This window comes from Dermacentor silvarum, unplaced genomic scaffold, assembly GCF_013339745.2.
Source record: "Dermacentor silvarum isolate Dsil-2018 unplaced genomic scaffold, BIME_Dsil_1.4 Seq868, whole genome shotgun sequence".
In the NCBI taxonomy this organism is placed as follows: domain Eukaryota; kingdom Metazoa; phylum Arthropoda; class Arachnida; order Ixodida; family Ixodidae; genus Dermacentor; species Dermacentor silvarum.
The window spans coordinates 1-60,001 of record NW_023606900.1 but is presented as its reverse complement, the minus strand read 5'-3'; the positions used below and the strand labels follow the sequence as shown (position 1 = coordinate 60,001).

The 60,001-nt window shown below is 45.9% G+C and overlaps 1 protein-coding gene and 1 long non-coding RNA gene across 2 annotated transcripts; both read right to left on the bottom strand.

Annotated features, from left to right (window-relative positions):
* Nucleotides 1-884: 884 nt before the first annotated feature.
* On the bottom strand, nt 885-42,765 carry LOC119435731 (AP-5 complex subunit zeta-1). Its single transcript, XM_037702456.2, has 15 exons — nt 42,576-42,765; nt 38,523-38,712; nt 35,322-35,368; nt 34,827-34,924; nt 31,958-32,173; nt 27,628-27,783; nt 24,953-24,990; nt 23,497-23,653; nt 21,626-21,801; nt 19,589-19,672; nt 12,482-12,669; nt 10,912-10,998; nt 7,552-7,674; nt 4,208-4,340; nt 885-1,166 (listed from the first exon to the last, which is right to left on the bottom strand). Exons 1-15 carry the CDS (start codon nt 42,722-42,724, stop codon nt 900-902), a joined length of 2,109 nt encoding a protein of 702 aa, XP_037558384.1. The 5' UTR covers nt 42,725-42,765; the 3' UTR covers nt 885-899.
* A 4,802-nt stretch (nt 42,766-47,567) lies between these two features.
* LOC125942004 (uncharacterized) lies at nt 47,568-53,297 on the bottom strand. Its single transcript, XR_007464730.1, has 2 exons — nt 49,275-53,297; nt 47,568-48,518 (listed from the first exon to the last, which is right to left on the bottom strand). It is a non-coding gene; the product is annotated as an uncharacterized LOC125942004 (long non-coding RNA).
* Nucleotides 53,298-60,001: the final 6,704 nt, after the last annotated feature.

Below are 60,001 nucleotides of genomic sequence, written 5' to 3'. Positions count from 1 at the left end.
GGCGGCTTGTATACTCTGATAGCAACTGCGTAGTTTGCGCAGCGGCGCACACCGTATCTTGACAGCGATCTGCAGATGCGATGATTTCGGCGTCGGTCGACTCGCGGTCGGCCTGCCGCCGCCGCTTGCGTTGCTGCTCCGTCCTCACACAGCACTCAGGTACTCGATCACGAGAAGAACGCGGCACCTCGATAGCGCGCACAGAACACGCGCAGCAATTAAGTCAACCAGCGCGCCTCGTGTACGTGGCCATAAAATTGAATCCGATTTTGATGGCAGTTTTTCCGGGGAAAAAAAAAACTTACGTAAGTCTATGTTCTATAATATGCACCAACCAAAAATTCAGAAAAAAAACACGACTTATATGCCGGAAAATACAGTACTTCAATGTGATCAGCAAAAGTCGACTTATTGGCAATCCCCTACGCAGTGCTTCCACTCCTTCTTCAATGACTTAAACTCTGAAGGCTACAGCGGAGGGGGGTGTGCTCACAACGCTCCGCCTACTTTTTGGATGTTCATGTAGACGGCACTACTTCCGATTTCGGCGCCTACGACTTGCCAAATACAGTTGTCCTCAGCGGGCCGCAGTGCTCTCAGCCAACGGACTTGTCACAGTGCCCCGCAGTGGCCGCGGTATCTACGCTACGTAGCAGATCGCAGCTACATGCATCTGTAGTGCATATGCGTAGCAATTGCTTGGTGCATGACAGGGCTTGAGTGCCCACTCGCTTTCATATGCTTCCTGTCTGGCTGTGCTACTTGGTGCGGGCCGGCTTCTTCCTGCCCCAGATTGACCGACGGATATCATGCGCTCCATGAAAGTTAAGGGCTTTTCAAGGCCTTAACGGCAGTTTCACATTCAATGGTTTCAAGAATCACTATGAACCCCGATTTCACTACTGTTCCAAGCAAATAGCCGAAAGAAGTTCTACTGTCGTTTGATGTCTGCCACCATCACAATCCTGGAGAGGGGCAGCGAGTGTCACCTTAGAGAGGCTGGTGATCACGATGCACAGGAGCCTGGTGCGACGCTCGCTCAACAAGCCCTGCGTACTGAGCAGTTCAAAGGCCAACAACTCGAGCACCTCGAAGAAGTCGCACACCGCCTTGGGCGAGCAGAGAGAGCTCTCGTTGGGCGAGGCAAACTCTCCAATGGCCCACACCTGCGTCAGAGGGGACACAAGGAGAATGCTTGCCTTTTTTTTTTTTTCATCACTTTTGCTTTTGCAATGAGGAGGGGGGGGGGGGGGGAATAATAGTGAGGGGTTGAATTTACTGTTAGTCACAACCATACTAAATGTCCTTGGTTGCAAAGCACTGACTACTTAAGGTGTCACTAAAATGGCATGGAGGATCCATCAAGACATCACAACCATAATGGTGAACAGAGCAGCCCATAATTAAAAGTAAAATGCAGCTACATTGTTACAATGCAGGCAATGCAATAAGATGCATTGTCTATTTTTCATCTATTCTGTAGAAAAGCACTGCAGCTAACCCTAGCACAGCTTTCACTATGATGTAGTCTATAGTTCCATAAAGCACCGTATAGTAAAGGTTAGGAATTGTTGTTAAAACAGGCCCCTTAAGTGATAAGCCTCAAATTGGCGTATGTTTTAGGATCTATAAAGACCTATGAATCACAATGACCATTTTCAATCATAGATTTATGCAAAAAATATTGTCCTTTGGAAGATCTCTTCAGACCACAAAACTTTAATGTATTTGTTTCTGACATTAGTCAACGACCGACTGTTAGTAAGATTTCGTTTTAATTATATAAAATTCAATTCTGGAGTTCTGTGTGCCAAAACCACGATCTGATTATGAGGCACGCTGTAGTGGGTGGGAATGGGGGGGGGACTCCAATTTAATTTTAAGCATCTGGAGTTATTTAACGTGCACACAAATTTAAGTACACACATGAACGATTTTGGGTTTCTTCACCGTTGCAATGCAGCCACCGTGGCTGTTATCAAACCTGCAACCTTGAGCTCAGCAGCGCAACACGATAGCCACTCGGCTACTGTGGCGAGAAGATTTCGTTTTGAGTGGCCTGTGAGACCCTCATTAGTACGCAAAAGAACGGTCAAGTCACTATCAACCTAACTTACAACATGTTGTCACATTCACCGACAGATGATTTGAGAGATTTCTAATGTCCAGCAAGTACTCAGTCGTACCTCATAAACAAGCTCGAGTCAGTCCGAAACAAAGCAGCCCATTTCATTACGAAAAATTACTCACGAATGTCCAGCATCACCAACATTAAAAATTCACTAAATCTTCCCTCTCTAGAAAATCGTAGACACATAGCACTTCTTTCGCATTTTCACGAGCTTTATCACTGCAGGTCGTCTTTCAGCGCATGCCACATCAGGCCCCGCCTATCGCATCTTCCCGCGCCTTGATCCTCCGTTTAAAGTGCAGCCCATTCTGGCGTGCACTAACTTCTTGAGCCATTCGCCTCTCTTTCTCGCAATATATTACTGGAATAAGTTACTACATGAAATCATATCCGCTCTAAGTCATGATGATTTCCTAGAAAAACTAAAACACTATTTTAAAGTACACGCATCGAATTTTCTTGCTCAATCGTTCAAGACATCATTGTGGTCTAGTGCTCTTTTTTTCATGTCAAATTTTTTTTTTTCAACAACATATTTTGATGTTCCTTGTGAAATTGGCTTTGTTTTAGATGAGCACCTTGTACTGGTTATTTTCTTATTTAATGTTTTTATATGTTGTATCTGCTGTTATGTATACCTATTGTAACAAGCATTTTTTTAAATTACTCATTCTAAGTAACCTTTATCTTGTGTAACACCCCTCTTAATGGCTATAGGTGTCTTCAAGGTTTAGGATGTGTCGTTTTAACTGTGTTTATGGTCTGTCTTTTTTTGTGTTGTTTTTATTTTAACATGCATTACCTGTTTTAATGCGTCTACTGTCACTATTATTGATTTATTGTAACACCCCTATGTAATGCCCTATGGGCCTTTAGGGTACTTGAATTTAAAAAAAAGTAAAAAAGTACTCCTGACCGCTGATAAAACCCGCACGCCCTACTGAACCACAAAATCAAGCTTCTGAAAATTCTGTCAGACAAGGCAAGCTGCATCAGCAAGGATTCTACTACAGTGTAGACCGCTTATAACGTAAGTCGCCGGAGTTGCGAATATCTGCACTATAAGCGGTACCACACTATAACCAAAAGAACGATTTTCAAGCACTGCACGTATGCAAAACATGTAGACCAAGCATGTAGACGCGCTTTGTACTATCGCGATGTAGCCGGTGCTGTTCAAGCTCGACAGCTTTGCACCAAGTCAAAACGAAACAACTGTTGGCCGCAACCGCTGCGAAGAAAACCGTGACCGCTATCGGCACGATTACGAACGGCGACTTTGCGTTGCTGAAGGCACGCGCCCGACGCACGCACCGAATCTGGACAAATTAACTACCATTCGCGGCAACAACTACAGTTGAAACCGCGGTCGCTATCTATGCGACTATCGATGGTGACTACGCAGTTTTCTAGGCACGCGGCCGACACGCGTACCGAGTAAAAACGAAACTACTGTTCGCCACAACCGCTGCGGAGAAAACCGCGGCCGCTATCGACGCGATCGTGGATGACGACTATGCAGTTACGAAAGCCCACGGCCAACGCGGTGTTATACACGGTGGTAAACGCAAGAATTCAGGCTCTAAAGACACAAATAGGCTCGAAGCGTTCCGGTGTTGCTGTCATTCACGTACGATTTCAACTGATGGCTGTGGCGATGCGGACTCCGCCACTTCGTTTCGGTTGGACGCTAGCGCCGTTCTTGCTCTTTTGCGTCGCACATTTGCGGCGCTCCTCACTCACCGAGCTCCGAAAGTAGTCCGGATTAACCGATGTGTGGCCAAATAAGTCCGAATTAACGAGAGTTTGATTGCATTGAATAATGCATACGCCGGCCAGCAGCGCGCATCTTGTTGAGAAGCGTGCTCGCTGCCGCCCTTGTCGGCGAGATTTTCTCGCGGAAGCCGCATTATAACCGGTATTTCGTCTCACGCAGCTGCACTGTAAGCGGTATGCGTATACATGGAGTGCTATGAGAAAATTAACAGGAGTCTGAAAAGACCGTACTATATCCAGTCCTGCACTATAATCGGTTACGTTATAAGTGCTCTATACTGTATAAGGAGAGCCTCTTACCAGGTTCGCAAAGAAGTCGGGTCCTGCATCATACGAGCTGGTGTGGCTGAGGAACTCCACAAACTCAGAAGTTAGCAGAAAGGTCACATCGGGGAACTTGCGGAACAGCTTGGGAAGCACGTCGGCCAGCAGCCTGGAAAATTTTGTTAATCAGCGCTATGAGCTGCTCTGAAATTTCATTAAATAGGAGGTGTTATCAAGACAGAAAAAAGACCAAACTGTTGCAATAAGAACTTTACTTCAGCAGATGCAACATACTCGATAAATATTTGCACTTAGGTAAGTTGATTCTTGATCACCAATGCAAAGTTGCACTGCATAACTCTAAAAAGACACACACGAAGAGAATACAATCACACACACAGGATGCTGCACAAATCAACAATGGCACAAACCAACAACAGCACAAACAACCACCACTGAGGCAACAAGAACAGTTGTTGACTGTGGCAATCATTTTTGTGCGTCTGCTCATGTTTTAGTTAGGTCTTTTTACATAGCTCTCACTGCATAGCTCTAACAAGAGTTAAGTAGCACAACTATACATTCACAATCAACTTACTCAAGTTTTGGAATTCAGTAGCAGTGTGCATAAGATGGATGAAGAACAGTAAAAAATACAACATAGCACCGACTAAAACAGTACTCTCTAATAAAATTTCAAAGCAGCCTACTGGAACTCCTGTCAGAAATGCTGGCTTGTGCCAGCAAGGGTTCTTCTGCAAGGAGAACCTCTTACCAGGTTCAGAGAAATTGTTTTCCACTGTCCTTCATTCTTTCTGCCACTGGGTTCCCAAATACCAAATCGCCCAGCTCTGACCCAGCTTCTCCAGTTTACTCAAAATGTTTGCCTTAAGAGTAGTTCCCTTTGCCAGCAACACACCGCTCCCAACATTTCTTCAACTTGGTAAAACCTTCTGGAATGCTTCATTATGAATAGCGAATGAATACTTCTAAAATTTTTTCTTGATCTCATCAAATGTGTTGAAATGGCCTCCTTTTAAGGTAGACTTTACCTTGGAAAATTTGGAGAAGTCTACCGGAGCCATACCTGGAGAGTAGGCTGGCTGGGGTGCAACAGTCGACCTATTTTTCATCCGAAAATCACGCACAAGAAGTGATGAGTGAGCTGGTGTGTTATCATGGTACAACACCCAACTCTGGTTTTCCAATAGCTAAGACTTCATCCAGCACAAGGCTTCTATCAGATGCTCCAGAACTGCTGCGTAAAAGTTCTTGTTTACTGTCTGTCCACGTGAAAAGTATTTGTGGTCATTAGTGATTACACCCTTGCCTCTCAAAAAAAAAACCATGAGCATCCCCTTCATGCTGGGTCAACGCGCCTGAGCTTTCTTCATTCAGGGCGATTCTAGCCCCACCCACTGTGACGCCTGAACCTTGGTTTCAATGTCATGACTGCACACCTAGGTTCTGACTTCTGTTACAATGGTCTTCGAAATGTTCTCATTATCACTGGCACAATCAAGCAGTTCTTGACTGATGTTAACATCGGTTCGGTTTCTGGGCGTCTGTCAATACATGGGGCTGCAAATTTCGTAGTGGTGCAATGCAAGTTGAACGTTTCTACCAGAACTGCTTGGCATGATCCAAAGCTGATGCCTACATGTTCAGCAATCTCTCCGACAGTCTAACGGCGATTTTGGAAAATTAAATCATAAACTGCATTGACGTGAACATCATCTGCTGACGTGGAAGATCATCCACTTCAGGCATCTTCATCAGTTCACGCTCTGGCAAATCTGAAACGATTGTACAACTCAAAAATGAACACAGCAATCAGCTCATAAATTCGTCCCCAAAGGCTCATTGCAGCTTTTTCCATGTTTCGCATGGTTCTCCGAAGCTTGAGGCAAAACTTTTCCATAGACACATAATTCCAAGCCCTTCACTTTCACTGCATCAAAAGATTGCGAACCTGTCACTGCACTTCATTGCTTCAGTTGCTGCAGCTTGCTGACAATGATGGGGCGATGTGGCAAGAGGCATTGCATTACCAAAGACTGGCACTGGCCAGCACCACTAGCCGCCGTGTGTTTCATTTACTGGTGGGGCGCTGTGCGATCACTCCGGTCATTTAACGCGACAGCGTTAAGGGCCCCGTGTCGCAGAAAATCTGGCATTCGGCATCGGTGTCGGCGTAAGCGCTGGCGTCGTTGGCGGAAATAATCATGCCAAACCACATCATCCCGAACCACCCAGACCGGGCAGGCCCTTCACGTGGTGCAAGGCGTTCGTGAACAAAAATTGAATTTATCAAAGCAAAATCCGTCATAAAAATCGCAAAAGTACGACTTAACCACAACATACAGACGTAATAGCGTCGGATTGCAATTTGAATATACGAGGAAAAAGCGTGATAAGTGCGCAGAGATCTTTCAATGCTATCGCGTTCGACTCTTAAAGGCGAAGCTTAGGCGTCCTCCAAAATTTTTTTTTTATCGCATTTCGTATAACTGAAACACAACATGGTAACACAGGGCACTTGGCGGGAAACTTGCAAAACAGTCTGCGACAAAAAATATCACCAACAATTCTTTGTGCATTTATGCTCAAGCAAAGTGGAACACTCTGCACAACAATGTGCGGAGTTAAACACTGCCGAATATCTTCATAGTTCTTACTCTTCCTGTGATTGTAAATCTCCCAGCACATTACAAAGATACCACATTGCAAACACCTTACGAACACAATTTTGAAAAATTTATTTTCAACAAGTACAGTACAGCCCATTCAAATGCTGAAACTTGACATATGCATGCCTGCACATGTAAGAGGCAGCTGAGCTGAGAATGGAATGGTGGCAATTGTCATATCAATGCATAAGTGCATCAAATTACAGATTATGCTAAAAACAACAATGCACATTCATGACCAAATGATTCGCGACAACTTTTTGTTTCATTGATTGCTTGCTTGCTTGATTGATTGATTGATTGATCATTCATTCATTCATTCATTCATTGATCAACCTTCACATCCCGGGCAACATTGTGGCAATGAGACATAGCAGTCAGGAATACTGAATAAATTATGAACTGATTGATCGACCTCGATGTACCAGAGCAACACTAAGGCTATGAGAGACATTGTACTAATGGGGAATGATTAATTTTGCTCCAGGATTCCTTTCTTTGCAGTCACAAGCGAGTCACATCATAAATAAATGCTCTTCTTATCTGTAGTCCTGAAGACTGTGCTAAAAATTAATTCAGGCTACTATACATCAGTTCACACAGGAACGCCAACTTTCCTTGCAACAGTGTTTTTTCGACACCTACATCTCAACGAGTGGTACAAAGCATCTGCAAGGAAGCTATACTCACTTGCGCAGCCGTTCGCAGTAGCCCCGCGACCCAAAGCATACGGACAGTCGCTCCATGAAGGCTGGCAGCAGTCGTGAAGCCAGCTCCGAGTCACCGTACTGCACAAAGGTCTTCAGGTAGCACCTGCATGACAAAGGCAACAGCAGCCGTTTCATGCACTCAAGTGACTCGCCAGACAACACAACAGAGCGCCACTCTGAAATAATTCTTGCACCTCCGGAACTCACTTAAACTTGAAAGAAAGTCCGAGCAGTCATTTCAACAATGTCTCTTCTTGACAGTAATGCATGTGCCTAATAAGTCTGACAATGAACCTAAACAACTGAAACATTCTGGCTACTGCAGCAATAACATATTGAAATTTTTTTTACGTAGTTTGATTGCACCAAGAGCGAGGGGGATGGGTGGGGAGGGGGGGGGGGGGGGGGGCAGTAGATGTCAATACAGAAACTACGTACAGATCACGCAATAGTGATTAAATCAAGAATAAGCAAAAAAAGATGACAGAACAATTGTGTACACCCAGCAGCAAATGTTCATCAAGAACTAAGGGTGTGCAAATACTGAATAGTAGATTTTGAATCAAATATTGAATCCAATAACGAAAAGAAAGCTGAATATCGAATCAAATATTGTATATCAGCTAATTTTTCACAAAATTTAATGCTTAAAAATTTCTTGCTAGTAAACCCGATGCTGCACATGCTCGAGAGTCTCCTAGCATTGTCTCCTAGTGGAATCTAGCAGCCGGAAAACGTATCACACAATCGCGGTTTGCCGATGTACTGAACGTCGGTGCAGAAATATTGCGTTTTCCAGGAATGTAGGTACCGGTAAAAATAAGCATAATTCTATTGGGTCAATTTTTGTGTTCTCGATTGTGAATGTTGGTGCCAGGAAATCGTACGTAACGGGATCGTATCAACGAGGTTCTATTGTATTCGAATGTTCATTATTCTACTCGATTCGGTGATATCTAAGTATTCGCATACATCTATCAAGAACATGTCAAGAACAAGAAGGTTACAAGAAATTTCTGGAAATCTGTGCACATTTCACTAGCTAGACATCAAACAGCCAGTAACAGTGAAACCCTCTGGCATTGTTTCTGGTTTATGACTGCCTCGTGCACCATGGTGCAGTGTTAAGGGACAAGAGTTGCCTACACGTTTTCTCTGCATCCAGTAAAAAAGTGCTCAAGGAGTTCCAAGGCATGGACAGAAAGCAAATAGGACCAAAACCCAGCGTAAGAAAAACAGGTATTCTTTTAGTGAAAATACTATAAACATACCTAACAGATTCCCCAAAGCATACCTTAATACCTTGCTCCAGCTAACAAATAAAAGAATGTAGCAAGGTGCCAGAAAAAGCTCCGTCGCATGCCCCCGCGCGAGGGACACGTGTAAATGCAGAGCATAGTGGGGTTCCGTGGTGTTGGTGTTGTTGGTGTGGTGGTGGTGGTGATGATGTGGTGGTGGTGGTCTGGGTTGAGAGAGAAGAGAGAATCGTAAGTAGGTAACGTAAAGCTGTTATCGGCAAGTTGTTCAAGACGTCATACCATCGTCTTCGTCGACGGCGACAGAGGACAAGGCGGCGAGGCGGCACGCTGCCTCGCCGCCTAGTCTTCTGCCGCCGTCGACGAAGACGATGGTACGATGTCTTGAAGTGGTGCTTCGGCGCTGATGTTGGATTGCGTCGAGTTACTAGTTGAAGGTCTTGCTTCCATCGCTTATCAACTGCGACCGCTGACTAACGCAAGAGAAGAGAGCGCAGGAGTTGACGAGTGGAGCCCGCACCAACCCGCTTTATATTCCTAGCGCGCGCGTTAGAGGGAGAGGGGGTGGAGAGAGGGCGCGCTATCACGCCAGCACCTGCTGTTACTACGGTGCTTGCAGCGCCGGAGCGCAACTCGACTACGACGCTTCGCGCGCTGCACATGTGCTGCAAGCGTGATGCGGGAGAGGAGGAGTGGGGGAGAGGGCGCACCTGTGCTCGAGCTGTTGCGGACGGACGGCGCACGCTACATGTGAGTTAAAGAAATGCTCTGCATTTAAAAAGCAAAAAAAAAAAGGAAAGGCATAGCTAGAAAGCGCAGCGGTAAATTCAGGCATACGTTGACAGCAAGCAGTCAATCAATACGATTACAGTTAAACCTCGATATTACAAAGTCGGTAAAATCAGCACTTCACTTCGTTATATTGAATTTTCCTTATATTGAAATTCGACCTTTTATGCAATTAAGTGCAGTCACCAATGGACTTTACTTATTTGGAAGGGCCTGTAAAATTTTCCTAATTACCGGGCGATCGGAAAAAAAACTATTTTCAATTAGAAAAAAATTGATTTCATTGAATTTGAGAGTCCACGACCAAAGATACGTTTACATGCCGTGTCGATGGCAAATTCACATGTGAGATATAAAGTGAAGCCTGCGAAGATTTCGCGTCCACTCTGCCGCTGATAGGTGTAGCTCGCAGTGGAATGACGCTATCATGAAGAACACAGGCAGAGGAGAGCGAACGCCTCATCTACCTCTCGCTTCAACACGTCTTCGAAACTCAAGGTTGTGCAACGTCCAGCACTACACACGCAAGTCAGCCTAAAGGAAGCCACAGCCATCTCGGCTGGCCCAATCTTTGCACCCACCACAGATTATCTCCCAAGATAAGGCGTGCTGGCCATGTATGTCCTCAGCCCCTCCCTTGCTCGAGCGGGAAGACGGCGCCCATCAAGTCTTTCACATCCACAGCATACAGCACGGCCAGGCCCTGACAAGATCTTATCACACTTGGACTTTATACGAAACATGACAGCAGGAGGACCTTGCTGCTATGCTGCTCTGCTTCAGCGGCCGCTCTCTGCCGCACGGCGCACAATTTGAGAGGTGCGTTTGCAAGCAGCCATATGTAATTGAACCATTTGACCATCTCTGTCTGCGGAAGTTTCCATTTATTGCCTCAGTATTGCTTCACGTTGGCAGGGATACATCATTATATTGAAATTGTGTATAAACACACTTTGTTTTATTGAAGTTCCATATAGATGGTGTTCTAAGGTGAGAAGTTATAAAAACGTGAATACTTAGTTATATCAAGAATTTCATTATATTGAAGTTTGTTATATTGAGGTTTAACAGTTCAAAATAAAATGTGATGTACTATGCAGCAACTAATGTAGTGCGAAGAGAGCAAAGTGTACTTATTAAATGGATATAAATAAGCTTATTGTGACAGTCTTCTCAAATAAAGCATTCTGGTGTTTCCCTAATAATGGTGGATGTGAATTCTGCTGAGCAACGTCTATAACAAGACAGCAGCATTTAACCGCAGAAATCTTCCAAGCTGGTGGCGGGCGACTTACCCAAGAAGGTCTGGGGCATGCTCCGAGCAGCGGATCACTTTCGGGTGATTGGCCTGGTCAGCGATCAGGGAGTGGAACTTGGCGACACTGAAAGGCAGGATAACACTATGTGTACATGACTCATCAACACAGCTACGTGACATATTGTGCACTTACAGCACATGCATTTGTGACAAGCAGCGGATGAGAATGGCCTCCATAAACAAGCAGTAAATAGCTGATCAAAAAAAAGTTCAAGGATACTTTGACTTGAAAGTGCTTAGTATTTATAGAAGGCTTAACGCAGAAGGGATGCCTTATTATTTCATTGGGCAACACAGTATAGAATGAGGATAAATTTATCAGGAAAATGAAGATGGCGACATGCCTTCACAGGCTGTCTATCAGCGGTCTTGCCTATTCACTTTCAATCTATTGTAAATAGCCTGTAAATAGTAAATATATTTACCTTTCATCTTCCTCACAATTTTGATTCCACCCATGTGGGCACTGAGAACTTTAGTAAGCTTAATGGTAAAAGCGCCATCCTTGCCAAGTATCTGTTCTACCATCTTTCAGACTGAAGATATGCGAGTATCTGTGAATGAGCTACAAAAATAAATTTTTTTCCTTTCTTTTCCTGCAAGAACAAAGAAATCAATTACAAATTCTACCCGTGTTACGGCAGCGCAGGGGTGGCACTGCCCAAAATGGGTACTGCACAACATTATGGCGCTGAACGCCCCCGGGACACGTAACACTTATGCAGCCAGCTGGGGAAGCTGGTTCCAGTCGCTGTGTTTAAGAGGAACAAAGAATAGACAAGCAATTACAGAAAAGTAAGAGAGTGCCTTAAATACAGCATCAACATCAACACTATTAAGTGACATGACGAAAAGCAAGGTCAAAGCAAATGCAAAGCTTAGCAATAGAGCAAGCCCCCATTCACCACACTATTTAGACGATATGCAAAACCTGCAATTGCACTTCACCACACACCTCCTTTGACAGTAACCAAGATGGCGGACGTCGGGCTAGAATCGTAATTGAAGTGTCAACATGCAGGATGGTGACATCATTCCTGCCACCGTCCATTTACCGCGCCGTCCAAGCTTTCAAAACGTGTGTTTCAGTTTTAACAGCGCTACTAGCGAGAAAACAGCCACATTGGTTCGGGCAGGGTAGGTGTGTGAGAAAGCCTGCTTACGGGCTTTCACGTATCATCTACTGGTGTGATCAGCCCAATAAGGTCAGTACAAATGAATATTTATGGCAATTCATGCCAACGGCATTGCATGTGGTTTCTTTCTCAACGCATAGGTCAGATAAAATAGTACGAGCCAGACGATACACTGCACATATTTCCAATTCTTAACAGCAAGACCTGTAAGGCTTAAAATTCAGAAAACAAGCAGCGTGTTAGCATGTCTCCCTATGTTTCAGGCAGACACACACATGAAATAACATTTTCGGCTGGCATTCAGGAGCACTGCGACATCTTTTCTGACAAGCGTCAGATCTTTCAGGACATGCGTATTCACCCGTAAAAAAAGATCTTTCGGTCATTTTCGCACGCGTTGCAGCAGCTCACCCGTCGAACGTGTCCCCGATGCCGCTGACGTCGCGGAGCACGAACTTGAGCATGGACTTGTGCACCTCCGTACCAAGATGGAGCGAGGACTGGCGTTTCGTGCGAGCACTTTCCGACACACCCATCATCTCCCGCTCGAGCACCAGGGCTGCCGTCAGAGCGGGGAGGTCCACGAGGCTGTGGAACACCTGCAGGCGTGAGAGCACGGGCCAGCTGTACATTTGCATGCAAAGCGTGCAGTTACTGCAACAGCAATGAGTACTTACAATAAACTAGCAGTAGTAGTAATTCAATGCACTCCCAATAAATCATTATCTACCATTGAAGTCTACCGCTGAATGTGGTGCCGGCCTATTCAAGCTCTTGTATGCAGCTGCATTATGGGCAGGGAGAACAGAAAAAAGCAATGATGTATGCATGGTACTTTCTGTTGTTCCTGCCGGTAATCTCTACTAATGACAAACCAGTAGACCTAAATAGCAACCCTTGTACGCTTTTGTCTGCATCCTTACATCACTTTTGTAAAGAAAAATGCAATAAAATTACTGTGTTAAAGGAACACTCTTAATGTGATATAAACGATTGATTGATTTATTTATTGATTGACTGGTGTTTACTTGAGAAAAAGGGAAGAACAAGGGAAAGGCTGCAGGTATCGTAACTCTCCCACTTTTGAGTAGACATCTGAACTGAACCTGGAGCCATGGAAAAGAAATTGTATATGAAATAGAGAAAAGTATGAGGAAAGTTAGAAGTATAGTGGTTGTAAAGAAAAGAAAACAGGAGGACGTAAGTAGAAAAACCAAGGGACATAGCTACCTATATGGAAAATGAAAAAGTACAACAAATAAGAAGAATAAGTAAATAAGGAATGAAGTGGACAACCCTCTCCCGCCATGAAGTACAGCTGCATAACACAGGAAGAGAGAGAAGCCCGTAACTTGAAAGCAGAGATTTTTGCCAACGTGTGAAATTTTTTTTTTTTTTTTTACTGGGGGTTGGGGGAAAGGGAATCAAAAGGTTCTAGAAGATGATGAGAAAACCACGTTAAAAAGCATACGAGTAAAGCTGATATAATCATATATATTCAATGATAAGGAAATAGTGAGAACTTCAGGCATTTATATATTTGTTATAGATGTTTGAGCAAGCTGACGTTTGAGCGGGAACGAGAAATCCACAACAGAAGAGCAGGATGTGGGATGTGAAACAATACACAGCAACTAGATCCAGTCGACTTCCAGTAATTTGGTTTTTCGGTTAATTCGATCCTGACCGAAGGTCCTGGCCTATCTATGCCCATGCATTTCTATGGGACCAAAACTTTTGTTATTTCGATCCTAAAATTGGCCTACACCAGATCATTCAAACTTTAATAGTCGGCACACACATATCTGACCCCAATAGCGACCCCTTTGGAGGCAGCGTTTGTCGTGGCAGAGCTTACAGGACAGTGAATGTGTTGAAAAAATGTCATCTCCTGATGAAAACGCCTATTTACGGCTCGCCATAGGAATATTTTCAGCAATAACAGTAGCTCAGAATGTCTGATTATGGCATTTACCCGATTCTGACACGTGCCTTTTTTTTTTTCAAGAAAACTAAAACAAAACAAAAACCGCCTTTGCGACATTCATATGCTTTACTGCACGAGACTTACATATAAGGGCAAAGCAGACTTTAGAAAATCGGGTGCCATTGCGCAACACATACCGTATTTTCGCGCGTATAACGCACAACAAAAATTAAAAAACGTTAACAGTAAAGTTGGGGTGTGAATTATACGCGAATTTTACTTGGCGGTGTGGCTTCACGGGAGCGCGGCACGTGCTGCCATGTAGCCACACCTCAAGGCAAAGTTCTCCGCCATTTAGTTTGCGAATAGTTGAGAATAGTTGCGAATAGTGCATGCAGCGCCGGCGAACTCGTACGTCACCCGTTCCCGTGGCGCTCCCTCAGTCCACACAATGCGCTTCGCGATACATCGGAGAGAGAAATTGCTGTTGCCCATGCAAGGGCTGCTCCGGCTGCACTGTCATCCTCTGTCACGTGAACGCTAGCTGCACCTGCTAAGCGATTCGATTCTCGTCACATGTCACGCGACCGATTCGTCCGTGATCATGTCCGTCGTATGTGAATGCAGCTTTATCAGCATCACCAAAGAGGGTGGAACAGAGCCGCTGGCCGAAGATACTACATGGACGAGTTGTGCATCCCTGGATAGACCGTTTTTTGCAAATATTTGAGTGTTGTTGCATGCAGTTATAACCTACGGATATTTTTCTTTCTTTCCCGGCTGTTGTAATTGGGGGTGCGGGTTATACGCGGTGGCGGGTTATACGCGGAAAAATACCGTATTAGACCTTAAAAGGGAGTATCGTCATCCACCCAAACATAGCACAAAGCTACAAAGGAAATCCATACAGGTTTCTCAGAAATGAAGCTTCGTAGTCGAGTAAAAATTCGTCCTCGTCCAGACAACGTTCCCTTTCATGAACTTTTCTCCACCTTGCGGGATTCCACAAAACTGATTTGCCACATATGAAACGCTTGCCCGTTTTTTACTTGTTTTTTCAGTAAAAATCAGGTGCGCGTTAGATTTCTCCTTTGTTTAGTAGCTTTAGTGTCATTTATATGTTAGTTTTCTACTTTGGACCCATAGAAAGTGGCAGTGCGTTTTATTCGAGGACATGTTAGAATCAGGCAAACACTGCAAAATTAATTTTCTGCATCTTGTTCATTTGCCATCAATTTTGTCAGTCCCGTCAGGGTCTATAGTTAACGAAACTCGACTGTATTTCATCCCGATACCCAGGCCATTCAAGTAACCCAGGTGAAAATATTGCTACTGGTTTTCAAGTGGGATGAACTGGTCTGATGTGATACCATAGAATAATTCAGAAGAGTGGCTGTCCCATTGGCGTTTTTGCAACAACCCAGCAAACATGCGTGTAATTTCATAAGCCAATTTAGTCACACATGAGCACTCGCCCAATACAAGGTCTGTTCCTCTGTTGATAGCATTCTTGCCGCGTTCAACGAGTATTTTAGGCCACTCACGTTCACCACTGAATTTCCTGCGCAGGGCAATATCAGGTTTCTAGATTTGCGTTTGCATTTTAAAGCTGCACACGTGTGTTGGGTGTATGAGCCCAGAGCAAACAAGCCGCCCTTAAGGTACGGTTCTGCTCACTCAAAACTCATAAAAAGAAGTATTGTACGTTCTCTCTTGTCATGCACTCTTTTTAAGTCTTGTACCCACATGTTGGATGAAGGACTTAGTAAGCAGGTGGCTCGTTTGGAAGCAGCAAACTATCCGAGACACATCATTATCTCGGTTGCTGAAAGCCTGCATCGTCGAAAGAAGGCAACTTCACACTTGAGTGAAGAGCAGAGAGCGGATGATGAAAGAAGGAAGAAAGAACTAAGGGACAAACAAAAGGTGGCTGTAATTCCATATTTTCATAGGGTTTCCCACAACCTAAAAAAAGTAGGGCAACGGTTGGGTGTAAACGTTGTCTTTACAGCACCTAATAAACTTTTGAGTTTGAGTGGGCTGAGCTGTCCTACGAGGAAGCGGAAGCCAGTTTGCGCTACTACACACAAGGAACCTTTTGTCACGTGCACTCAGAACGTAGTGTATAAGATTCCACTTTCGTGTGGGAAGTACTACGTGGGCCAGACGGGCAGATGTTTAAACGTGCGGCTGGCGGAGCATAATAATAAAGTAGAGAGCACCGCAATAGATGGGCACCTGGCTGCCCACTGTAGAAAATGTGACGCGAAGGAACCATGCTACCCTCTCTTTAAACAAACTGTTGTTGTGTATCGCCACAGGAATAAGATAACGAGGGAAATTGTCGAAGCAGCAGAGATAGCTAGAGGATGTGATGATTGTGTTAGCACGCCGTCTATTCTTTTATCCAAGAAATAGCTTGCACTTTTGGCATAGTAGCTACATGACTGTTTTTTCCTTTTCTTTTTTCCTTCAGTGCGTCTTTTGCAGTGCCTTTCCCAGTGAGTATATATATATATACAGGGTGTTTCAGCGAACACTTTCAAAAAATCCTAAAGCTAGGTTTTTTGAGAAAATAGGAAATACTTTAAGGAGCAAGATTTCAGGTTCGGCGGACGTCAGAAATTATGAGAAACATGCGAATTACATAGTAATTAAATAAAATTGCCTAACGAACTTTTTAATTAGCGACGTTTGGTGTTTATTGCCAATGGCGAGTTTGTAGCTACGGAGACGACGATGCCGTACAAGTTTTTAAAGCAAAGAAAAAGTCACTCTGTAAAGCCCTACAGTCCGCGAAAATCAAGTATTTTTTCCCTCGTGAAACCGAAACGCGGCGAACATGTGCGCCGGAAATCTAGTGCAAACGCAACGTCCGCTGATGACGTGTTGCGGTGACTGCGGCGCCCAATTCAAAATGTCTGTGATGATTCCCCAGGCTAGGGAGCCTCAACGCTCAGCTTAGACCACGGCTGGCGTTATCTTTTCTTTCGTTTTCTTGCGCCTACCAACGAAAGAAAAGATAACGCCAGCCGTGGTCTAAGCTGAGCGTTGAGGCTCCCTAGCCTGGGGAATCATCACAGACATTTTGAATTGGGCGCCGCAGTCACCGCAACACGTCATCAGCGGACGTTGCGTTTGCACTAGATTTCCGGCGCACATGTTCGCCGCGTTTCGGTTTCACGAGGGAAAAAATACTTGATTTTCGCGGACTGTAGGGCTTTACAGAGTGACTTTTTCTTTGCTTTAAAAACTTGTACGGCATCGTCGTCTCCGTAGCTACAAACTCGCCATTGGCAATAAACACCAAACGTCGCTAATTAAAAAGTTCGTTAGGCAATTTTATTTAATTACTATGTAATTCGCATGTTTCTCATAATTTCTGACGTCCGCCGAACCTGAAATCTTGCTCCTTAAAGTATTTCCTATTTTCTCAAAAAACTTAGCTTTAGGATTTTTTGAAAGTGTTCGCTGAAACACCCTGTATATATATATGCTTACCAACTGCAATAAAGCAATTGTTGAAAGTTAGCGCTCGTCCCGTGTTCTTCCTCGTCCTTGTGTCGTTTTAGCGCTATGAATCCCCAGTTAAAATTACAATGACCTACCAACACGCCCAAACTTCTTCCCTGCTGTTTCCTCTCACCCGTGCTTCACTGTGCAGGTGCAGGAAGCACTTGGGCAGCTCCTGTGCAGTGCATGTGCTGCATCTAGTATCCCAGTGCAGCACACTGTTCTTGAAGTTTTAAACTGAGCACCGTGATGTAGGCCATGTCGATTGCTTGGTCTCACTTCACAAAAACCTGGCACGTGTGTCTGGGTCTTTTGTTTGTTTTTACTCTTTGTGCGTTTGTTCTTTATGCAGCACAAGCTTCTAGTCTGCGTTCTTTGTGTACTTCCTTTTAAAATTTCTACTGCGCTGCATCACAAATGGTATTTTGCTCAGACTAAACGTTCTGATAATGAAAAAAAGAAAAGTGCCGCTGAACACATATCAGTATGTAGTGGCTGTAATTAAATTTTAAAGTGCCCGGAGCATATTCCAGCTGTGCAGAAATACAGTCGAAGACCTCGGAAACCTTTCACATGTGATCTGAAAACACCCACTGTGTTGGGAAAAAGAACCTCAGCAACCGCCGTCAACAAGACATCGTCACACGACGTCATCACAAGACATTGTCACAAAACGGCGTCACAAGACGTCGTCATAAGAGATTGTCACAAGAGATCGTCACAAGAGATCGTCACAAGAGATCGTCACAGGATGCTGTGGTAAGATGTCACAAGATGTGCATGCCTGCACCACAACACATTCAAGAACCACAGTGCAGGGTTGCACTTTCGCAATGACTAGGGAATCAAGCGCTGCAGCAGAGCACACCACGAACTGGTGCAGGAGGGGCACTGAACTATACATGAACTGAACAGACCCATAATGCAGATGATTCAACCCCTGCATACTTCAACCAGGTTACTCTACAACGCTTTCCGTAACAAGACCTCTGCTGTCGTCGTTGGTGGTGCAGAATGGGATAAGCACTGCATCTGCTTTGTTTCTGCCATTTCTACTTTCTAAGAAAAAATATTCAAAAGACTTGGCATCAGAATTTGAGCAACTGCAAACATGTTGTGCAATATGATCTATTTTCTCACTGTAAAGGTGGGAAGACAGCATAACATCGCTTTATGCGAAAGAGCGCCTGCCTCTACTTAGTGTCACGAGGAACGAAAGACAGCGTAATAGTTTCTACTCAACAATTATTAAGCTAGCCCTACTCAGTAGGAATGGTAAAGCAGCGCAAAAGACATGGACAAAAGGAAGACGTAAAACACACACACAAGTGCCGACTCACAACTCTTTCCTAGTTGGCTCGACATTCCTAACGTCAAGCACGCTAGCCTAATCTTCCATTCTAGTTCTAGTCAACAAGCTTCTGTACATAAATAAGCCAAATAGTCTTTTTCTCTTTCGACAGTGCATGTTTAAAATTGTTTTCCTACACACACTGTAAATGCAAGAACTTGTGAGCCGTTTTTCACCCTTGTTTTGGATATTTGCAACAGTCGGGAATTTGTGGCACATCAGTTCTGCAGAAACCCACAAGGTGGAGGTAGGTTCACGAAAGAAAAAAATTGCCATCCACCCTGAATGTAGCATAAAGATACAAAGGAAGCCCATACAAGTTTCCTGCTAGCCTACTGCTTAGCGTACACCCCGGACAGGTGTTCAACCCGGTTTTGATCCCTGGACCTGAACAAATTTTTTTAAAGATTTATTTTAGAAACCCGTACGAGATTTCTTTATATAGTCATTTTACAATAGTGTGGATAACAATTCTTTTTCCCGTTCAGTAGAGCATTTTGTTGTATTGTTGCATTCGTGATATTTTTTTCGACTGTGTAGTACTGCATGAATGATCATTGCTTTCCTCCTCCTGTTTTAGTCCCAGATTCGAACTGACAGCATCTGCAAATTAAAATAATGACTATAATATGTCAAATGCACAACCTCTCAGAAAGTGTACATGTACAGAAACTGAAACGCTCCCAGAAACTGTACAAACTATAAAAGAAATATGTGAGGCAGCTACCTCAACCACACTCTTGGCTGACATGAATGCTGGAACAATGCTCAGGAACTGGCTCTTGAACTGCTGCGGATTCCAGGCAAAGATCTGGGGGGGCAACAAAAAAGAAATGCTGCTGTTTTACACTTGGCCAGTTAAAGATAAAATAAAGCCATAGATGTAAGTCTAGCTACCAGTGATCAACTACACCATTAGAAGTGCTCGGCATTTGATTTGTGCCAAGAGACTGAAGTTTGTCACCCACAAAATCACAAGCAAACACAGCATGTCTACCAATGAAAACAGGTACGCCCAAGAAGACATGGCATAATACGTCATCCCCATGCAACTGCACAGTGCAGCAATCCTATGCTGTAACGGCAGTCTCAGAGGCCATGTTTTCTGGGTGCCATTCGTAGCAGTGACAGTTTCACTTCAAAGGTAACAGAATAAAAGACACTCGAGTACTTAGATTCAGACGCGCGTTACAAAACCTTAGGTGGTCAAAGTTAATCTGGAGCCTTCTAGTATGACATCTCTCAAATCTCTAGTGTTGCTTGAGACATTAAACCACGTCGTTCAATCAAGTTATTGTAACTATCTCTTCAATGCAAGCACTTTACTACAATTTACCGATTATAAATGGGGCAGTAGGAATCAACTGGAGTTGGTTCTGTATTATTACAGTGGTGGCACCAATCCCATCCCTCACTCATTATTTTCCCACTCACTAAAGCTTTGTTCTCAGTAAGGGTGTTGCTTTGGATTATTTTGAGCACTAATATTAACTTTAGTTAATAGGCAATGACGGGCCGGTTGGTGATCCACGATTTTGGTGAATCAGCGCCTTAGAGAAAATACATTCACACAAACATGAACACTGAGGACATACACAGGTGCTGTGTGCGTCCTCATCCTTCATGCTTGTGTGAACGTCTTTTTTCCAAGTGCGCTGATTCACCAAATTAATTTTAGCGCGACTTTTATAGTACTTGCCATTAGTATCCCTTCAAATATAGCTGCTGCTACAATCGTGTCTCAGACTGAAAAGCCAGGAACCGCACCAACCTGGGAATGATTACCTTATTTCTAATTTTATCTTAACTCCTGGACGCTCCCCAAAAGGCATCAGAGTTACAAAAGAAGTGGCCAAGCCAACTGCCAACATCCCACAAAACACTTTGCCAACATTCTCTCTTGTACAGTGAACTCAACAAACGCCAGTAGCAGTACATGCTCAGAGCTTTAGACATTTCAACAATGCATACAACATAGATTTCTGTCACCACAACATGAACTTATTAACTACGAAGCACAGCACACTATATATATATATATATATATATATATATATATATATATATATATATATATATATATATATATATTTTTTTTTTTTTTTTTGAAGGCATGTCATAGGGCACATAGTATGCTGTATACTGTGTGTATAGTACAAAGACCCACTTCAAATTCTACTCTCTGGCTCGACAGCATCACATCACCCAACCATTTTTATCAATACATTAATAGCCAATTTCCAAAACAACAACCTGATCTACATGAGGCTTTGAACTGCAGTTCAGGGCTTGTTCCTAGTATTTCAACTAAACTCAGGGTCTCTTAATGTGCACCAAGACAAGAGTATATACAGGCAGATATTAATATCCTTATAAGGGCAAATTTGGCTTCCATTTTCTTCTGTAATACTCAATCTTTTCCTGCAAAATGAATTATAACACAGCTTTGAAAGAATACTTCACTAGACTGGAGCAGTTTATCGTTCCTTTTTAGTGTCCTTAAAGCACATTCATCCAATGCGTTTCAAAAATTACGTCCAGCGCTCTTCCCAACTGGCCCAGACGGGGCAGTCTTTCCTGCCTTTGCCCTTAGGTGTTCAGCCCCAACCATCATCGCGTTTCTAAGCAATCAGTTTGGCTCCAAAAGAGATTCAGCACTGGATGCTAACTGCTCCCGGTCGTGCAATGGCTCCAGTGGGACAAATTTTGAAATCCATCGTGCTGGGTCCCAAGTGCCCAGTCGTCGTCTGAAGCCCGCCCTGACCTTGAGCAAGGCAGGGAAGTACTTCTCGGTGGCGCCCACGTCGCAGAGTGCAGCCAGGTTGCGCAGGGTGAAGTGGACCACCTGCAGGGCGTTGGGCACGCTCAGACACACACGGGAGCCGGGACCCAGGAAGAACTGATTCAGGGAGTCCTCCGTCTTGTGCAACACAGCTGCCCCTGCAAGCCATAAAATTTGACTGGTTAAACCCTGTAACGCCTATCACATCGTATATGCCACGCCAAGTCAGATGCTTCAAAATGCCGATTTAAGTGTGGGAGAACTTAATGCAAAGCCCATAGTTGCATCTTTGATTTACTGTAGTGAATATCAGTGGTGCATAGTTAAACAAAAGCAATTATCAAATAATTATTCACTGTACTAATTAAATTTTAATTAAACTAAAAAATTTTTGCAAATTAACTCTCCATGACCAGAAATCATCATCATCACCCTATATTTATCTTGACTGCAGGACAAAGGCGATCCCCAATTACCCCTGCGATCCCCAATTACCCCTGTCTTGCGCTAGCTGATTCCAACCTGCGCCTGTAAATTTCCTAACTTCATCACCCCACCTAGGTGGCCAGAAATAAAGGGGAACAATTAGTTCGAGTTTTGTTTGGATATTACAGGGCTAACTGATTGCCTGTTTAATTAATTGATTGATTGATTGATTGATTGATTTTAGCATCCAAAGCTACACCATGGGCCACTTGCATAAAGCGCTTTATTCTAGGATATTTTACATGGAGTCAAAAATATTCACGCAAATGACAGTAAACTGCCACCCTAAAAAATACGCAATGACACAGGTAACAGCCACTCGAGAGATTACTTCGACTTAATGTCGCTTGGATGGAGCTTTTTACACATGAGTCAATTTGACCATGGGTAACTGCTGCATGCAACTGGTGCCTGGATTATCGGAGATGTCGTAGTGGGGTTTTGTTGTCAAAACACATCTTTTTTGTATAGTCAACAGCCCTTCTTAATTATTATTGTCAGAGGTTGATAGGGCAGACGAGTTTATTGCCACATTAGGCCACGAAACCCATGTCTTCGAGCTATGCCAGGTAGTAAAATGGCACTCTTGTATGCTACAGCAATAAACTGAAAATAGATAGGTATTGAAGTAAGAGAAACTCACCTTCATTATGGTGCAAAAGACACGAAACCTAATGAAGAAATGATCGTATCGAAAAGAGCATCCTTCCTGACAGTTGTTATCCTGTTCAGTCGTTTCTTCATGTGGTTTTGCGTAGCTTGCACCATAACAAGAGTTGTGGGGGCTCAAGAATTCTAGAAACAAAGAACACAGTACTCGCAGTACAGTGCAAACACAAAAGGGCATTTCTTGCACCTTTATACAAGAATGCCACCCAGCTGAACTACACACGAGATGGAACACGCTGAAAACTCGAGGAGGTTCAACTCGCAATGCAAGGGTGCCGAGCTAATAATGTAACGTATGTCACACCGATGCCTAAGTCGTTCGCGAGTGCAGTCTCACAAATGGAGGCACATTTGAGCAATCAAAAAGCATTTCATGGGTCAGTCCCACAGCAAACACCGACGATCACGTGGAACACACCAACAAGCACACGTCCCCAAGCCAAAGAGGAGGAATCACGTTTCTCTTGCACTCGAGTATTGGACACCGTCAGGTGGCTCTGGCATTGGAACACTCGCGCCATCTCTCATCGTACTGCGTAACTACGACACCGACTCCCTCTGCCGCGCTTCTGCTATGCGGGGAAGCAAGATGCCAGGAGACGCAAGGCCATGCAGGGAAAGTATCAGGGGATGCGAGAGAGTCGAGCATTTCCATAGGGTGAACCCACTGGCCCAGCAACGAGCAGCAACAAACTCACCGTGGTGCAGGAAGAACTCAAGCAGGGCAGTTCCCAAAGCAACACGGCTAAGCAGGTGACTGGTGGCCAGCCGCTGTATCACGAGGATCACCTCGGGCACCTGGCTGCTGTCCAGCTGGCACACAAGGTCGAGGGTGCGCACCGCTTCCACCAGACACTGTCACAAAGAACAACCAGGCACGTCGGGAAAACCAAGCGTCATGGCGAAGTAAATTCTGGGGTATTACGTGCCAAAACCACGATCTGATTATGTGGCATGCCATAGTGGGGGACTGTGGATTAATTTTGACCACCTGAAGATGTGAATAATTAAATTTATCAGAGGCTTGACCCAGACAGAACACAGCGTGAGAGCTTCAGCCAAACTACTGTACGTCAGTGTAGAGTTTCTGCTGCATCTTTTCTTTCTGTCAGGTTATTTCACACGCCGACCCAATGGGAAGAAAGAAGGCTACAAACAAGGCAAGGCGCAAAGAGGGAAAGGAGACTTCAAAAGAATTAGAGAGGCTCGAACCGGCATGGGCCTAGCCCTGTACAAAACTACTGAGTTACAAAAATGGCACGAGCGTGCTTAAGTGAGCTGCCAGGGTATGTATCGATCGTGAACTCCAAGACAAACATACCGAGAATCACCTTCGGCCCACTAACTCTAACTCATGCCACGATCTAACTTACGTAGCAACTTTTCCTCCTCTCCACTTGCCCTTTCTCACTAAATGTTGAGGGCTCATGGAAGGAGGAAAGAGCTTTCTCCACGGTTGGGACCTCCCTTCCAAAGGGACATGCTTTTCAATACCTTCCGCCCCGTTGCACATGGGTGGCTCAGGCAACAAGGGGGTGTCACTTCAACTCGCTTATCGCCTGGCGACAGTGAGCGATCATACTGTGGCAAGCTCGCTAGCCGAGACAGATGCTGCGTTCCCCGCACATTCTTTCCCCCTTCTTTCCGTCTGTTATCGCTCGTGCATGTTTGCTTGCCTGCTTGCTGCCACTTCGTTGTGGCCACACGCAAGAGCAGTGAACTGGAAGTCTAGCCTTTCTCTTCTGCCCTCTTTTTTAGGACGCTGTCATTGATGCATCATTCTGATTACAACGACACCTGACATTGAGTGAGATGGTCGGCGCTTTTGAGCAGGCACGATCCTACCACATGCTGCCCCCAAATGAGATGAGCATGCGAGCTACAGCGTAGGGTTTCGGCAAGATCATGGCTTGACAAGGACGCTCGCTTCCTGCTCGCGCAACAGCCAGGAGTAAACAATCATGTAGCTCGTGGGTGTCTGCTAACGGCAGGGCTCTAGCTCCCACCACATCAACGTTCATATTTGACACCTATTCGCCATTCATTGCATCGAAGCTTATTTTGCTGCTTGCAGCTTTTCGGGAATGTGGCAGAGAGGAACTCCAATTTCTCTGCAGTTCCCAAAAACAAAAAAGCAACTATGTAGCCACTTACAAGCTGTTGAAGCTCGAAGTCCTCGGGATGTATGGGCTCTGAAAAAGAGTAAGAAAGAGCACTGATCATTACAAAGACTATGTGACAACACTTGCCAATAACTCAGCGAGGCAAGGTTATCAAAGGTGAGTGATGAACTGGAATGAGGCTGCAGTTCCTCATGTTTCTACAAGGCATCATGCACGGTGAGTGGAACTTTTCACGTGTTACCTTTATGGCAGACGTGTACCTAACTTAAACACGCTACTCAAGATATACTGTGTAGTTTAAATACTCTTGCAAGTATACTGATACCCCAAAAATACTTTTGCAAGGTAGTACCTAGTACTGTAGCTTATTTTAAATACTCTTTGTTGATATTTTGTACACTTTCTTAAGGCACTGCACTGCTGAGCTCGAGGTCGTAAGTTCGATCCGAGCTGTGGCGGTTGAATTTCAATAGGGGTGAAAAGCAAATATGTCTGTGTATTTATATTTAGGCTCACATTAAGGAAGCCCGGGTGGTCGAAAGTAGACCGGACTCCCCTACTAAAGCATGCCTCACAATCAGGCTGATATTTCAGCACGTAAAACCCAAGAGTTTAATTTAGTTTTAGTTCCATTTGCATGTTACCTTGAGGTCGCAGCATAGGCAAAACTTATTTACTATCACCGTCCTTTGAGAGCTACCGTATTTACTCAATTCTAATGCGCCACTTCTTTTTCCAGGAAATAATTCATTGCAAAATGACAAGAGCGTTAGAATCAAGTATGAAGTCAAAACTGCAAGGGTGTTGTCCAAATCCCACCACCGAGTCTCGAATCCCACCTTCCGATCTCGAAGGTGATCTTTGCTGTACTGCAGTTGCCGGAAGCTGCAGCGAGTGCCAAATGTTTGTCATCATTGGCCACCACCTACAGCTATGTCTCCAAAGCTCACCTGATAGCCACCATTGCGACCACCTCTGCCTTAAAGCCACCTTCAGCGACCTCGAAGTTAAATTTTTTAAGCAAGAACTAATCACAATTAAGCCCTCCACTCTAGAGGAAAAATGAGCGTGAGGCACCACGGAACCTGCCACGCGGCAGTTTTTGCGTGCCGCAAGAGGGATTGGTCCTGGACTGATTTTTCACGCCTTTCCACGTGCCACGGACGGTGGAGACCAATGAAACCTGCCCCTTCAGTGACGTGCACACAGGAAACTGGTGTCATGAGGACCTGCCCGATCACTTGATTCGCACTCACTCAAAACATACTCATTTCACACTATCATCTGCTCAGCAGCAGCTCTCAATCAGCGCTTGTTTTGATCGGTTTGGTTTGGTCTCATTCGCGCTTGTCTTGTTTTCAAAGTTTGCGATTGTTTTTACAATGATGAGTCTAAACCCAGAAGTCCCGATGGAAAGGTCTTTGGACAGATCGCCATATCCGATTCTGTAAGACAAGACGGCTCCTGAATACAAGGACGCTGAAGCGACACCCAGCACCTCATTCTCCCTGTCTTTTGAATGTGGCGACGCCGTAGCAGAAGAAGGCAGGCCAACATGATTATGATCAGTGGCAACGACATCGTCATCATAATCTGGCATGACTCGCGTTAAGAACAAAGGCCAAAGAATGTAAACAAAGCGCCTATCTGTTAGACGAATGAAAAAGCATGTGACATACATGCAGAGTAAAAGAGAGAAAGCGAGATTCTCATGCTGTCACGTGACTGCCACAGCGGCGCACCACCAGTCAGTGTGGTTGTATTGCCGCAGCAGCGTTTTACCGCCGGCAACACGGCCACGTGTTTTTCCTCCAGTGTGGCTGGGGCATTACTCTCTCTTACCAAAATCTGACGAGGAAACAATAAAAGGTACCGTCTTTTCCATTTTTTTGACATATGAAAATTGAGGTATGCATTACAATTGAGGGCATTCCCTTTCCTTTTCTGGCTTTCAAAAGTGGGTGCATTAGAATTGAATAAATATGGTATGTTTTGGCGTGCCTCTTGAAGAACAGATGGGAAGGTGAAGAACTGAATTCATAGGTTGCCACCAAGCATAATTTAAAAGTTTCATGGCATTGTTCTGAAAAATCCAACATTGTCGACTCAATTGGAACCCCCATGTGCGTGTAAGAAAATGGGTTATTTTTGAACATGCACAGCTGCACACATTGGCATTTTCAAGCAGTACAATTCTGGTAAGTGTTAGTTCCATGGTGCTCCCATTTCAGGACACTCCCACGAGGACAAAAAAAACAACAAAAAAACCTAGGGCTCCCTTTCCAGATGAAAGCTACCTCTAAGGGCAGAAAAGCACCAGACGGAGGGACACCTCTACCAATAAGAAAACCTGGTCGGCTTCCAGTCGCACGAGAATTCGATCCCAGTACTAAAGCAAGCAAGATGGGCTGGTTGGTTACAGGTACTCCAGAACATGATTTTATGGTGCAAATATAGACGGGACACAGCAACATACACAGAACAAGCACGAAGTTCCGTGCAACTGCCAAGGCGTTTGTCCTGTGCATCCCGCTCGGTCCCGTCTAAATTTGCACCACAAAATCACGAGCCCAGTACATCTCACGTACAAGGCAGGTGCTCTACCACGAGGCCATCATCCAAGCTACCCACCCAGTACAGCTTGGCTGTTCAGCGTACCTCCCTAAATGGTAAGAACAGGTGAGGGTGCCGGGGTACCAAACTCACTTCGGTGCGTCTGGTCAACCAGATAGAGGCAGTACTTCCTGCTAGCCGAGACCAGGGTTTCGTCGGTGTAGCGTAGGGACACAGCTCGCCGCAGCCACACACCAAGCACCGAGAAGACCGCGCCATTCAGCCACTGGTCGCCCGTGTAGAACTTGGCTGCAAGCACCAAAGGCAGGGCACGCAACTCCATAAGAGGATTGCATTGCACCCAATTAATCCACAAGAGTTTCCTACGAAAATCACTAGAGGGTACTCTGGTACTAGTGCCTACAGAGTTCCCAATAATGGCGCAAAAAGTTTGATGCTCGGAATGCTTTGTTTGTGCGTTTTCGCAAAAGATAAGTAGGACGTTAGGCAAAATAAGAACAAGAGGTTGGTGGCACAATCCACCACCCCGTTTCAAAGGGGATGCTCATAGCATTCATCCATCCATCCTACGAGAAGTGCAAGCATGGCAGTTCAATCAGGATGGGAATGATGGTTAGTACGTAGATACATTTGCCTCGTCCGTCTGGCTTCAAACGGCCTTGTGACTTTGCAAATTGATCAATTTCAATGACATATTGCGTTATAAATGCAACATTTTGCAATGATTATGCACGTGTGGAGAGACTCATTGCCTTCATACGTTCTGAAAAACACGATTGTTCGGAAATTTAGAAAGATGAGTTATATACAGCGCTACAAGAACATATCATGCCACAAGCAAGAAGACGAGACAAATCAATGTGCTACTATCACTCGCAAGGTAGCTGATAAACTGAAGTGTCGGTAATCTAATGATTCTTGTAGAAAGCTCCTCTGTGGACTAAGCAACGCAACCTCCTTCATCAATGAGGTACTGTTGGCATCAAAGGTTTACGACGCATCACCACTTTGGCAAAGAATCTCAGTTTCACCACGGTTTGGCCATACAATCTGTTGAGGAGTTCACCGGCATGCCAATTGCACATTACTAACCGCGGCTGCAGGCGTTAATTCTAGACTGCACCCTCAGGTTCTGTAAATATTGTTATGGGAAGGCAGAAGGGTAGTTGTATTGGCAGAGGTTTTTTTTTTTTATTGGCTGATCCGAAACAGAGGAGACCATCTACACTATCTATTTCGTCTTCTTCTAAACCATGTCAGATGTCGTTTTCTTCCATCCAAAACCAATTTGATTGAGAGTTCTTTGTAGATGCTCTGCCTCGTCAAATTTCGAAGGTGAGAATAAATTCCAATGCATTACCACCAACCTAATGAGAGCAATGCCAAGTATACAACAAGACATATAGGACTGGAAACACAGCATGATACAAGAAATCATACATGAGAAAAATGTATGTATATATGGGTTATAAGGAATACCTTCAGAACAAAAGAAATAATAATATTCCACTCTAGATGACTACGCATGAGTAAATTGTTACAGTTCATACAGCAAAAAGGTGAAAAAATAATATAAAGGGACCATTATTTATTCTTCAATGAACATACTGCACGCCAACTGTGGCCCCATGAAGGACTAGTTACAAAGAACAGTGAACGTTTGTGTACACACAACAAAGCAAATAGAATGCACAGAAGTTATCCATACTCATCAAACATAAAACTATTCACAAAGATAAGTCAAAACATTCAATATTACAATCCAGCGCACAAATGAATCTGCAATACCACAGTGTACAGCAATCTCTGGCAATTTATTTCGTGATGAAATCATCACAGGTGTAATGACGCAGACGCGCCTCGTCTTTTTGGTAGGAGCTCGAAGACGACGACGACGACGTCCCGTGTTTACCAGAGAGCTCGGGCTGTTCGCTCTGCTGCTAGCTGCTGCTAGACCGGACTGATAAATATTTAATTAAATGTCATTACATTTGGTGGAGGTGCTGGGATCCCTCGTCACCCTGGAGCTCCGCACTCGTACGTTGCCCACCAACACCATGGCTGACGCAACCAACGCACCGAGTGAACCCATGGTTGCCCCTGTCACTTGCGCCAGCGTTCTCCGTCAGCGTCTCCCCGCCGCGACCGCGCGTGACGTTGCGATGTTCATTCCTCACAACTTCGTCCTTCACCACGGTGCTCCTAGAGAGCTACTCAGTGATAGGGGTCATGTCTTCTTGTCAGAAGTGATACAATCCCTCCTTCGCAAGAGCCAGATCATTCACCGGAAATCGTCCGTGTATCCCCCCCAAACAAACGGTCTCATGGAGTGGTTCAACCGAACACTCGGCGACATGCTGGGGATGTATGTCTCGTCCGACCAAACCAATTGGGACACCGTACTCCCATTCGTTACATTCACCTATAACAGCATGACACAAGCCACTACCGGTTTTTCACCTTTTTTTCTCTTGTACGGACGTGAGCCTTCGTGTCCACTGGATACTATCCTGTCCTACCGACCTGATGCCTCCGAGTGCACTACAATTTCAGAACTCGCCCGATACGCCAAAGATTGCCGCCAGCTGGCTTGTTCGCTGACCAGCGAGGATCAAGGGCGTAAGAAGACAAGACGTGACAGTCATCAGGCCACGCCTACCTTCCCTGCCGTTTCCCTTGTTTGGCTGTGAGTACCGCCTCACACTCCTGGTCTTTCTTCTAAACTACTTGCGCGATACCACGGTCCGTACTGGATCATCGACACCTCGTCACCTGTGAACTATATCGTTGAGCCCGTCACACCATCGCCGAACCTTCGTTGTCGAGGTCACAAGACAGTGCACGTTAACATGCTGAAGCCATATTACGACCCCCTCATCTTGTCTGCTCCCCGAGTCGCCAGGATGGCTCCGTTTCACACCCGGGGCCAATGTAATGAAGGAGACGCGCCTCAGTGTTTTCGGTAGGAGCTCGAAGATGACGACAACCCGTTCTGTGTTTTACCAGAGAGCTCGGGCTGTTCGCTCTGCTGCTAGCTGCTGCTAGACTGGACTGATTAATATTTAATTAAATCTCATTACACGGGAAACAACAAGCAGTTGTGACTGGTTTCTTTTGTTTCTTCTTTCTGTGTGTGCATGCGTGAGCGAGCTTACAGACTATATTTCTACTAGTATAACCTATGCAGCCACCATGCCATTGCAACAGATTTTGACAGGACAAAAAATTCTGGCGGAATCAATATCACGATGACGGCCGAAGTTAATGTGATTAGCATTCAAGCAATGTAGTGACACACCGTATTGCTGAAGACACATACGGCCACACGTGTTGGTCGTATGAGCCGCGAGCCAACAAGCCACTTCTACCATATACGTCTGCACATTCTAAGCTTGTTAAGTGGGCCATTATCAGTTTACGCTTCAAGAATGCCCTTAGCAAGTCTTGCTGCCAAGTAGTGGACACAAGTTTTGAGAAGCCAACTCGACGTTTGTCCTTGGCTGGATATCCTAAGCTGGTGCAAATGTCTGTCGCGGAACGCATTTTAAGAGAAGCGCGACCCAGCACGCAGAAGCCAGTTCCCGATGTCCCTCCCGGCAAACGCCCCAAAGTAAGTGTCGTACCCTACATGCACGAGATAGCCCATAACTTGAAAAAGATGGCCCAAAGAGCAAATGTAAGAGTTGTCTTTTCTGCTCCCATTAAGCTCAGCAAGCTTTGCAAGCTGACGGATCTAAATGCCATCCCGTCCAATAAGTGCACTAAGCATCACCCCAAAAAGTTCGTCGAGTGTGTTCACCGTGTGATGTGCAACCTCCCGCTTTCATGTGGGAAGCAATATGTCGCGCAAACTGGGTGTTGCCTCAATGATCGGCTCCGCGAACACCGCAATAACGTAAAAAATGGCACTGGTGGGTTCTTGGCGATTCATTGTCGCGATCATGGCTGCAAACCTATCGAGGACGATTGCACAATGTGTCCCGTGGCAGGACGCAGCTCATCCATGAAATAACTGAAGTGCAGGTGATTGCAAAACTGGGTGATAAGTGTGTTAGTTTTCCTTCACTGGCTCTCACAGAAAAAGAACTAAGTTTCTCGGAGGTGGCATCCTCGACTCCTAACTATGTTACACGAATATGCAATCCTTTTTTCTTCATGTAAGCGCATGCGCAGTCTATACTGCTTCACATATATAAACCGATTGAGTAACACAATAAAATTTAGTTGAAAGTTTGCACTTGGTGCGTGGTCTTCTTCTCTCACGTCTGTGTCTTTTTGTTGCGCAATAATACTTGAGTAATGGATTACCAACTTGCCCGGAATGCTGCTCTCATTAAGCCACCTGTGAAGTGCACTCGCAGCAAGTCGATAGAGGTTAGAAAGGTACTGACACCAAAGTGGAGGAAGAGGGCTAAGAATGCTATCGCATCAAAAAGCAGACTCAAATGAAGTGGGAGCTGACCAGAGGTGAGGACCGTGAAGCTCTCCTGCGAGACGACGCCATCCAGCTCGGAAACAGCTTGGGCGGACTCGGACCGGCGAAACCGTGAGGAGCCAGTGGTAGTCAAAGACAAGGACGGGCCAGTGACCGACGACACGCCGAGGAGGCGTGGAGATGAAAAGAGCGAGCAGTCCATAAGCCAGCCGGGAAGCTGCTTGAAGACCCGTTCCGCATCCTCTGCATTCGAACCCAGCACAGGATTTCTCAGACAAACAACATCACAGCGACAATAACACAAAGATGTATACGGTTAAACCTCGAAACAAAATCACATCCAACAAGAATAACTTCGTTATGTCCTATATTTGTTATAAGCATGTATTTGTTATGAGCTAACATTGGTCAGACACATTTTAGATTTAATTCATTATGTCCAACAATTCCTTAAACACGTGTTTTTAAAATTGAAGCTTTTCTTTGCAAACTTCTTCGGGTTTTCGTGACCATGGGTGCTGTGTGGCTGTTCTTTAGCCGAATAGGCCAACTTATCACAGCGGAGGACACGCGACATTGCCAATGGGTTTCTTGCACCACCAGCAGATGGCGCTTACCTCCGCACATCCACGGCAACCATGCGGGAAAAAGAAAAAAAAAGGAATCAGAAAGCTCACCATCATGCATTCGCGGCGGCATTGCATTAGCCTCTCTAGAATTCCTGAACTAAGTCTTCCGTGTCACTTGGTGCAGACATTCAATAAACACAAACTCGTGTTTCGACTCTTAATGCACTCGCACAAAGGTTCAATATATATAGATTCCAACTCATTGAATCTGCGGCACTTTTATATTGAGGTTTCACAATATAACTGCCTTTTGTTCTAAAAAGAGGTCAGAAAGCAATGCGCATACAGTGTTGACCACTGTTAAAGGGGGCACACAAGCATGCGGTTGGCTCTGCAAACAGATTCAAATGCACACAATGAAGAAAGCTGTAACGAATCACTAACATTACCTTGGCTTCCATCGTAAATGACAGCAGCACCTACAGCACTAACGAGATACGTGGGCTATTGAAACGGCTGTGAAATAAGCAGTTCGTTGTGTGCTGCCGTGGGGGCTGCGTCTTCTTTCTGCCACTGGCTGCTTGTAGTAGGTCGATATTCATAGCCTCATGCCTCCATCTTTGGGGCATGAGACCACTGTGCTACCATCGTGCTGAAGTAATGCAGGTTGCCACTTTCTTGACATCATTAACCTCCCAGCTCGTTCAACAAACAGTGATTGATTGACTGGTCGTTTGATGAAGTTTAAAGGGGTCCTAACCATCCCTTCAGCGTGGCAAAAAAACACAGTCCGCAGAAAGCATACACTGCTGTGAACATCTCAGCCAAATTTTGCAATCATGCGCGGCGCATGGAGCTCGCAAAAGAAGTCACCTTTTTTTCCAATGCTCTCTTTTCAACAGAAGCCTGCTCCTCACTCTTTTCTAGACGCCTTTTTTCATAATATAGCAGATTTCCACACGCGGTTGCTATTGGCCAATAGCTGACATCAATCAAGAAAGTTGTTTGGATCACTCCGTTTCTTCCTACTGCTACAGTGTATATTTATTGACGCAGTTTAATAAACAGGGTGAAGTAAGCAAAAATTTGCTTTCGTATTTCGATAATAATTACGTACTTCATAAGAAGCCGACTGTCGTCTGCTCTCACTCGGCCATGGCCGCCCGCGTAGGAATTAGACTTTGGCCACCCTGCTTATCGGTGTCGTAGCCATCGGGTCTCGCTAATTTCGGCTAGTTTTGAACACTCAACTTGTATCAAACCATGCATAACTTAAGGTCAGACCACATGCAAGCATGCCAGCTCGCGCTCAATCTTGGCAGCTCCTGGTTAGACGCTACGGCAGACTTCGCTTCGTATTGAGTAATTGATAGCACATCAAAATGCAAAAGTTGGATGCGACTACTATCCGTCAGTCAAGCTGGCGCAGGACAAAGCCAGTCTGCACCCCCTAGCACAGCCAGACTGGAGCATACGAGTGCGAGCGCGCACTCAAGCTCTGTCGTGCACAAAGCAAATGCACTACAGTTGCATGCAATGCTGGTATGCTACGTAGCGTCAATATCGCGGCTGCCACAAGGGGCCATAACAAGTCCGCTGGCTGAGCGCACTGCGGCTCGCTGAGGACCACTGCATTTGGTGCGTCATCGGCGCCAAAATCGGAAGTAGTGGCATCTACGTGAACATCCAAAATCAAATTTGAATGGCGCGCCACGGTGACGTTCGGCAGGCGGAGCGTTGTGGGTACGCCCCGCTCCGCCACAGCCTTCGCAGTGCCAGTAATTAAAGAAGGAGCGGAAGCTCTGTGTAGGGGATGTTCTATTGCGAATTCCGCTTCTGCTGAACACATTGAAGTACTTTTTGCGACAAAATATATCTGAAATAGTCTACTTTGGCTTCAAATGCATCTCTTGCCTTCGATAAAAAGTGGTTCAGGGCCCCTTTAACATTCCAAAGCAACACACGGACTAGGGAGGTGCTGTAGTAAAGGATTAAAGATTATTTTTTACTGCCAGGGGTTTTTCAATGGGAACCCAGAGCACCACACACAAGCGTTTCTGCAGTCCACCCTAGCCAAGAGCACTACCCTGCACACTCTGTGCCACCCTGTACAGAAGGGCAGACGAGGTCAATGTTTGACGTGGATTGACAGCAGGTCAGCCACGGTAGGTTTCCCACAAAGCATGACAAAATAAAGGTCTTAACAGAAGATGTAACCCCCTGCTTCTTCACTACCCTCCTTCCAGCTTCTAGCTACCATCCACCACCACCACATGTATTCCTAATTGCAACTGCACCGCAGTTGTCAATAGCACATAGGCACGCACCCCGAGACAGCAGGTCTGCCCGAGCCTCAGCCACACGTGTCAGGTAAAGCAGGATCGCACGCTTGACTGGCGCGCTCACGGCAGCATCCTCCAAAGCGCTGCAGAAAAGCATCCGCATTTCATTTATGAATTCAACAGCGAGAACAACAAAGTGACATAAAGGTCAACCAATGAGACCAACGACTTAGAACTAGTACTGCAACAGAGAATAAAATCCCGCTCATGTTTATGTGGTTGTTACGTTTTCAGCGTCGATTCATATCCCGAGAAAATATCTTTCTTTTTCTGACTCTCTGACTTTCAGGAATCAGTAATCTGCTGAGGAAGGGCTAGACCGGTGTAGGCACAGTATCACTGCAGTGACAACACTGTCACCTGTCAGAGCAGACTACCAAGTTCACACTTACCTAAACATAACCCTTCAACGCAGTTGCATCTATGGGATTGCGTATTTCCAGTGCAAATGCATACAGAGTGCAACAACACAGAGCTTACCTCAAAAGCTTGTCAAGAAGGCTTCTGTAGTGTGGGCTGTCGGTACCCTGAAAGAGATGATGAGACTGTAAAATTACATTCTCTCGTTTTATGTGCCAAAAGGCATGCCCTGTAGTGGGAGGACTCCCGAGTAATTTTGACCACCCGGAGTTTTTTAACATGCACCTACATCTAAATATACAGGAACGTTTTTGCATTTGGTCGCCCTCAAAATGCTGCCGCTGTGGCCAGAATCACACCTGCGACCTTGAGCTCCGCAGCGCAATGCCATAGCCTCATCGTGGTGCTGAGACTTTGAAAGCAGGACCGCACACACATACATGAAGGCATATAAAATTACTGCACATAGGCTACGATGCATTTCCAACTTATGGAACATTGTTTCTGAGAGGCATTTACAATGTTGCTAATGTACACCTGATTGTATCTATGATATGCAATATCATTTTTGATATGTGGTGACACGCAGATACTCTACATGAATACAACCAGCTGCCACGTGGCATCTGCATCATATACTCCCTGCTTCCCGCTCTTTCACAATGTAGTCGTCCGAAGAAATATCCCACTCAGAAGATTGAGCATACGTACATTGTATGATGACAACATTAGTTCTAGAGCGTTGGTGTTGTTGCGCACTGACTTGTTTGCGTAATTATGCTATCATAATCGTTTTAAGCATGAAATGATTGTCACTCGAAAAATTTTGTCGGACATATCTATCACAATTAAGAACAGATGGCACCTAAACACAATGAAGATTAATTTTTCTGCAAGTTTCACTGTGTCCACAAAAGTGGGCTTCTCAACCAAAGTGTCAGAACTATTTAAGGTTTGACAAAGAGACAGACTATTTCATGTGAAGAGTACAGGTGCTTAAAAAGCACCGCGCACTTCAGAGCTTGCATGATTTGAATGTGTACTGCCAGCGACTACGAAAGAGGAGGACCCGATACACATCCACATACTGGTGCTGCCAGCATCTACCCACATGTCTACTATCGTCCAGTGCTTTTATCTTGCATTATTCGAGCATGTTGTATTGGGGATTGTATTGTATTGGGAACAATTTACAGGTTATTTATAGAGATGGACAGCCAAGATGGCTGACAAGTAAGTCGTGCGCCACATTAGCTTAAAGTCATTTTCTTCCTCACTCAGGCAGGTGCTCAGGCAACCAACCCATAACACTAACCGATTTCAACACACATCTAATCATAAGTATTTAAAGATATATGCAACAAGGTTTAAAATTTTTTTATTTTATATTGCCATGCTGCACGAAGGAGTCAAATGAAGAGCAAGTCTAGGCGCGCACGAGGAGCTGTCTGTTGCCTGTTGGTCTTGGCTGACTGTCCTGTCCCTTGAATTGCACTAACCATGTAGCGTCTTGTAAATAAACATATCTCATCAGTTACGATATAAATGTGGCAAAGAGGAAAGACTAAGACAGGTGCTGCCTTAGGCCCTTTGTTTTCGATATGCTGTTATAAAATCAAAATACAGTACCAACTGGCTTGAACTGCCACCTTGTCGAACATTTTAGCCTTTGGCAATCACGTGTCGGGTCACTCCCTACACACGTAAGTACCAGTTGTGGTCAGATGTTGGGAAGCACCTGGCATTCTCGTGATGTTTCCATTGTGTCATCAACTTTTTTAAACTATTGCATAATTTTACATTGCGCTTTTTTTTTCAATAATTGCACTTTGCAACATCTGCATATATAAAGGCAGCAGCAGCTTCTTAACACACACCTTAAGAAATTCGAATCAGAGAACGGTGACGTCTTACCTGCATGCACTTTACAGAAAAAACTCGCATGGAGTTTAGCGAATCTGAAGGTAATTTTAGTGACAAGGAGGAATGTACTATTATGCACTCGGACAGCCATCAAACATCCTCAGATGAGAGCAGTGAAGAAGAAAGCAGCAATAAGGACCCTACCGAAACATTTTTCGTGGTGACCACCCACAATGTGGCACTGGCTGGAAGCTGTATGTTGTATGGACAAGATCCTCAAGAATAGCAAAGAAAATTTTCTGAAATAAAGCCCTGGCCATGCTTTTGTTCACATGAATGCGCAGTGTCCAAAGCGCATGAAATAGTTCCTGACAGGAACAAATGCTAAGTGGCTAAATGGTCATGACTACAATAGATTATAATGTCGTTACCTTCATTAGTGCTTGCAGTTCTAAAAAAAGCTGTCTTGTCATGCACAATTGCAGAGGCAGTACTGCAAGGTTTTAAAAGAGTGCTACTGATATGACATGATAGACTTGTCATTTTCTTACATTCAATAAAGGACCAAACCCTCTAAACCGTAGGAAAATGTCAGAATGCCCTAAATAACTGATTATAGTACTGCTTCCTATGAACCAGTTTTGGTTTTTGTACCGTGGCAGTGGGTACATTATGATGTGATGATATATTAGATTGCTATGCTTCTGCAATGACTGCAGCTGCAACAAACAAGTTCTGCCAGAATAAACACACGGAGCATTCTAGTTAATTTCTCTGTGAGCAACGCCATCATACATACACTTACTGCTGCACAACGTCAGCCAATTCGCTCTGTGTCATAACATCACAATATTGACAAGCATACATTGTGTATCTTCATTCCAGAAACCATTTTTCCGTGGCTAACCACTGTGACAACGGTATCTCACGATGCGAGACGCACCTACATGTATGGGAACCTTCCCGAAAGTTGTCGCCGATTCTATAACAAACGAATCTCGTTGTCTGATTGGATGCACAACACAAATAGTGGTGTATATTCTAGAACACGCACGACGACCAGTGATTACACTGGAATGCACAGTGAGTCATGCATAAATGGCCGACGGACTTGACGTGTAAATCAGATTTCAACAACCAACGACTGCGCTCACTGCAATCATTGCGCTTTGAGTGTCCCTTGTTCATCAAGGCGCATGTTTGCCCAATAAAGCATTAAAAATCGTGACACATTTTTGCTACTGTCTGGTTGTTCACCATCACTACAACGTGACAATATTGTCAATGATGCCAGGCACATGACATCGAGATATACTTTGCAGTGTCAAATTAACATAGCTTATAATTGTTTTCCAACCTTCGTGCTTGCTTAAGTGTCATCTCATCCTTTTATGTGCAAGACGTGAGGAAAATCTGCTGCAGCTCGGAAAATGTGTGCCAGCGCTCCTTCAAACACACCTGTGCGAGCAGTGCCTGGAGAAACAATGTGAGCTGATGCGGAGGCAAGGGAAGCAGCATTTCCTCGAGGCCATACTGGGGACACAGGGACTCCAGCACCGACAAGGCCAGGTGGCGGCGACCTGGAGGCGAATTCTCGTCCAGCACGGCCACCAGGAGGCTGCTGACGGCCGTCTCTTGCTGGGGGATCCTGTCACACCATGGGCGCATTAAGTACAGGCTGACGGAAGCAACACTGTCATGGCTGTCAGAGCAAATCGGTGCCACTCGGGTAGTACACAAAACAGCATGGATAATGAATGCAACGGAGTGACTTTGCTGGCGGGGTGCGTTGAGTTTCATGTTTCAATAATGCAAAAGCATCTTCAGAACTCTATCGAGCCAAGTAAGCATAACACGTTTTTCACATCCCACCGCAATCTCGTGAAGTTGGCCCCGCTCTAAACATTATTCGAGATGTTTTCCCTGTGCTGCAGCGCACAACGTCCGTGTTGCTCTCAGCGTATTAATTCCCATGCCAGGTAGAACTACCATGAGCATCTTCCTTACATCTCTCATTCAATTTGTTTCCTGCTTTGATTTGTGCTTCTCACAATAAAATTTTTCCAGGTTGCTCCATTTTCCAAGCTTCTACAAAACAAAAGTCAACATCTTACGTAATATCTACAACTGCACACATGGGACACAAAAAAAAAAAAAAGTAAGGATGCCACAGCAACCAGTTTGTTATCTTTCTCAACCATGTCCAGCAATTTCGATTCGGTGAGATACTTGATCAAAACCAACCAGCTCGTATTCACACCGTATTTAAGTCAACTTTCCTTAAGAGAGTTATGTGCCCGTGTCATATGCCAGGCACACGAACTCTTAGACTGAAGTTAACTGAACGAATTAGGACTCAGAAGACATATAAACTAGTTCTCAAAGCATGGTTCACAATTGTTCAATGTAACTTCAGTGGAAGAAAGATCTTTACAAGATTTACAGCTTAAGCAAAATGCACTGTTTCAGGGGTTTGGAAAGTTCTGTCATCACACGCCATCAAAGCTTTTTGTCGTTAAACAACAATAAAAACAAATGGCACTGATGGCAGTACAGCTGTCTCTGACCAGTACCGTCATAAAGCAGGGCACAACTGCAAGGCACTCTCGCTTGCATTCAACACTGCTATAGTCCCACCCACTTTGCGCTTTGATCATGCCGGTAAACTTCTGTGCAGGTGACTTTAATTAGGACTGAAACTAGTACCTGTAACTAGCTTTGCACTTGAGGCACTTGATCAACTGGTCTTTGCAGATTATTTTCTCTCTCCATTAAAGTGCTAATGTTTTCAGGTCTGATTCAAAGCTAAACCGCATCGAGTTTCTGTTCAACTACATGCAGCTTATGTCCAGGAAGCGCCAATATAGCACCCAGCTTTTTCACTCTCCTCTTACATCAAGGACCTGGACCTAGATTCCCTAATTAGGAGGCGGAGACTAACCCAGGAAAAAAGGCCAATACCTTCAATAAAATGACGAAATCTTGTAACCAATTTACCCTTTGTACCGGGCAGACAACATGAGTGTCCTAGCCGACTAAGAAAAAAAGAAAAGGAACAACTAAGGAGAAAGAAAAAAAAAGAAAAAAAAGAAAAAGAAGGAAAAACAAAACATTGCAAGCACTGTCACACGTGGTTATCTCGTCGCTTTCCACCACTCTTGGAAGTGTGCTTTCGTTATCACAATGCTTTGAACGCAACGTCCACTCTCCCAAGTCATCAAACCCAAGCGCCTACGACATGGTAGCACCCTCTCTGGGACAAGGAGACAACTTCACACAGAAGAGGACTAAGTGTTCTGCAGTCTCTTGTTCATGGCTGCCACACCCTCTGTACATAGTAGCCTGCACCTTGGGGGCACAGTCAAACCAGCAGCGGTAGCCCAGGGTGCGCAGTGCGCCCATGCAAGCCTTGTACGGAAGGGCACTGCCGCCACCGTTGTCATAGAGAGGTTCCGCAGCAGTGACATCCTTGTGTTCGCGATACATGCGAAGCTTCTCATTCGTGTTCATACACGATTTCCACAGGGAACGCTCTCCCTCACACACATGGGTCTGAACACTTAACGGTCAGATGCATAGTTTCTCCAGTGTCGGAGTAGTTCAGGAAGCTGTATCTGCGCGTGAGGAAATGCAGCCGCACACTCCACTGTGTTCTGATGCACTTGAAGCTCATATACCTGAACACCCGGCGCATCCAGCTGTCATCGGCCATGTAGCGAAGCCGGTACTCAACGTCGATTTTGCTTCTGGTCTCACGACCTCGAAAGAGGACCAGCCGACATCCCCTTCTATGGCCTCAACTGCGACTCGACTATGACCCCCCAGAGCCTGGCAGCCAACCTCGCGCTGTCCTTTCTCAAGCTATTCACTGGTATAGGCTGACAGACACATGATGGCATTTGCAAAAGTCAAGCTGGGTACATGCACTGCCTTCCACTTCTCGCACTAATAGATAACGGCTACATCCCCAGAGGCTCCGTCAGCGCAGAATGCAGTTGGTGTGCCGAGTGGTCTGTCATAGTCGTTCTTTGTGCACCAACTTATATCCTTTCGTTCCACTAAGCATGACATTCCAAGGTATCGGTATTCTGCGGCATACAGCAGTTTGTACCCGCTAGGCAGCTGGAATGGTCAGGCGGCACCTACTTCGCCGGCTAAGTGGACGACGGCCGGCTTTTGTCAGTTGAACAAAAGGCCAAGCATTGCTAGGTGATCAACAGATATATTGTCACTAGCCTTTGGAGCTGCTGCCTGTCTTCGGCTAAGAGAACAACTACATCTGCAAACGCAAGCCCTGGCAATGTCACGTATATGGCAGGCCTTCATAGGTGAAGTGCGTCTTCGGCCCAATGCCAGACTTGATGAGTGCGCGCTCCAGACCTAATGCATAAAGTTGGTGAGAGCGGGTCTCCCTGATTGAGTCCTCTGCAGACTGTCACTGGCTCTGTAGACATATCTCCAAACCTACCAACCACTGAGCTATCAGTGCTGAGGCAACAAAGGAGGTCTATCTACTCCGTTGGCATATCTATGTCGGCTATGCGGCACAGCATGCGATCGTGTGGGATGCTTTCATACACCTTCGCGACAGGAAACGTACGAGTAGTCCTCAAGATTCCTTTCACGCCACCTCTATGCAGTGTGTAAAGACAAAACGATTATCTTTCGGTTGGGACGGAAGCCATTTTGGAGTTCGGTGAGATGCCCACTCTTTTCTGTTTGTGCTCATCCAGGCCTAAAGCACCTGTGCAGTACACACTGGTGACGGTGACAGGCCTGTAGTTACGTGGCGTGCTGTGCTCGACACCCTATAGGTTTCTTGGGCACAAGGCAAATGCGGCTGCAGAGCCAGTCAGTCGGTGGGGATGGCTCTGCAAAATGCCAGTACATGTAGCTGCGACGTGTTCTACTGCTCTCCTGCCGAGGCACTTTAACAGATCCCGCAGGTACGTTGTCGACTCCTTACTCTAGCTGTAGCTGTCTGTGATCCGACTTGTGCATGCGCTCGGCCAAGCGCCAAACGCGAGACCATCCACTGACAGTGGCCTGCCTGCCTGCATGTCACCTCGAGCTGGCTCGAGATGACATATGTCAACAAAAACATTCACAACAGTCCACACCACCTAGTTCCTAGAGGTCGCATTAAATCGTTCTCAGCAGAACACGCATAATATTCAAGAGAGTCACACTGAACGGTTATTAAACATGCTTCGAAAATGACGCAAAGGTCTGCTTGTTATGAGCTCTTTCACCAATCTTTACACTGTCAGAAGTTGCACCTCGTGCGTCGAGCATCCGAAATTCCCGCGTGCCGTGCCCATCAAGCTGGTACTCCTGTCGAATGCATATGTCATGGCCTCAGACGAAAATTACCATCTTTGTGTGAACTTGATTGACACATGTACACTGACGGAAGGGTAAACTAATGATGAACACTTCCCGGGCGTATGCCGACCACGAGAAGCGAAACCATGAAAATGCTGCGCGTGATCTCGCGCCTTCAGTACTCACAACTCGGGGTCGCATTCTTGCACGGCGGCGTGCAGCTGCTGCAAAACGTCCTTGGTGAGTTGCTTCGGCAGGTTATCCAGCAATTCGGACAGATTAAGCTTCCGGTGGCTGCGCACCGAAATGAGATCGTCGACGAAGCTAGCTGCCATCGCCGCCCTCGCATGCTTTCTCGCTGTCAGCTGATCAAACGAGGCGCTGCTGATCACAGAAGCGTATCGCCGCAGCTCGGCTGTCCCCGGTTTGGGTCGAAACCGGATATGACGTGGGTCAGGGAGGTACTCCCTGCCCCCAGATAGGTACTAGTTCGCCTAGGGAAAGGCGCTGCTAGGTGCTGCTGCGAAATCCCTGTGGTTTCTGCCGGCTCGTTCAGGTGGTCATTTGCTTTGTCGTGCTACCCCTCGCCGGATCGTGATCAGTCATGTCATCCTTGCGCGGTGTCATTATCGGTGACAGCCAGATGAAATTCTTGAATAGGTCTCGTTTGCGCTTGATCGACTCCATTCAAACCTGTACGTTCAGTTTTGGTGGTTACGACGCAGTACGGCTGGCGAGAGCGGTCTCCGCCATGCGTTTCCAGCCTGTCGATTTCGCCGTAGTCTATGTTGGCGGGAACGACCTCGACACCAGCATGGACCCACAAGAAATATGCGACAACATCAAGGCAAGTGTACTGAAATCACAAAATTCTAAACATTGAGCGCTGATGGTTGTTTTTTTTTTTTTTTAATTTTAGGCGTTGGTTGTCCAGCTTCAACGCGACGTGGCCCCCGTCGTGCTGGCTTTCAAGGTGCTCCCTCGCTGCTTGGACTCCGGAGATGCTTATGCGGAGCGCAAAATGAAGAAGCGTCTATTGCTTAACCGCAAATTGACGGCTACATTTAAGCGCATGCCGTGTCTGCGGATTTTGAACCCCGAGGTAAGCTATTTCCAACGGCATGCCTTTGCATACCGTCCGGAACACGCACGGCTTAATTTTTTTCGCTCGTTTGAAAAATGGCTAACTTTTTTCGCTGCTCACTGCGGCAGAAATGCATACCGTTTGTCGTAGTTGCGAGTCTCCATTATCAGAATCGCATTACTGCGGTGAACAAAGCACGTGTTGCGGTACGTACTGTGCGCACGCCACGCATTTCGCCCTTTGTTGTATAGTCGGAAATATTGGTCCCACTTTTCAGGGCAACTTCGCAGCTCTGTGGCAGTGATGTTTAGTTTATTCTATCGAATACATGATATGTGTTTTCATAATAGCACTGCTTTTGAGATTTTGGTGAGGTTAGACTGTACAGGGTACTCGGGCTGATTTTGATCACATGACAGGCGACCATGAGGTAGAAACGGGCCTCGAGGCTGTATAGTGGGACATATTCCCACTTTTTGCTATTACAGAATCGGTGTCGGCTTCGAGATTTGACATTATGTGAATACCTCATCAAAAAATGCACTTTTAATGCTTAGGACAGTAAGCTATGTTTTCTGCTTCTGTCCATGAAAGGGTTAAGATGCATGCATTATTGAAAGGTAAAACCATGCACATAGTTTTCAAAACGAAACCCTCTTTGCCTCTTCCTTGCTCAGTGGCTGCTGGCTGCTAGTTCTGCCGATTATACATTTTGGGTCACTGTGTGGCACCGCATGTGTGCAACTTGGCATGTGTCCAATTAGCAACTTGGTTTATCGTTAAGTGCAACTCAACATGTACCACAGGGTAGATAAGCAGAACAATAGGCAAGAAGTCTGCAACAGGAAATTAAGAAGTCGGCCACCGATATGTCGGGAAGTCAGCATCAAAAGAAATTGAGTGTAGACATAAATGAACAAAACATGACTGGGACATGCATAGAGCTACATAGAAGTGAACGAGTTATTAGTACATCTCACTAAACATTAAAGACGGCTTCATTTATAACAGATTTTCACGTATGCATGGAATCTGCCAGCTTTTTTTCTGCACAATGCTGCTGTGTCAACACACCATTCTTGAAATGACAAATTCATGCAAAACGTATCTATCGGTGTTGATATATTTTCTAGCATTTTTGTTTACTGAGGCCCAATCCGGCCAACACACACACATTCTCGTTAATTTAAATACATCACTGTAGATGGCTGCCACAAGCACATTACGAGAACTGTGAATTGGAAGCTGTTAGCTACCTGTGGCTTGAGGTCATGTAAGGGTACATATGATCTTTTAGTGCACACTGACTTGTTACCAATTTGACTGGCTCCTATTGCACTCCAACTGGATAGCAATAACACACTGGCCACTTAACGTGCAAGCTGCAGAAAGCCTGTAAAAGCTGAATATACACTCACGAGCAAAAGTTCATAAGACCATGGCATAAGCAAAAAAATTCAAACCTTCTGCTACAGCTGTGCGCTGTCAAAAGTGTCTTAATGCATTGCATTGGTTGAACAGGCACACATTGGCTGTACCACTTGGATTGGATTTTAGCGTGCATGCGTAGGCTGGAAAAAAAATTGCAGCATCTTTGGTCTCTAATCTTTTGCTCACCAGTGTAAATTACTGTTTCTGTTGTAAATGGATGTGGCTTGCACACTACGCATGGGCATGCTAAATTTCTGGGGGGAAAAGAAAAAAAGACGTGGCATGAAGAACAAAAGTTGGTGCAGCCACGTAACCTGCCTGACCTTTGTTGGATCTTCGTTGCGCTCACAGCTTAAAGGTACTGAACTAGGCGAATGCCTCACAAATGCTCGATTTCAGCCAGTTGAATTTCAAATTCAAAGCACATCCATTTGTCCATCTGCTGCTATGTTACTCGTTATTTAGTGAGAATTTTTACTGCATTCACTGGTGCTGACAGATGTCAAGTCAGTGTAGCTCAGCATACTTTATTCTGTTTGTCTTTAAAATATGCTTGAGATGGTATTCTTGCAAGTGCTGAAAGTTCTTGAGACATGGATCAGGTGACACGGGCAACTATGAAAAGACTAGGCTACAGAAACTCGCGTTTCTGAATTGTGCCCCATTTGTTCAGCCATGCTAAAATGTGAGGAGCCTAGCCATCTGAAGACAAGGAGCAAGCAAATTGAGTGCAGCTACCAAGCAACAAACTTCGACTCTAAAGCAAGCACAGTGAGCAGAATCAGTATCCAATGCTAGTAATTCTTACATTACGAGCCACCATTTGACAGCTATGGCCAGGAACTGAAATATCCATATTTAAAAGGCACAAATGTATATACAGTTAAAGGTGGCAAACATTCGTGCATGTGAATGCTTGCTACCCTCTTGCACCACCTGCAGGTGTCCAGGTTTGTGCTCGACAGTACATATCGCAGTGATCTGAATGCATTATAAACATTTGTCCCAATTGCACTGCTTTTTTTTTTCTTCTCCAGCATCGGTTTCTTGACGCATCCAAGAAGCCAAGGCGCGCCATGTTTGCAGACGATGGGTACCATGTGCACAGAGGTCGAGGAATTGACCAGTTGGGAAAGATCGTTGTCAATGCTCTTGCTCAGCAGTTTGGCCATGGTGTCAAGTCACCTGCACGCGCTGAACCAGGTGCTGTCTACAAGGCAGTCAAGTGCTGCTACTGCAACATCAAGGGCCACAAATCAAATGAATGCATGAAGTTCTGCAAGCCACCTTCTCGCCAGATGTCAACACAACGCTAAATGTTGCCTGCCATCAAACGGCCCTTCTCAGGGCCACCCATATGTTGTCCGGCAGGTTCGAGATGCTCCTGACCGTTGCCCTCTGCATTTTCCTGTTTAGCTAGGAATCGCTTTGCTTAGCAAGATGTCGGGAAGGTAAGGATGTACATCTGGCATAATGCTAGGATTCCTTTGCTTCCAATTCTATACTTATGACCACAGCCGACCAGTTTCTGCAATAACATAGCTCAGACCATACAGTGCAAGGGATAAGAATTGTATAATTGTTACATTATCTCGGCCCAAGACTTGGGTCGGGATATAATGTGGGTGTGGCACAGCTATAGTTAAGGTGTTTGTACAATATACAGGGTGTTTCAGCCAACTTCCGTCAAGGCTTTAAAAAAGAACGAAACTATGTCTGCAATATTCAAATGCAATCAAGTAGACTACCCTTTTGAGCAACTTACTGCTTATTGAGAAATATCCAACTGCTTTATTTTTATCTCACACTTGCTTTAAACGAATGAACAATGCGGCATGCAGACAAGATCTAAAAAAAATGCAGATCCCACGAACTGTGGAAATAATATAAGCGAAGGCGCTTTCTTTGGGGCTCTGAGAAAATTGAAACGTGAAACTGAAATCAGCATATTGCAGTTTTCAATGCAACCATCACACTGGATTCGTACATTCCTAAAACAAATTTTATTGTAACAAGTGCATACAGAATAAATTTGCAGAATATTCAAAGTACATCTTGCTTGAACAAAACCATAAAGTTCCAAAGCAGTAAGGTAACACAATGTTGCTAACACATGGTTAATGCAAAATTTGTCACCGATAAAAAGGAACTGCTACACACCATTTGTTGGTTCCTTGACAATTTTTTTTTTCTTCTGTGAGTGATGGTTGAAAATCCTTGCTACAGCACATGCAGACACGTCAAAAATCAAAACACAGCTACGGGCACTATGGTGTAGAGAAAGAGATATAATTTTGCATGCACATTTAGTCTGAATAAGAGGGATACAAGGTTACAGCACAAACATTACTCTTAAATTGCAGTAAAAAAAAATGAGGGCAATGGATGAATCTCTGCGACCTGGGATTCTCAATGTGCAGCCATACCAAAGTACACAAGCATTTCTGCATTCGGCCTCTATCAGGATGTGGTTTCTGCAACCTCGAATGAAAACCACAGCTGCTGAGCTACTGCAGTGGTGACATCACAGTAAAAGGTAATAGTGAAAAATTAAAACGTTAGTACTATGGCCACTCAATGTTCATGTTGGATGAGGTCAAGTGAAGGTTGTATTTCCGAAGATTTTTCTGGTGAGTGCAAAAAGGAGAAAAAAATTTGAAAAGTGATAGTGTACGTTTTTTATTGTACATTAACAATTGTGCATATACAGCTTTTTTTTTTTTTTAAACCTTGCATGTAATTTATAAAAGTTTCCAGTGCAGAGAGCTTGATGTTCTTGCTTCTAGGCGAGGTGGACACCCTTGACCAATAATGCGAGTTTCAAAAAGTTCATTTTGAAAAATTCAGTAATTAACTCTTTTTATTAGTGCCTTGTGGGCAAGTGTCTGAATGGCATATTTGGAGGCAGTCGCATTTGAATGCACACCCCCCCTTTTTTTTTTAACTTGGAAATCTGACTTGTATTGAAATTTTTTTAAATTGAGTTTTCAAAGCTCAATTAAGTACTATCAAAACTTAGTGCATCCTGCTGCACATCAGGGGGAGTATTCTGTAAGAGTCCACCTCGTGGACTCTTGCAGAATAACCACCCAGATGGCAATGCCCCATCGAAAAGTGTGGGACGAAGTTTAAACGATACCCTGACATGGCACACAGACGCACATGCTTGCCAGGCAGAGTGTCATATCTGTAGCTACAACTGGCAGAGATGTTCAGACTTTCTCATACCTGTCGTCAAGGAGTGTTTCCGTCTGATACGATAGTGGGACCCCCTTTTCTGCGCTTCCAGCACACTCGGTTCCAATACTACCTGAATTTACCGTTGAAATTCAATTACACATATCTTATAATTAGGCGCAACTTTTAAGATTTGTGGAGTTTAAAAATAGAGGAATTCCTCTGCATTTTCGCAAAGGAACTCCTCCGCAAGAATGCCACATTCGCTGCACTTGTAAGTGTGCAGTGTGCGTTTGATCATTTCATGCAACCAATTTTGAAGCACCTTCTGTCGGTAAAGAATGCATGAAACAGATTTTTGCACTAAGACTGGAATCTGTTGCGAACTCTGGAAATATATCTATGTAGGAAGGACCTGTTGAGACAGTTGCAGCCATCTGAAAAGGGGGAAATAAAAGCTTGCATAAATGCAGGTCTAGCACTTTTATGCTACTAAGAGATGACCCCACACACCTTGATGGGTAATGTTACAAGCAAAGAGTGAGGATACAGAAAGTTGCACTGTTACCCACACTGTTCACAAGCGAGGCATTGTGTTGCTTTCTGCATAGGGTCTATGAATGAAAACCACCTCTTGCACATCGCACAGTGCACTGCCAATTGCTATGTATAGGAAGAGTTACAATTCTTCAAATGCAATTATGACCTAGATCTTTCAATTAATGCACTTATCCTGAACAAGTCCCCCAAACTTGAACATCAAGTCTGAAGCTACAAAGCATTATTCCCGTAAAGTTGCACTACATCTTTTTTTTAACACAGTAAGGATCTATCTGTAGACAATGCCACCATGGACATGCTAGCCATTTAATATTGCACTGCATGTAGCAAGAATCGCACAAAAGATTGGTCACTCCCGCAGCCTTTGAAGCCCCTTACAACATCTCGCCTATGACGACATGATACGAAACTATGATTATGTAACTTATCATGAATTACCACTGAATGAAAGCTTGTGCACACATGCACACCCCTCCAAATTTCTGGCAAATCGGAAAGCAGCTGTTAACGCATCCCGTCTCTTCGATCACCTCTGCATTGTCACTCTTTGTGTGCGTTTACAATAAGCACTCTGTGAAAAGAAGAAAAATTAGGGCAGCAGCAATAGGCAGGCAGCGCAGAGTTATTTGTACCTTCTTGGCTGTTGTCAGTTCCTCAAGTCAGCTTCACCGCAGTATAGCCGTGTTATGCGGTGAAGCGTACAGAATGTATGGCGGTGCAGCATATTTACCATGTGAAGCTCATCTGAAGTTAAAATGGGACACTGTCAAGGGGCCCAGTTGGTGCTTACGGTCACCCGACACTATCAGCTTAGGTACCCACACTGTGCTGTCTCTTCATGCATTTGGACAACAATCGCCATGTGTAAATCTCTGTATCTGCTACTAATGTCGCTAAGAGCCCAAACAGTTTCCAAACTACAAATATGATCAAGTAGCAAGCTTGGCAATGTTTTTAGAAGCTCATTCTAAAGTAGTTAAGTACCACCAGAATGCTTCAATGTCAAACTGGATTAAAAACCTGGGATGAGATCACGCAAGCATCTACCTTTCTAATTGTTCGCTTCGCCTCCTACAACACCGAGTAGGCAGCGTTCAACTGGCGCTCCCACTTGACCAAGCAGACGACCGCTGACGAAAGCACAGCAAAGGCGAATCATCAGAGCGTAAGCAAACATTCAGAAAGTGAGATGCTTGTGTGATCTCACCCCTGGATTTAGAGAAAGCAAGGATAATTTCAACACCAAGGAACACAGATATGTGTTCGACAACGAAAGCTTCAGAAGGGGCTACTTCCTCGTCAGCACTGTGGAAAGACTTATGAGCTCACCAACCAGCAGGAATTTTCACTAGTGGCAGAAATCGCAGGTTGAAAGATATCTGCATGATGACATTTTGGGTCAAAAAGATCTGTTGGAGCGATGGGCTTGGCTTGCGAAGAGATACCTACTGGTGTCAGACACTAGTGTGTCCAGTAAGCAGCTCTTTTCGCTGTCTGAATCAATTGTGACATGCAGCAGGTGTCACTGCTCCTCAAACATGTCGAGCTGTTGTCCTTGCTTCATGGAACATTAAATAACTGCAGTTATGACACAGACAAGCAAAAGTATTGTATTAGATAATTTTGTTGACCATGAAGCATTATTTACTGTGCAATGAACTATTTTGTACCACTGGTTAGTCAAAAAAATGCATTTTGGCAATACCAATAGTATTCATATTCAAAAGTCCGAATGGCTACCTTTTCTTTCACCTCATAATATGGGCAGCAACACTTCATTAAATGGTCCCTAAGGTGGTTTTTGTCAACCCTGAGCAAATCTCTTACAGTAAAGATATAGACAGTCTTTACAAATGTCAGATTACTTTTCAATGTATTTACCACCACTGTGGTGATAGTAATTTCAATTCATGTGAAGCACTCACATACACAGTTTGCACTCCTCGCAGACATCGGTAACTAGTGGCAGTTGACCAGCATCCTTGAGGGGAGAAATAAGTTTATGGCCACAGCATGTGGATAGGATAGGAATAAACTTTATTTGTCCAGCGGTTAAGGCTGTTGGTGCCCGGGGCTAGGCTGCCAGGGGTCCATCGCCGGAGAAAAATCTTTCGAGATCCTCGGCAATGGCCCTTGCCCGCTGGACGGCCCACTCCTGGTCCACAGCATGTGCATGCAAGCTTCAGATGACATGGCTGAACCTAATTATATGTCGTCAGGAAATGCATGTCTGCTGTCGCCATTTCGAGTGCAAATATTAGTTGCGTGGGTACATCCATTATGGCAAATAAATAATCCAGGCAGCTTAGCACTGGGCAACTGCAATATTTATCAAGTAGCACACTGCATTCAAGGCCAGGCGCTGCCACGCTTGTCTGGGGAAAGCAGTGCTCGTATATACGCGGGCTGGACCATTTCAAAGCAGTTACATTGGAACTCTGTCCACTCTTGTAGGGTGCATTTTCTCTGTGGACACTGCCACTGCAGGAATAATGTTCTGCCAAATGCACAAATGAAAAATTGCAGCCCTGTGCTCTTGCAGTCCCTGGTGCACAGGCAGAACAGCCATGAGTCTTCTCCCGTCCACAATTCTGAAATCCACCAATACGCAGGTGGCTTACTGTGGCGCCCCTACAGGCAGCGAGCGCACACCATACATCTGCCGCTACCTAGATCGCTACACATTGAGGGCCTCCGTGATTTTCTGTAAATGCTCAAATATATTACAGGACACGATCATTAGAAAATAATAGGGTCCTTCACAGTGCTGACATCTAGGCTGCAACAGAGCCAACTCCAACTGCACTGGTAGACATGGCTGTGGAACGCCACATTTTGCAGTTCCATTACCATATTTTCTGCACAATGCTATAGTCTGCAGGATTTAATTTGGGCTGAAAAGCCCCTCTCACCAAGCATAATGGCAAATTTTGGTCATACACTGGAAGTTCTAAGACACCGTCAAGGGAGCATTTTACCGAACAAATTTCTCTAACTGGTTGAGATAAAAGAAATTGAAATGTTTCGTTTCCATGCTGGCCAGGAGGTGAGTGCTACAAGCAACAGCGGCACTCAACCCCTTTGCATTCAAGTGATCTTGCTTCTTAGTCTTCTCTTATACCAAAGCCGAGGGACCATGTCACACTTGCATGATGAGCCCCACCTCTTTTTTTTTTCCTTCTCCCTTTTTTGCTGCATGGCACACATCCAGTGATGGCATTTAACATTGGTTGACTTACCAAACCAAAGTCAGATGCCATGGTTGGTGATGTTGCAAGCAGTGCGTTTTACATAGAGACATTTGTGTGTGTAACCTTAACTCTCTGGCTGAGGTGGGACTCCCTCAAGAAAAAGGCCTTGATAGCTTTGTTTAAAATTTCATTTGTTTTCCCACTGTGCATCATTTTGATAATTTGCAGACAGGATTGCCAGTGTGTGATCTGTGCACTGCACTTGTTGGTTTGCAACGTCCAAACCTTTAAAATAAAAAGGTTTTCTTACATAGTCTGCACCCGCCTTATAGTCCACTAGAAGAAAGTGCAACTGAACTTCCCGAAGGCATTTGCCTCCTATGTTCCAGGGAAGCAGCCCAAAAGAACATACCTTATTCATAGATGTCAATTCTTTTATTGCGATAGCAATTATATGGACACTTCAACCGGATTTCTGCCGTTGGCGTCGCCACCGCCATGAGGTTCCGTATAGATTCCAAGGGCAATAAAATCGTCGTCGCGCGCCGTATGCGCGAGCGAAAGCGCGCTATCACGGAGGGCGAACGCACGGTGGAAAGCAAACGCGACCGTCTCGCGAAAGGCCGTTGGGGTATGGGAGGGAGGGAGGCGGGGCGACGCTGTGCTCTGGTGCCAAAGGCGTATCTTACCACTCAATCTCCCACGCGAAAGCAAGAAACGGGAAGAGGGGGGAGGGGGGGGGCAGCTTCTCCTCTGCCAACAACTTCTCTGCCCGGCGGTCGCCCGCACCGTCTCTAATCTCCACACGGCTCTGACCTTTGTATGGGCTGTGCATTTGCCGCTCAGTTTCCGTTGAAGCGATAGACCGCGCGAACTTGCGCTTGCTGCCAGCGCTTTGACAGTCGTTGGTTGCGGTCATTCAGTGTGAGCTATTCATGTTTGCTTGTGCGCGCTGACACCACGATTGTTAATTCAGTTAGTAAGCCAATGTGTCCAAGTTTATGCAACCGATAAAACTACTATCCCTACTCCGAACAGCGCTCTACTAATTTGCTATCGCAATCGATGCTTCGCCTTTCGGGCAAAACTGCGACAATTTTTTTTGCTTCTGTTCTGTGTTAAATAATGGGAACCCAGGACCGTGGAGGTAGCATGGGCCTGGCGGTCTGGAGCTTGCCCAGTGATTGTCGGATCACACCGCTGGCACCAGTTGTTACAAACTGTGCACCCAGATGTTCAGGATAGTGCTGCTGATTGCACTTTGCAGTGGCTCGTGAATCCTAAGGGGGCCAGGCAGAAGATACGGCGGCGACGTAAAGAGTAACAAAGAATGTTCACTTTACATCGTTACGGAGCAGTCGGCTCTACAAGCTTCCTGACGGAGAGCGACAAACACTCTAATTTGCTCAAAAGCTGAAGTCTGTTGGCGAGGGCATCCTCTACAGAGTCTGGAATGCCCTTGCTCAAGAGAGGGAGAGAGCAAACGCTCTCCACGCTGGCGGCCACCACTCGGTACATGGAAGCGTTCAATGGATTTCTTAACCGCCACTGGCTTAGCAGATGTAAAGGCACTGACACACACACAGACACTGCCAGCATCTTGCTTGCCAGGAGGAGGAGGAGGGGCGAAGGCACACACAAAGCTTAAATGTCCCGCTTGCTGAAGGGAGACAGCACCGTGGAGCCTACGCAGACATCAGGACGGTGTGCAAGCCGTGGGTAAGAAGGCAAGAATGCGCGCAGAAAGACTTATGCCTTTTTTGTCGTTGGGGCCTCCTAGGTGTTTTCCAACGGTTGCAGGTGGCTCGGCGTATTTAAAACGTCCGGCCTTTCGCCGTTGCTTTGGTGGCGCGACACACATTTTTCACCTCACAGGGCAGTCGTAACATTGGTTAGACTAGTTCTTGTGCACGCTCAAGGACACTGAGCTTGAACAACGCCATGAAGGCTCTTTGTCTTTTTAGTGCTATTAGAACTGTTCTTGCGTTTTACGTGTATACGGAGTCAATTATAAATATTTTGCAATATGGCTTTACTTATCCGAGATCTGAAATGGAGCTACTTAAGCAGAGCGAGCAGCATTCGCTTGCATATCATTAGTTGCCAGTACAGGTTGAAAATATTGCGCTGTGACTACCATTAGCGCGTCATGAAGGAACCAGCAATGAAAGTACCATGCTTCACAATGCGACGCTCATTTCTCTCCTGGTGTGCTTGTATCGAATTATGGGATTTTACGAGCCAAAACCACGATTTGACAATGAGGCACATCGTAGGCTTAATTCTGACCACCAGGGGATCTTTAAGATGCCCCAAATGCGGGTCACGGGCGTTCTTGCACGTCGCCCCCGTCGAAATGTGGCTCCCACGGCCAGGATTTGATCCCGCGCCTGGTGCGCTTCTGCTTCTCTCGTCCTCTTTCCACTTTCCTCAGTACATGGGACCATACCGTGTGCTGCACCAGGTAACACCTGTCACCACAAGATTGCCCTAGTCAATCCCACCTCGTCATCTCTTGTCCTGTCCAGTGATGTCATTCATGTTTCAAGGCTCAAGGTTTAGCACTGCGCTTCTGACGACTCTCTTTAGAGCTCTGGGACAGTGCTTCTGCCGCCGGGTGTAAAGCTACGGAACAGTAATTCCACTGACCACAAGCAGGTGCACCATGTTCAAAAAGACGAAGATATAACCTTGCGCGGGTTGTCCGACGTGCATATGCACTTGCATATACACCTGCTCCCGTGCCTTTTTATATGAAACAATAATTTTGCGTGTCTTTTCTCAGCTTTACAAGGCCATAAAGAAAGCAGTACTGACAATATTACAGACAGGCACATTGTTTGATTACTGAGGACAGCTATGATAAATACTTATGCTCGCATACACGAGTTTAAACATGCATGCAAGCAACATACCTGGCACTGCGTAGACACAGCATAGACGTATATGTGCGGTTCACGTCAGTCACACTATGGCCCTGTTCCTTTGGAGGCTTCGGAAACCAGCCCTGTGATTTTCCTGGATTATTGGAAACGAATATGTGTGAGCAGAGGATGCCAAGGTGAGCAAATGAAATAAACAGCTAGGTGCAGCAACAAGTGACCTCATTGAGGAAGCACAGGCGGTTTCGAGGGCCCATAAAATGCATTAATAAAGCCATTCATGTGAGCGTGAACATAGTGAGGAGGCTGCTTCTACCTTGCAGTAGTGTTCAAGACTGCTGCATGTCTGAGGTGTACCTGAAGAGTGCAGCGCTGTGTTGCTTGCAAACAGCCCATTGGACAGGAAAGGTAAACTTGTCAATATTGTGCACACTTATTTTGGGAAACTGGCATAATAGATGTGCTGCGAGTACAATATGTGACTGTCTTTCATCTTCCTGATCTTTACATGTTATGTTCAGGAAGTCACATATAAATGTGTATTTACAATATTTACAAAAAAGGCAACGGTACATAAACAAGATTGGCTGGCGAGACCGATTCTACCTCTACACGTTAAATCGCCTTCTTCTGACTGGCACCACTCTTGGTTCCGCCGTAACAATATTGTCACGAGCAATGGCAAAGACAAAGACATTGTAGTGGGGTTGGGTCAGAGGCTCTCTTGGCGGACTGAAAACCTTCTGGAACCTGTGCGCTCTGTGCAGTCTTGACTAGGCAAGCGCTAGCCGTTCACGGTTAATTAAATACTCCCCGTAACATCTTTTGGTGGAGGTTGCGGGCTCTCTTCCACCCGGCCCTGGATCTTCGGAGCGGACGCCACGTTTCTCCCGCCTCCATGGCCGAAGACAGTACGCAGTCATCGCAGCCCGCGCCCGCCGCGCCGGCAACCGTGGTCCTTTCGCAGCCCCTCGACCCCGGCACGTTTTGCGGCACGGACAACAAAGACGTCGACGATTGGCTCCTATTGTACGAGCGCGTCAGCAAACACCACAGGTGGGATGAGACTCTAACGCTTGCCAACGTCATTTTCTACCTACGGGGCACGGCTCGGGTGTGGTTTGACACGCACGAAGAAGAACTTACAAGTTGGGACCTATGCAAGGAGAAGATGCTCTCATTGTTTGGCTGATCGGCCGCGCGCCAAATGACAGCCCGGCACGAGCTGGCGGCCAGAGCTCAGACGTCCACGGAGTCGTACGTCGCATACATTCAAGACGTACTAGCCTTGTGCCGTACCATTGACAAAGACATGCCAGAGACGGACAAGGTTGGCCACGTGTTGAAAGGCATAGCTGACGATGCCTTCAACATCCTCCTGTGTAAGAACTGCACCACGGTTGACTCCATTATCACAGAATGCCGGCGGTTTGAACAAGGAAAAAGCAGGCGGATTACTCAGCGCTTTAACAGACTCCCGAATACAGCTGCGACCTCCTCGTGCGATGATCCCGTGACGCCCCCTCCGTTCTCGCCGCCTAACAACTTGGCCAGGATTGTTCGCCAGGAGCTCGAAGCCATGGCTCCAGCCGCTGATCAGGCACCTGCTCACGACCATTTGGCGACAATATCTCTCATTCAGGCCGTCGTACGTCAGGAGGTTGCAAATATGGGCGTCGTATTTCCACAAGCCCCCAGTTACGCCCCTCCGCCCATGTGCGCTTCCGGTCCTCCCACTGAACACCACACCGCCCCAATTGTTGCTGCTGCCGCTTCCGCTCCCCGGTTCACACCCCGCTACCGCAACCCTTCTGAGTGGAGGACGCCTGACGATCGACCAATCTGTTTTTCTTGCTCTCGCGTCGGTCACATTTCACGCCACTGCCGCAATCGTCGGAATTACCGACCAAGTTTCCCCGGTGACCGCCGCCAAGATCGTGGCCCGTACTACAGCACATCTTTTCTTGACGACCAACTCCCGGCCCCTGATCCTCACCGTCTTTCTTCGCGCTCAGAATCGACCTACGCCGATATTGCCGCACAAGGACACTGGTCCAGCCGATCGCCGTCACCTCAGAGTCGCCAGTCGCGCTCCCCTCAACGCCGTCGCTCTCCTTCTCCGGCTTCCTCTGGACACCACCCGGGAAACTAGCCAGTGCAGCTCCGGGAGGTGAGGCTGCATTGACGACAAGGACCGCAAAACCTCTATCGACCCCTACTTCAAGATGCGATTTGCTCGGTGTTCTCGTCGACGGCGTGCCCGTTACTGCTCTCATCGATACTGGCGCCCACATATCTGTTATGAGTTCTACGCTCCGACGCAGCCTACGCAAAGTGCTGACACCTGCCGTCTCTCCTACTGTGCGAGTAGCTGACGGCACCCGAACACCTGTTCTTGGTATGTGCACTGCCCGCGTTACTGTTGCCGGCCACCACACTTCAGTTTTCTTCGCCGTTCTCGACGCTTTCCCACATGATGTCATTCTTGGCATTGACTTCTTGAGCGCCCACTCTGTCCTCATCGATTGTTCTTCTGGCATTTTGGGGCTCGAACTGTCATTGATTCCTGATGACACCGCATCAAGTAACGCTCGCCTACGTTCCCTGGAGTTTCTACGACTACCCGCGCAGGCTGCTACCTACGTCCTTATGTCACCGTTTCCCCCAGTCCCTGATGGTGAATATGTGGTCGCTCCCCTCACAGATCTGATCCTCTCGCGCAACATCGCACTTCCCCATACCGTAGTGCTTATTGCCAACAACAAAACGTTGCTTCCAGTCCTCAACTTTTCTACTTCGACCCATGTTCTTCCTCAAGGAATTTCACTAGCCGAACTGTCACCTTTAGAAGAATGTATTGTTTCTGCATTCGCTGCTGACGCTGAGACCGCGACGCAACCTGCCATACCGGCGCCAACCCAGGCACTTCTGGACAAAATGATATCCCCCGACCTCCTACCTTCCCAAAGTGAAGCACTCCGTGGTGTCCTATTTTCGTACCTTGACGTATTTGATGTTGCGAACAGTCCACTAGGACGTACACATGTAGTGGCCCACCGCATCGACACTGGAGACGCCAGCCCCCTTCACAAGCACCCTTACCGAGTATCTCACTCTGAGCGCGAAGTCATCCAAAAGGAGGTAGAGAAAATGCTTGATAAAGATGTTATAGAGCCTTCCTCTAGCCCCTGGGCATCCTCTGTAGTGCTTGTGAAAAAGAAGGACAACAGCTGGCGGTTTTCCGTCGATTATCGCCATCTCAATCGGGTAACGAAGAAGGATGTGTATCCTCTCCCACGAATTGATGATGCGCTCGACTGCCTCCATGGTGCCAAATATTTCTCGTCGCTAGATCTCCGCTCGGGATACTGGCAAATTGCCGTCGATGACCGCGACCGCGAGAAGACCGCATTCATCACACCCGACGGCCTCTACCAATTTAAGGTTCTGCCTTTTGGGTTGTGTAATGCTCCTGCAACTTTTGAACGCATGATGGACACTCTTCTACGCGGTCTGAAATGGTCGACCTGTCTTTGTTATCTGGACGACGTCATTGTTTTCTCGCCCAGCTTTGACAGCCACCTCCCTCGTCTGTCGGCCATTCTCGACATCTTTCGCCGGGCTGGCCTCCAGCTCAATTCGTCCAAGTGTACCTTTGGGCGCCGCCAGATCAAATTACTTGGACACTTAGTTGACGCTACTGGTGTCCAACCGGACCCTGACAAGGTCCGTGCCGTCCGCGAGTTCCCAGTTCCACGGTCCACGCAAGAAGTACGCAGCTTTCTTGGGCTCTGCTCCTACTTTCGCCGCTTTGTTCTCAACTTCGCGGACATTGGTCGACCCCTCATGGACCTACTCAAAAAGGATGCGGCCTTTTCTTGGGGCGCGGACCAAGCGTCTTCCTTTGCGTCGTTGATTTCTGCCCTCACTACACCACCTGTGCTGGCTCATTTTGACCCGGCTGCTAGCACAGAACTTCGCACTGACGCAAGCGGCCATGGCATTGGTGCGATCTTCGCCCAAACACAGAACGGAGCCAACCGTGTGATAGCGTATGCTAGTCGTCTTCTGTCACAGTCGGAGAAGAATTACACCATTACTGAGCGGGAGTGCTTAGCTCTCGTCTGGGCTGTCGCGAAATTCCGTCCGTACCTATATGGACGGCCCTTCGTGGTCATAACAGACCATCACGCGCTCTGCTGGCTTTCAACACTCAAAGACCCCACAGGGAGGCTCGGCCGTTGGGCATTACGATTACAGGAGTACATGTTCTCGGTAGTGTACAAATATGGGAAGTTACAAATCACGCCGATTGCCTCTCCCGCCATTCCGTTGAACCATCCGACTCCACTGAAACGGACCCCGACACCTATGTCTTGGCGATAACAGACTTCACCCATGTGGCCGACGAACAACGTCGAGATCCATCTTTGCTCTCTCTTATTGACCGTCTGCAATCCGGCACCCTCGACCCTTCCCTCAACATGTTCTTGCTTCAGGATAACGTTCTTTACCGCCGCAACATACACCCCGACGGCGCAGAACTCCTGCTTGTTGTCCCGCATCATCTGCGCAGGGATGTCCTCATCCAGTTTCATGACGCCCCCACTTCCGGGCACTTAGGCGTCTCCAGAACTTATGATTGCATACGACGACGCTTTTTCTGGAACGGCCTTTATCGGTCCGTTCGCCGCTACGTAACATCTTGTGACCTGTGTCAGCGTCGGAAGAAACCTGCGACTCTACCCGCTGGTCTCTCTCCTTCAGCCAATTGACGTTCTAGCCGAGCCATTTTATCGAGTGGGCCTGGACTTGCTGGGTCCCTTTCCAATTTCCACGAAAGACAACAAATGAATTGCAGTCGCTACGTATTATACCACTCGATTTGCAATTACTCGAGCGTTGCCAACCAGCTGCGCCACAGACGTAGCCGACTTCCTACTGTACGACGTCATCCTCCAACATGGTGCTCCACGTCACCTACTCGCAGATCGCGGTCGCTGCTTCCTGTCTCGTGTGGTTGACGATCTACTTCGATCATGTGCTACTCATCACAACTTCACGACCTCATATCACCCTCAAAATGGACTCACCGAACGCTTAAACCGTACACTGACCGACATGCTTTCCATGTACGTTTCCAATGACCACCATGATTGGGACGTTGCGCTCCCGTTCGTCACATTTGCATACAACTCATCGCGTCATGAAACTGCCGGCTACTCACCCTTCTATCTTCTCTTTGGACGCCATCCCTTACTACCCTTTGACACCTTGCTCCCTTCT

What these genes read in the sequence shown, in the direction of transcription:
- LOC119435731 (XM_037702456.2), bottom strand. Translation starts at nt 42,724, where the DNA reads ATGGCAGCTAGCTTCGTCGACGATCTCATTTCGGTGCGCAGCCACCGG. An exon ending in TGAGTTCTTCCTGCACCACG is followed by an intron (nt 21,802 to 23,496) that starts GTGAGTTTGTTG and finishes TATGGCTTGCAG; the next exon opens with GGGCAGCTGTGTTGCACAAG. An exon ending in ATCGGGGACACGTTCGACGG is followed by an intron (nt 10,999 to 12,481) that starts GTGAGCTGCTGC and finishes CCTGCCTTTCAG; the next exon opens with TGTCGCCAAGTTCCACTCCC.